The 65,414-nt window shown below is 39.8% G+C and overlaps 1 protein-coding gene across 1 annotated transcript; it reads left to right on the top strand.

The window, feature by feature from the left end:
* The first annotated feature begins 13,067 nt into the window (after positions 1-13,067).
* Positions 13,068-43,388, top strand: dpysl2b (dihydropyrimidinase like 2b). The gene is made up of 14 exons (XM_079256609.1): positions 13,068-13,320; positions 26,250-26,338; positions 26,464-26,648; positions 28,276-28,440; positions 29,901-29,962; positions 33,403-33,483; positions 33,856-33,924; positions 36,505-36,625; positions 36,827-36,983; positions 37,067-37,208; positions 37,507-37,677; positions 40,906-41,085; positions 41,284-41,449; positions 42,918-43,388. The coding sequence occupies exons 1-14, from the start codon at positions 13,279-13,281 to the stop codon at positions 43,007-43,009; spliced, it is 1,722 nt and encodes a 573-aa protein (XP_079112735.1). The 5' UTR covers positions 13,068-13,278; the 3' UTR covers positions 43,010-43,388.
* The last annotated feature ends 22,026 nt before the right edge of the window (positions 43,389-65,414 follow it).

Below are 65,414 nucleotides of genomic sequence, written 5' to 3'. Positions count from 1 at the left end.
AATTCCCTCTGAGTACGGCGATGGATCTGCTGCTGGGTGGAGAATACTGCACTCCAGTGGCAGAAACTTTGCACTTCTCTCTTTACTGATATCTCCTTTAAAATCCTTGTTAATCATTTAGACTCTGTAAAATGTATTTCAAGATGATGATCCTGAATAAAAACCAGAAGCGGCTCAGGGTGGGTGGTGGGGCCCAGTCAATGTCATCCAAGTGAAACTATCATTCAAAGCTACAAGATCTGATCTTCTCTTTCTGTGTGTGTGCGTGTGTGTGTGTGCGTGCATCGACCCTCAACACTTCCTCTCCGCCTCCATCTTCCCTATATGGAACCTCGGCACACCTGTTCACAGCCAATCCCAATGCTCAGAGATTCGTAGCTCCTCCCACTGCAGCTGATGGCGTTACCATGGGTTACAGGGTGGTGGCCAGCTCCATCTCCATCTCCATCTCCCTGGTGAGGAGACTTCAGCCTTCATTAGGACACACAGCAGCCCATGAAGACAGAGGAAGCAGTTTAATGTCATAAATACTGAATGAATTCAGCTTTGTTTGCTTTTATTATCTTGTCTTTGTTTATTTGTCTCAGCTGCAGATTTGTGCTGGTTTCACAGAACAAAAGTCCACTCGGGTCCCCATCAGTGCTTCTTTTTCTCTGATGTCTAAACTGATGTAAAGTGAGATTAAGTCAAATTTATTTGTTTTCGAGTTGTTTATGTGTCGTCTCTTCATGCAAGTGTGAGACAGTGACGGCAGTGTTTTCTTTAAATGGTGAAATAAAAAACTGAGGACTTCTCTGCTGTTAGGGGCGCTGCTTTCAGTCAAAGACAAAGACTCTTTCTACTGAAGACGCATTGAGCTCTGTGCACCAAAAAATGAATGCATGAAATGCAAGGCTGCATTGTACATGTGGATCCTAATGTACTGACAAAGACTTAAAAAATGCAAATGTAATTTGAAAAAATTAGCATAAAACATGACTAAATACACACAAAACCAACTACAAACATGTAAATAAAAGAAAAATAAAACATCAAGCATTTCTTTAAACGGTTTTAGATTAATGTTGCAACAAAGGGCGACACGGTGGAGTAGTGGTTAGCACTGTGCTCTCACAGCAAGAAGGTTGCTGGTTTGATCCTCAGCTGGGGCGAGGTTTGGACCTTTCTGTGTGGAGTTTGCATGTTCTCTCCCCATCCAAAGACATGTATGTTAGGTTAATTGGTTCCTCTAAATTGCCCTTGATGTGAGCATGAGTAGTTGTTTGTCTCTGTGTGGCCCTGCAATGGACTGGCAGGGTGTACCCTGCCTTTCACCCAAAGACTGCTGGGATAGGCTCCAGCTTCCTGTGACCCTTCATCAAATTAAGCAGCTAGGATAATGAATGAATATTGCAACAAAACAGAAAATATATCTATTTTAATTTCTGTTGAACAGGAGATGTTTCTGAAGATGAGACATCTGCACACATAAAGCGTATATTTGCAAAAGAGGCAAGACATGAAAGCTGCACAAACAGAAAAAAGGACAAAATATTTAAAAAAAAAAAAAAAAACAAGCAAGGAGCAAGTTTACATGATGCAATAGGATAAAATAAACTATAAACTATAATATAAACACAGTCCTGAAGATGGGGAAACAAGGCCATGTTGGTGTGGTGAAAGAAAAAAAATAACTAATAAAAATAACCACACAGATCATTTTATTAGGTTACTATCGGAAAGAAATATTACTAATGATGGTAATAACCATGATGATAACCATGGCTGGCAATGCCAAGCTCTGCATGTTGTAGGTCATGTTCTTGATAATCTGAATTATAATATTATTTATTCAGATTAATTATTTGTCACTGTATTTACACAACACTGCTGGACGTGACCGTAGGGGACAGACAATGCATGGACAGAAAGCAGAAAGGAAAATAGATAGAAAACAAAGATGAGACAGAGATAAACAACATAGAAAACACTGCAATCCAACCACAGCCAGCGGTTTCCAACTCCGGTCCTCGTGAGCTACCTTCCTGTATGTTTTAGTGCTTCCCTGCTACAAAACACTTGATTCAAATGAAAAGTTTCTCCAGCGACTGTTGTCACCTTCTGCAACTGCTTGTTAATGAGCCATTGGTTTGGGTCAGGTGTGTCACAGCGGGGGAAACACTACAATGTGCAGGATCGTAGCTCACAAGGTCCGAAGCAGGAGACCCCTGTTCTAGACCATCTGCTACACCTGTACTGAAACACAAGTAAAGACATTCTACCCCCGACTGCCAGAAGGACCAGAGATGAAGAAGCTAAAAAGAAACCACACATTTCAACTAAAACCAGAAAACACACACAGAGAAAACTGTGTTAAAATGTCTGTTCATGAGTAAACCTAGAGGACAACACAGAAACTGCGTCAGGATGCAGAATATACCGAGTGAAAAGAGGGGTGATCATGCCAGTGTGACCCAACAGACAAACAATCATTCGCTCTCACTGCCACTCCAAGAGACAATTCAGAGGAACCAGTTAACCTAACATGCATGTCTTTGGACTGGGAAACACTGGGTGAACATGCAAACTCCACTGTTCTCCACAAAGGCCACTGTTCAACCCTCCCCCCAGCCGAGGCTCAAACTAGCAACCTTCCTGCCACCGTGCAGCCCTTATTTTTTATATTTGACATGTTTTATAATGTTTGTCTATAATAAATAACGTTTTCAGGCTCCAGAAACTCCAGTTCCCTTGGAATGAATCATGTTTCGATTTAAAAAAGCAGAAACATCTAAACTAGTCTCTGTGTGGACATGGCCTTAATATTAACAATCACAAAGCCTCTCGAACCCCCATGGACCCCTACGCTGTGCTCTTTGGGAACCTGTTAGTGGCTCAGGGATCTCAGGTTGGGAACCACTGCAACAAGTAACTTTGGATCCAGACATGGCTTTCCACCTCCAGAATACCCTCGACCACCACCTCCATGCTACACCTAACCAGTGTCCAGTCTGCAGCTTCACCATGGAAACCCACCAAGCCAGACGACACCCTGCACACCCTGTTACACTCAGAGTGATGCAACTGATCAGAAAGTGCTTTTAGAAAGTTTGTTTTCCGGACTTTTCTGAAACAGTCTCATAATTCTTCCTTTTCCACCTTGTTGTTGTTTGGTTGTTAAATTACTGAGTAATAATAATTTTGATCTGATGATGGAGCAGGATGCAACACCAAAGGAATCAACAGCTGTTGTTTTTTTTCCCCTTTCAACCTGCTCCTCAACAGCTGGGTCTCTACAGTAAATTGGCCCACGTTTCACACCAGATGCCCTTTCTGATGCAACACCCTGCATTTACTGTTGTGCTCATATACATTCATCCCCTTTCATTAAAGAAAAGACTGGATTTACAACAGTCGCTCAAATAACTGGAGACGGAAAAAAGGAACAATAATTAAATATTTGCAAAAATATAATTTAGTAATATAAGACACTGTTTTTTAATTTTATTGAGTTGAAGAAAGAAAAAAAACAAACAAACAAAGAAACTGGTCCTGGACAAATTAGAGCACTTTTCTGTTGAACAGTGGGACAAAATACCTGTCAACAGGTGCAGAAGTCTGACTGAGAGGAACAGAAAACACCTGACTGGAGCGGAAACATTAAAGGATTGTTCAACTAAATATTAGTTTATGAGAGATGTAATATGTAATAAATGGTCTCATTTGTTTGCATCTAAAAAAAAAAAAATTCTATTGAACCAGAATTAGAAAACAATGTAATGATTTTCATAAATTTATTAATTTATTATTACTTTAGTCAGTTTCAGCTTATTTTACAGGCAGCTGTTTTTTTCTTCCTTCTTTAATGAAAGATTGTAAATAAATATGAGCACAACTGTATCTGGGCTTGGGACCGGCCCCCAGAGAACAATCGTGTCACCCCAGGACTCAAACCACCGACCATCAGGTCACATGACAAGTAGTTCTACCACCTGAACCGCTGCCACCCCAATAATGTAGCAGCTGTTACTCAGAAAAAAAACCTTTGCTGCCTCTTACCCACATTTTGCCTCATGGTCACACCTGTATGACATCATAGCTTGAATGTTTACATGAAGGTGCAGCATCGACTCATAACTATCTGAAGGAAACTTGCACAGCTTATACTTATTGATCTGTTTCTGTCTCCTGATTGTAAACAAACAGTCCAGTCTGATGAGAAGCAGCGGCGTGTTTTCTCTGGGAACATCCAGTCACATTTTGCTGACCTCGCTGCTCGTCCTACATCTGCTCGGGATGCCAGGGGCCGTGCCCTTTCCTGTACAGCAACCACACACTCTCTCTGCCTCTTCCAACTGTTTGTCGGGCACGCCGCCAACTTTCCCCTCTAATTATCTAACACTTTCCTCTGTCGCTGCTCTCAGCCTTTGTTTTATTTTGTGGGACAACAATTCAGCAGAAAGAGGGTTGGGGAGGGGGAGGACAGAGTGTCAGGGCCCAGTCTGGGCCTTTGGGCGTGGCGGCGCCCTCAACATTTCATACATCACAGAATCCACCTCTAACATGCTTTTTGCTGTCGTCCCCTGGAGAGTCGACCACCCACACACACGCACACACACACACACACACACTTCGTAGTTCTCTGGGAGAAGGGACGGTAGAAGCAAAAGCCATTTACAACCCATCAAGTTGTTATTGAAACTAGGCCGACATGGACTCGGTGCTAAAGTGTTTTCCATGGTTGCTTGTGCTAGAGATCTTTTCCCTGTTTCAGGGCAGGTCAGGCGTCAACAATGTGTTAGAGCAGTTGATTTTTATTGATCAGCCTGCAGCTCTGATCCCAACCCTAACCCTCCCCCCCCCCCCCCCCCCCCTACACACAGTAAGCTAATCTGAAAATATTTATACGTTGCTCAACTTTTAGCACTTTATTAATCTGAGTAGGCAGGATATTACCAGTTGTCATGGTAATTTATACTCACTGGTCACCTGCTCACTTCCTTGTAAACACAAATACCATCATCATCATCAATTTATGTATAAACTGTTTTAAAACCAGTCACAGCTGAGCAAAATGTTGTACATCTATGGTAGGTTAAATAAAAGCATAAACAAAATTAACTCTGTTAAAATAATAAAATACAATGTAAGTAATAGAGGGACAATGAGTAAATGTGAGTTTTTTTAGATGTGTTTTAAATACGGACAGTGATGAAGCTCATCTGGTAACAGAAAGGCTCTTTTATAATTTAAGCACACTGATTGAGAAGGTCCTTTCTGTGCAGCTAATTAGCTGAACTGAGAAACTGAGCAGGAATGTAAAGCTGTGGAGAAGTGCAGATAAATATCTAATCAGCCAATCACATGGCGGCAAGTCAATGCATTTAGTCATGTAGACATGGTCAAAATGACGTGCTGAAGCTCAAACTGAGGACTACAAAGAGGGAGAAAGGTGACTTTAAACATGGCGTGGCTGTTGGTTTATTACAGGCTCTATTAGGATCTTTTACACACAAGCGTCTCTACAGTTTATGGGGAAATGATCTGCAGAAGAGAAAATGTCCAGTGAGCAGAGGTTGTCTGGAAAAAATGTCTCGATATCAGAGATCAGAGGAGAAAAGGTAGAAAGCTGACAGAGTAGGCAACATATTACCACTGGCTACAGCCAAGATATGCAGAGTATCATCTCGGAACAAACAACATCTCCAGCCTTGAAGCAGATGTGCTACAGCGGCAGAAGTCCACACCGGGTGTCACATCGGTAAGCTGAGCAGGGACGCCATATGGGGGGGAAGGTTAGGAAGAGTCTAAGGGCCCCACGACTTGATAGGGGCCCAAAAAGACTATATAAGAAAATCCTTCAACCATACTTTTTTCAAATGTTGTAATAAAATATAGCAGAAATATAAACTGATAAACCATTTATACTAAAATAACCTAGTTTGATGTATGCACTGTGATCTAACCCTTCATAGGGCAGTCAATGAAATACCGTCAAATTGTCTTTCTGGTATGAACCAAGACCTCCATTCCGTTGTTACGTTCACAACAAAAAATTATTTCATGCTGAATATGAAAGAAAACAAAGTGATCAAAAATAGTCACTTGCCCCATAAAGGGTTAAACACAGACCTAGATCTTTATTATTCCCATGAAAAGCTTTTTTTTTTTTTTTAATCAGCTTGAAGCAACTGAAGCAAAAACAAAAATCTAACATTTACGATCAAGTGGTGGGGTCTATGCCATTGTCTTTCATAGGGCCCATAATTCCTGGTGGCGCCCCTGAAGCTGAGAACAAGAAACTGAGGCTACAATTTGCTCAGATTCCCCAAAACGTGACTATAGAAGGTGAAAAAATATTGCTGGTCTGATGAGTCTCCATCCCAACATTCAGATGGTCGGGTCAGAATCTGCATCATGAGAACATGGATCCATCGTGTGTTGGATCTGTGGTTCAGGCTGGTGGTGGCAAAGTGAAACTTCCAGCAGGATGATGCACCATGTCACAAAGCTCACATCATCTCCACCATGACGATGCGTCCACTGTCCCCCAACGGCCTCCACAGCCACCAGATCTCAGTCCAACAGAGCAGCTTTGGGATGCGGTGAAACGGGAGATTCTCATCGTGGATGTGCAGCAACTGTGTGACGCTTCATGTCAACATGGAGCAAAACCTCTGAGGATTGTTTCCAACACTTTGTTGACTCTTTGACACCAAGAATGAAAGCAGTTCTGAAGGAGGAATACAAACACAGTGGCGGAGTTTATTTTAAGTCAGTTTGTTATGGATAAAGCTCCTTTTAAAAGTGATTAAATACAATAATTAGACAACAAATCTCACACTGAAATGATGTAATAATTATTCATGGACTTACACAGGAAGATAAATACAGCAGTGTGTCAGTCTGAAGATTCAGCTTTTACATTATGTGGCATATGGCTGCAGGGTTGCCACATAAAGCACGTGTGACACAGCAGGAGCTGAACATTTACTGGTCTGGACGACAGCAGAGGGAGCAGACCAGATGAATTAGAGCCTTGTAGGCGGAGACAGAGTGAAGGGAAAAACCGTCAAGTGTGCAAAGCCTGAAAATACTGGCATAAGCAAAAGTTTGCAGTGCGGGATGTAAAGGGTCGATATCACGGTAGGGGAGGAAGCAGCTGGACGAATGAAGAGATTCTGGACATTTTCAGTGGTTTAGCTTTTAAGTTGTGTAATTAAATAAGATGCATCACAATATAAATCATAATAAAGATAAAGATGTCCTCAAGATCTACCATCTTGCAACTCTCAGATGCAATCTTTGTCCAACACACCTGAGTGTAATAAATGTGTCGTTACCAGGCATCTGCAGAGCCGGATGACATGCAGAACACAACATTTGTTTGGCTCAGGTGTGTTGGAGAAGGTAATAGAATATATGATTATACATTGTTCCTGATTTATTGTTCAGCATGTAATAGAATTATCTTTAATTTTCTTTTTCTTTTTCAGTTATAGATTTACTTTTGCATGACATCTGCACAGAAACTTTTACTTAATTCTGCTTTTAATTATTTTAATATAATTTATGATTTTATTATGATTTTGTTATTTGTATTTTCTTTTATGCTTTTTTCTGTAATGCTTTTAATGTTTCATGTAAAGCACTTTGAATTGTCTTGTACATGAAAGGTGCTGCACAAATAAACTTGCCTTGCCTTTTATTTTTTGCTTGCTTATAATGTGAAATGGTCTGCTTTCTATGTGTCTGACTCCAGGAAGAATAATGGGGATTCAAATAAAAAGAAAGAAAGAGAAAGAAGGGATGCATGTAAAAGTTGCAGGATGGTAGCCCTCGAGGACCGGACTTGAGCACCCGTGTTGTATGCTGGTTCAAAAGCAGGCGGGCCCAGCTCTGGTCCTCGAGGGCCAAAATCCTTCAGGTTTTCAATGTATCCACATTCCAACACACCTGACTCAAATTAATCAGTCATTGTGCAGAACTTCATTCATTTTTTACTTTTTACAGTGAGCCATTTATATCTGAGTCCACATACATGCCAGCTGCTATATTTGTTTTTTTTAAAATGCCAAAGTATGAAATTATATGTCATATTACCAAATATGGCAGGGAGGGGTTCTACCCATGTATGAGTGGGTTCTCTCCGGGTACTCCAGCTTCTTCCCACCATTCAAAGACCTGCATGTTAGGTTGACTGGTTGATCTAAATTGTCCCTAGGAGTGAGTATGAGCATAAATGGTTGTTTGTTTCTCTGTGATGAACTGGCAAGCTGTCCAGGGTTTACTTTGCCTTTCGACCAAAAACTGCTGGGATAGGCTCCAGCTTCCCTGCGACCCATCATTATATTAAGTGGTTGGGATAATGAATGAATGAAATAAATAAATACATATCAAATAAATAATAAATAGAACAGGTCAAGATTTAATTTCATCATCTTCTCCATTGCTCCAACCTCATGAAAGAGTACTAATAGATGTGTTTTGTGTTTCCATTCCAGCTAAAAATGCATCGCAAAGCCATGTTTTCCTTATCAGAGTGCAAACTGGTGACCTGTCCAGAGTGTACCTCCCCTCTCGCCCAGTGATTGCTGGGATCGACTCCAGCTTCCCAGTGACCCTTAATTGGGCCAAGCGGTTAAGGAAATGGATTGAGTGAAAAGTTAACTGGGATTTTAGAACAAAAATGATGTATTTATTTGCACAAGAATATTCATGTGGTTTCTAAAAGACAATGCAAAACCACATTCTGGTCACATCACAGTTCTGCAAAGCTGGATGTGTTAACAAATATAATTACCTGTATGTAGAGGTAAAACATGAAATATCTTGAGTTTAAGCTATCTACAATGGGATAAAGTCAAATTAAATGTAAGTATTGTTTTTTAGAGTTTGAATTTCTATAATATCTAACTGTTTGTGTTGTTTTTCACCGTTTCCCAGTTAAGATCCTGTTGTTCTCCTTCATTTATGTCTTTTAATGTCCAGTTTAAACAGCCTGCTGATGATTCAATCCATCATACATCCAATATTAAGATACAATTAATCCTGTCTACGATTCAGCGTTATACACCTCTCCCCTCTGTGTGCTATATGATTGCTGAGACATGATATATATATATATATATATATATATATATATATATATATATATATATATATATATATATATATATATATATATATATATATATATATATATATATATATATATATATATATATATATATAAATGAGAAAGATTCTCTGGTCGTTCTGCAGAATTCATTGTTTAGTCAACTGAAGGTGGTCGATGAGGTCTTCAGAGCTTCTGGACCAGGAACTTTTTCCCATCAGCTGCACAACTTGTACCAAAAAAGCTCAAAACCCATCATGACGTTTATTCTGGGCCCAAACTGTTTCTCTTAAACTTGTAATAAATTATAAGTTGACCATTTGTCATAGGAACAAAAGCACTTGTACTATGCAGAGCGAGTTGCTGAAGAACAACAACACGGCTGGAAAACCAAAGTCCACCCAGTGGAGGTTGGATGCAGGGGGTTTGTGGCAACATCTACCACCAAACCGCTTAGAGACCTTGGAGTTGGGGGCCAGAGTCTGCGATCAGCCATAAAAGCTGCCTCAGAGGCAGCAGGAAGAACTAGCCAGTGGCTTTGGATGAAGAGGAAGGATCCTTGCTGGGCACACACATAGAAAGTCACTTCTTTTGGTGTCTGAAAAAGAAGTAGGTATGATCCATATACCCGCGTAAACCCTGGACTACACCACTGCATCTCTGTAAACCATAGAGATGTTTGTGTGTGAAAGTCACTGTAGATGTGCAGTTTCTGAAACGCTCCGGCCAACAACCATGCCACGTTCAAAGTTAATAAAATCACATTTCTTCCTCATCCTGATGCTCAGTTCGAACATTTCTTATTACCTATATCTATTCACAAACAAGTTTACTTAAAATAAGTTTTAAGTGTGTGTGTAATTTTGTGTTTGCCTTTGTGTGCACAGAAATGTTTTGCAACTGACCGAACTGGACAGGATGCCCTTCAGAAGAGTTTCCTTACTAATAAGGTTCAATATATCCCAGATTTTATACATGAAAAGTGCTTCATTATAAATGTCAAGAATCAAAAATTAAGAAAAAAACAAAAAACAAAAAATAAAACCCAAAACAAAACAAAACAAAAAACATCTAATGAGAAGATATTACTTGATAGAAGCAAAAAGCCATTCCCCACGCTGTAAACCACTAAACACTTACAGACTGGTTATAAATCAGGTGAAACTACCTGTGAATAAAACTTGTTCCCCGTTCAAACTCTTTAAGGTGAGTGTTTGTTTGTGTGTGTGTGTGTGTGTGTGTGTGTGTGTGTGTGTGTGTGTGTGTGTGTGTGTGTGGTGCTGAAGGGACAGCGCCTTCATTGTCAAACTGGGTGTGACTTTGAGGAACTCTCCGTGGTCCTGATCGCCTCTTGACCTCTGACGTGTAGCAGAAACATTCACGCGACTCGTGATCCTCTTTTCATTGGGCTTCTTGCACAGCTGGAAGTCTCCCTGAAAGGCAGGTGGATCTGAATCTCGGTGGAGGACAGGTCCTCAGCTTAGACAAGGGAGGATACATCCAAGGTAAGCCCGAATTTGGGGAACGTCCTCCTCTTACAGCTTTTAGGATCACTCATTTTTCACAAACTGCAGGTCTTCCCTTTATATGCTGACTTATAACTCGCAATCAGACACATGAGTAAGCAAATCCAAATCTGTAGGAGATCAGATCAGGGAGGACTATAAAAAAAAAAAAAAAAAAAAAAGGAGGATTCTCTTTTATTAGATCAGTGCTTGTCTGGGCTGTGGTGCGTGTCTCTCTCCACTGTGGGAGTGTTTTCACGCCTTAGCCGCACCGATTGTTTTTTCCCTTCTTCTTTTCTTTTGTGTCACAGTGCGACCACCTGCGCTTTGGAGCCCGGTGAAGGCGGTGGCTGTCCAGGCGTGCGCAGCAGAAACCAGAAAAGCAGAAAGGAAAACAGGAATAGACATGTCAACCACCGGGGAAGTGGCAGATTTCTTCCAGGGTATGGGCTCTGACAGCCCCGCCAGGTCCAGGCAGAAATTCTGTGGCGTGTTCTGCCCGGTGGAAGGCTCCGCGGACAGCAAGACGCTGGACTTTGACGCGCTGTCCGCGTGCAGAGGAAGGAGCGGCGCGCGAGTCATTGACCGACAGACCGACATCTCCCAGCCGAGGAAGGTGGAAATAAGAGAGAGCAAGGGGAAAGAAGCTCTCCAGAACCTGGATGATAAAAGGGTAATGTTTTAAATGATATGAACTGCTGCTCGCCTCTCTGTTTCATCTCTTTTCTTTCTTTATTTTTTTTAAAAATTATGTTGTGTTTCTGTTTTTCATCCCACCAATAAACCATCTTATCCAGCATTCAGTTCCTTTTGTTTGCCATTTCAGTCTAAAACTGCATCAGTTACAGCCAGCCAATTGAGTTAGTTAAAGCTTACACAGCCTGGATAATCCAGACAACTTGGCTTGACTACATCTCCCAGAATGCATTGCGACATTACATAGTGGATGCTGGGCCCAGCATGCAGAGCAGCGCGAGGGAGTGGCTCTATTAGTCAAAGCTTAGAGTTGATTTATAGTTTCCTTTATGCTGACTGAAAGATGAAGCAGATTTATCAGCTTTAGATGGAGAAACATGTCTCTGATTGGGATGCTGACATACCAGCTGGACCCTTTATGAGGTTCTTTGCTGTTTTGAGGTTCTTTATCAGCAAACTGGGAGTGTAGAGGTGGTGCACCAGAGATGGCAACTGGCTCTGGCTTGCATGACTTGCAAGATTTAAAGCTTGGTGGTCAACCATGGCACCAACAGCCCATGTCAATACTTCCTTTGCTTAACATTTAAGCACTCAGGATGCTGTTAAAAGCTTGGAGTGGTGGTGCTGAACCACCGTATCGTCTTACATATTGATCAGATGCACCAGTCACACACTCCTATCTGTACTCTCTTATCTCACACTTACATATTAAGTTGCTCCTCTACAGTCTGATGTGAATACACACATTTGATATGCTTTTTAAAATGAAATATATGATTAAAACATATCTTACTGATTGACTTTAACTGGATATTTAAAAGAAGAAAGCTATATCAAACCATTTAGAAGCATAATTTCCCACACTGACCATTCATTTGACTCCATCACAATAAACAATAACAAATTAACGAAGAACAAAAAAATTCTAAACACTCATTTTTGGCATTTCACATTTGGCTCTTTATGGTCATTTCAAATCATTTTTAAATTCGGTGAAATATTGAGTATTTTTACACATGTTTTTCCTGACAGTCTTTGCTATTTTTATTTGTTAATGATTGCATGTCATGATGATTGTTGATGTTATAAATTCTGAAAGTTTTGACGTTTTAACTTCATATTCAACTTGAATGTTTTAAAATTCTGGTTTGGTGTATAAAGTTTGTACATTATATCAAATGATATCAATTGATATCAAATGTTGAAATGTTGACAAATTTAAAAAGAAATGGTGCAAATTTCTGACTTTTACCTTTAAAACTTCTTTATTTAGTTTAGTTAACATTTCAAAACTCATTTATTACCCGGATATTCTAACTTTATATTTTAGTGTAACAAAATAAAACTCACAACAATGTAACAATGTAAACAACAATGTGAGTTTTATTTGATATAAAACCCTGTCAGCATGTTTAATATCCATTCCTTCACTGATCCCTGCTGTCTTGCCCCATGTTCCAATGGAATCAAGCTCTTAAGGTCTGAAAAACCATCTCTTCTTTGCTTACACTAAATTTCATCTGAGAACCGCAACAGATGAAGTGAGTTTAGTTAAGATGGCTGCTGGGTGTTTCTTCATGTGGGTGTTTGCAGGCTTCACTCCCTGCATGCCACCCCCCCTAATCCATGAGAGCAATTGATGGCATTAGTGGCTCTCCGGTCAATGGAGCAGGGCGAGGCTTTGCGCATGCTCCGTGCGGTTCTTTTTATGGTGAAGAGGCTGTTTAGCGGCACCTCCCGCCCCTCTTGTCTGACTCCGTCTGGGAAGGAAAGGTTTGGTGCATCGGCGGAGACCCGGAGGCTGTCAGGCGGCGACAGAAAGTTGACAGATAGTTTCATTCTTCGCGTTTGCGGCCTCTCGAGGATCAGCTGCGAGCTATTTCATCACCACTACAGCCTTTATCTCCACTGCAAACCCCGGCGGAGGGCGGTAATCCGAGCGGTCCAAGGCGCAGCGCAAAAAACGACCCACCGGCGAAGATGTCTGGATATCAGGGCAAGAAGAACATCCCCCGCATCACAGTGAGTGTTGGGCTGCTTGAAAGCGGAGGTAGAGGAGGAGGAGAAACCAGCGTGGTGACCAGTGTGTGCTGGTGTTAGGCCTGTGGGTGTGGGTGTGCAGGATGTCACCGCGGCGGCGTGCGTCCCTGCGCCGCTTGCGCTCCGCTCCAAATCACAGCTGAGGCGCCGCACGCGGCGTCTTCAGCTTTACAATAAATGCAGATTTATATATTCTTCCACCTCTCATATCACCGAGAAGACATCTGAGCGGCTGGTGCGCCTGAAAAATGGCAGATTTAAAAAAAAAAAAATTTTTTTTGCAGCATCTTTGCGACAAGTGTTCATTATTTTGATAAAACGCGGCTTTTTACGTATCAAGATTTGTTCCAGATTTCCACTCAGTGCCGCGTTCTTTGTTTATGGCATGCATGACAGTTTAGATTTCACGCCGCTGCTCTTTGTTAGACGCTAAGTGTGCGTGTGTGTGTGTGTGTGTAGGCTATGTGTGTGTGTGTGTGTGTGTGTGTGTGTGTGTGTGTGGCCGGGTATCACTGCACACCAACTGGTGGAGCAAATGCTTTCCCTGCATCCGCTGTTAGACGCACAGAACCCGGCTGAATTTTTATTTCTGTTCCCACTCATGTTCTTCCATTTCCGAAAACCAGCCTCGTTTTTTTTTCTTTTCTTCTTTTATTAACTATTTATAGACTCTCTTCGGAATTTAAAACAAGAACTATGCCACTGTGGGGCCGATTATTAACCCTGAATTCACAGGAGCTGCATGGATGGTGGTTCAATGGAAAGTAGAGAAGAGGGAGGGGAGGGGAGCTAGGGAAGGGAGGGGACAGTGGGTCCTATTTCCTCCCATGCTTTTCTTTCAGCTGTGTAATGAGGGTAGGATGCATGCAGTCAAGGAGGTCACTGTCTTTACATGGCGATGTCAGTGAAGTGAAATAACTACAGGAACATGTTGATCAGACGTCCAGATGTCCCGCTGCTTTACATGAAACATCATTATCCAAAGAGCCCGCTCGGTAAATATTTGGTGACCCAAAGGGTCCGGTAAGCTAGAGCCGGATTTAAGCTGCCAGAAAAGAAGAAAAAGCTGACATCAGGATGCGGAGGGGCTCAGGTGAAGGGCAATTCTGCTTGTCATCTGGGAATCTATTCATTGTCATCTGTGACCCAACCGGAGATGTGTGGGCAAATTTCCTCCGGAACAAGGAGCCGTTTCAAGCTGCACCTTTATCAAACTGAACATATCTTAAAGGAGAAGTGCTTTATTAAGACATAGCTTAACATAAATATAGCACAGAGGAGTCAGTCCCATGGGGTGTGAAAGTTACTACTTTGTATGAGCATCTGCATTCAACACTCTTTTAAATGAGCTTTCTCACCATTTCTTTCCAGGAATAGTTCTCCAGGCTTCATGAAGAAGATGTCAGAGCTCTTATTTAGATACTGCCTACCTTTGGTTTTGTTCTCTGTTAAGATGATCCCACAATACACCTCAGTAATGTTAATGTTCTGGTTCTGGGGAGGATTCATCCCTCCATCAGACCTTCTGTCACTGATTTTCAGTCAAGTTCTTGTGTCATGTGGCATATCTCAGCCATTTCTCCATGTTTAGCTTTCCCTTAGAACAACTTACTGACCGCCGCCCCTTCTTTGGATATCAGTTTTGACAAGGCTTCTTTGAACAGTAGATAGATTTACTGAAGGTTCACATGCATCTCTCAGGATCTTTGTTTCCTAAATGCACCACTTTCAGAGACTATTCAGCTGCTGAGATATGCTAGCTTTTCTGCTAATTGTTGAATAGAAAATACCTTGTTAGAGAAAAAACACAAATTATTCCCAGTCAGACTTTGTTATCTTTGACATGTTTTGACAGATGCAGCTAAAGAAAGGGGAGCAAACTGTGTCTTTATGGTAGGTGGATTGCAACGAAGCGCCTTTAGAAGTAATTTAACATCAGTTCTTTGCTGTGTTGTCTGTTTTAGACGCAACACAGCTTCCTTTGAGTTACACGCCTGTTTATGATTGATAAGTAAATTATATTTGACTTTATTAAAATCCCCTTAAATTCTTCTGAAAATACTCAAGTACAAGGAAGAAAACTTTGAAAGACCTTCAAAAAGCCTGAAGAACTATTATTCTAGATCATTCTAAAAGACTGGAAGAAACTCAGGCAGCTTGGAAGTAAAATGTAAAGAAATAAAGGATGGATTCACGTAGCAAATACATGAAAATATCAGTGTATGTTAAGCTGTCAGTGGTCGATGGCTCATATGATGATGCCAAAACACACTGACATTTATCCAAATGGTGTTGAATGTGGGAAAATACCAGAAATATCTTTTTGCAGAAGAACCCAGGCTTATCTTCAAGGAAAAACAGCTTCACATTGTTAACTTTTTCCTCAAAACTTGACAAACATTTAACTCCTTAGACATCCCACAGTCCCTGATAATCATCCGAACTGATTGGCTGTACCGTGCGTTCTTCTTCTTCGCTCTCTCCGCAGTGCTGCAGGAGCAGCAGCTGGTTGGTGGAGAGATCAGAGGATTAGCTGCTGTTGTAGTCGGGCCTAAATGGATAGACTGCTTATTATTGAGCGGTGCCTGAAAGAAAAAGTGGGTCAAAGACGGAGCTGATTTCTCTAAAACTCCACCGTGTCCATGCGACGTCTACGTGCGGAGTTTCAGTCATGTAACATTCATGCTGTCAGGAAGGAATGTGATGTTTTGGATGAGGCTGTAGTTGTTCTGTAGTGAAGTCTACTTCATTTAATAATCATACATTTCCTTTCTGTGGTTGGTCCTTTGCTCACAGCAGACAGCGAAAAGGAAATAAATGTTAAATTCAATATAAAAAACGGAGAGAAAAGAGCAGAGGAGCTCATTGGGCGACATTCCCTTCAGCAAACACTGCTTAAATCCATTTAAATAGCATGTTACAATATATTTAAATATGAAATCCTTGTCATTCACTCTTAGGTTACTATGGTTGGAGAGGTGGTGCCAGATGGAGGTCGGGTCAGCTGCAAAGGCAGATCTCATTAAATATGAATGAACCTTTGCAGGTTCACCACCTGGAACTGGAGCCAGATTCACGCTGCAGAGCAGGGTTTGAGTCCAGGCTGGGTGCAATCATTTCTCTCATTAAACAGAAAACTATTTGGGTTTTATGTTGTCGAGAAGAAAAAGAAAATCGCAGATTCTTTGAGCTGATGTGCAGAAACGATTTGTTTCAGTCCTGAAAAAACAAAGATATTCTATAAAAATTTTATTTGCTGAATTAGATAAATAAAATGAGGATTGTTAAAGGCATTCTTGAAGTACACATGTTTGTTTTAAGTAATCTTACGGTGGTTGTACTGTATTCGGCTTATTCATCAGTAATAAGACACAATATACACAGTTTACAATGGAAATATATATGAATAATTATAAAAACAATTAACAGAAAAATAAAAAAAGGAAAAGAGAAATAAATTCTAAAATATTTGATAAAGAAACAATCTCTAAATGCTACTTTAAGCATTACAGACTCTCAGGTTTTTTGTTTTTCCTTCAGACAAGCAGTCTGGCTTGCTCATGCTCTTCAGCTTTGTGAAGGTTTATAAATAAGATAAAAGCACCGTAAGAACAGAAGAAAACAGATGTTTTCTAAAAATAGTCTGATGCTATTATTAAGACTGTACGGATTAAAGTCTCGTTGGCTGCAGTTCTCTGTGGATCATTAGAGTCGAGCAGTGGCCCCCAGTGACGACTCAGTGTGAGCAGGTTGGGGTCTCACACTGTTCACGCCGTCATCTCACAGCGCGAGCAGTGTTGAATGTGTCGCAATCAGGCACCCAGCCGACTCCGCCTCCTTTCAGCATTGGTTTCATCTCTCCCATTCATGAAGAAAACTCGTAGAGGAACTCTGTTGTAGCTCCTGAACAGAGGAGGGTACTGTTGAAGTGATAAGGTCAGCGCCTCTGGCTGCACTTTGTCTTTGTCAGTGGAGAGGAAGAGTTCAACAACAGTTTTTATAGGTTCATGTCAAAGAAAAGACTTTGGAAAGAGTGTGTGCTAAATTTTAAGTGTGTCATATCCATGAAGTGTGTCATAAATGGGATATTAGCAGAAAGCAAACGGCTGAGATGAGTCTGAGTTAAATGCTTTTGAGTTTAACCCTTTCATACATCATGGCCATATAGTGCACACCAAGCGGCAACCTCGCGCTGTTAAAAGTGAAGCCAATGTGGAAGTGCATAAAACTGCAGTTCCCCCTTCACCCACTAGGGGCTGCAAAACAGAGCAAATCCCCATAGACCCCCATGTTAAAAAGACCAACTTCACAGCAGAAATAAACATGTTTTCAGCCTGGTTCGAAAATCCATTTTCGGTTTAATAGGTCAGGTTTACCTTCATGATAATTTTGGGGGGGGGGAGTGAATTTTTTTCTAACTCGCCCGTTTAAAAGTCACTTAATCTCAAAGTTCAGCATATTTAGGTCTTTTTGATCGACAGGTACCCGATCTCCTGCTTCAAGTAAGAAGAACATAGAACAACCGCGGTTTTTAGCCGGTTAACAACATGACTTAGCTTTAGCCCGCTTACCTCCGTTAGCTGGTTAGCTCCAATGGAAGATTTAATGGAAGATTTATGTAATATAATTACAATTATATATTATTTTATAAATGTTTTATAGAATACATTGAAGTGAATAATAAATCATGATAAATTCCAAATATCACTAATAAACAAAAAAGTATCATTGCATATGTCTGTCGAGGTAAAATACCGTATTTTTAAAAAGCGCATTGTTTTTTTTATTAATTCATGCGTGAAAGGGTTAGGTTTCTGAGATGTGAACTGGTGCAACGTTTCCATCCAGAGCTCCAAATATCTGTTTTTATGTTTATTTCCCAGATCAGTGTGTCTTTTCATTGCCAGGGTGTAAAGTTGCATTTTATTGTTCTGTGATTTACTTTATTCCCTTCTTTTCCGGCCATTTCCAGAAGCCAACTCTTTCTGTTTATGTGTTTTTTTTACGGTAGTCGTATGAACATCTATGGAGATGGTTTTGACCTTTTTTTCTTCTTTTGGCAATCCAGGACATACATTAATCATCATTTGGACAACAACACACTACGTTTTCAGGTTGTGTCTGAATCTAGCAGATGTTTGCTCTTCACCTCGGCTCATGTTGTCCCAACTTTCCAAAACTCTGTCAGTTTTGCTTTTATAAATAACATGAGTTTAGTAATAACAGCTTATTATTGACCTGCATTCTTTTAGCTTGTTTAAAGATGCTGCAATCAGCATCTGTCTTAAGAATGGTCACATGATAGTCTATAAAAGCATAATGAATAAAAGGTTTTTAGCACCTTTTAGCATCTCTTTGCTCACCGGTTTGGTTTTAAAACATGCGGCTGCTTTGCTTTCAGCTGTTTGCGTAAAAGCATCGCAGAAACTGCAGCTTGTCGTTGTGGGATCATTGCTGGAGTTTCCTCAATTTCATTTATGACGGTAAAGAGGGAAAAAACATGCTCCTTAACTGTTGAACAACATCACAAGGCTTGTTGAAGGAATTCATGAGTCGTGTCAGGATTTGATATAAATATAACCCCTGCTCCAAACTGAGATGCAGATGTCATTTGTGGGTTTTGTGTTGCCTTTTTGAGACCTCATTCCACAGAAAAAATACATAAATAACTTGTAGGGAATTCAGGTTGATTACTCCTGCACTGTAAAATATTAAGAGAAAGTTGACAAACTTAAAAAAATCAGAATTAAAGCTAAGAGAACTGTTGCTTAAATCCCCAGAGTTTGCAGTGAACTTTTGGGATGGTGTGTTTGTCACTTTGCAACAGCTAAAATCCCATTTACGTTCCCTTTACGTTGGTTTGTAAATAAGTATGTCAGTGCCAAACACTGTCACATGTCACTCCCCACACACTCTGATTAGAGGTGTGTTGAAAACATCGATTCAGCAATTCTAAATCGATTTTCATAATAATTTCTAAAGATCCAAAGATCAATGTTTTTAAAGAAATTTCTACCCCGGTTAACTTGAACCTTTTTGCCACGTCATTGAATTCACGCATGCGCGCTTCATGTGACAACTTTAAAACAGTGACTGAACATGCGTCAGGCACTAGCATTGTTAGCCAAGCCTCGGCTTTGAAAACGAGCGAAACGTTTAAGGCTGAGATGTGGAAACATTTCGGACTCAGTCAAGACAAACAGAAAGACAAACTCGACAAAAGCATAGCAATTTGCAAGGCATGACAAATGGAGGGGAAGTTTTGGAAAAATACGACGAATCTGTTGAGACATCACCAAGATCTCATGTCTAAGCCGTCCACCAGGCCGCAACAGATGAAACTCAAGAAAACTTTACATCTACCAGCCAATTCTGCATGTTGTCTGGGCTTCATTTGCAAGGATATGCACCTGTATTTTGTTGTTGAAAATGAGGCCTTCTGGCAGCTAATGAAAATAGCGGAACCGCACTACGTTATAGTGTCTCGCTAACATCTCTCTGAAGAAGTCATTCCAAACATGGACCAGTCGGTGAAAGAAAATGGGAAAATTAAACTTCAATCATTTTGGGAATGCTCCTTAAAGCCATCTTTAACTTCCAATACTTCATGAATTTGTTGTTGAATGTCAATATAATACTAGTATTAATATGTTGCATGTAACAACACAGTCATGTAAATAAAATAAATGAATAAAATAATACCAACCTAAAACCATATTAAATCAGAACAAATCAGATCCAATTGTGATAATTAATTCATTCATTAATTCATTCATTATCCTAGCTGTTTAGTCCAATTCAGGGTTGGGGGAAGCTGGAGCCTATCCCAGCAGTCTTTAGGCGAAAGGCAGGGTACACCCTGGACAGCTCGCCAGTCCATCGTCGGGCCCTAGTGTGATAATCAATTCTAAATTTTCAGAATTGGAATCGAATTGATTCTTGAAATTTGAATCAATACCCAGGCCTAACTCTGATGAGTCCTAAATGTTATGGTTGTTATGGGTTACGTCCACTAGAAGGCAGTGGAGAGTTTCAGTGTTTTCACCTCACTGTAAGTTAATAGCAAACCTGGTGACGATGGAAGAGATTATGATGATGTATGTTCTCAGACTGAGACATAAAAACAGCAGTGCAGTAGGCAGCGGCGGTCTGTGTAGCAAATAAACACGTCATGGCTTCTTCTTCTTTATTTCTATCAGTGGTTGCACAGTTGCTATATTGCGCAACACTATCCCCGCTGTTTCCGGCTACTCTGTTTAATACGCCTGTTGCGCATCCATAAACTCTGAAAATGAACCAGAGACGCAAAAGATGGATAGTGGACTCTGAATGCATATTACGCATCAGAAGGTAACGTAGACGAAGCTCCGCCAGGTTTTCCGCTTCCAGGAGCAGAAACGCTCCTGTTGTTAAAAAACCCTGCAGATCAGACTGCAGAACTTTCTTCTCGAGGGGCCCCGAGAACTATTGTACGAGTGAGATTTGAGGTGGGCGTGGCTAACGCTGAAAAAGCTAACGCTAAAGCAGAAAGTTTCTGGTTCTGCACTTTTTCTGGTGCTAATAAACCAGATTGTTTTGATTAAAAGGCTGATCAAGGTGGTGATCAGCCTTACTGCAGACAAACTTTTTTTTGTTAAATATGAAATGACAGGGTTTTTGCACATAAAAGCAGACATCACGGCCCTCAGTGACTCCGTTGCAGGCGAAGCTTCTCGTGTAGTACAAATGGACCAAACGAGAAAGAATTATTTTCAGGTTCTTGCCCCCTCGAGCGCAAGAACAAAGTTCTCGCTTCTCATGGAGGATGTAACAAGCTTTACTCTTATTGTTTTGTCTGTGTTATGGAGTGTGATAAACTGAAGATAGCAATGCTTCTGCAACCACAACATATACAAATCTTCCAAGGCCTTCTCTCTATGTTTCATTCATTTTATTTGCCATTTAGATTTCACATTCTCATCGACGGTTAGTGGCAGAAACAGTTTACACTTCCTTCTTCTTCTTGCTCTCCTTTTTTATCTCCTGCCCTACATCCCAGACATTTCCTCTTCTACTGGTCTTTTTTTCTTAAATTTTTTTTTTTTTAAGCTCTAAAGGCCTTTTTTGTGTGTTTCCCAAGATTCTGTCATAGTATAAGTAGCAGAATAAAGGGGATGAACTGATCTAGCCTGGCAAGCCAGACTCTGTCGTTGTACCAGCGTAGAGTCTGGGGACTCTTGGATTTCTATGGCGGGACAAACAAGCGTGGAGTAAACCAATCAGGAAATGGTGGATTTGGCGTTAGTAAAGCAGCAGCCTACAATGTCTGGAAGTGTTCAGTAGAGCGAACGCAACAGAAGAAAATAAACATGGCGTGCAGTACAGAAGACATAAATGACCTTTGCTGTAAAAACCTAAAGTTACATGGCGTTATTGGCAACTCGGTGTTGCTTTTTGAACCTAATCGTAAGTCAGAAACTAATATTTTGCAACAAAAAAAAAAAGAAACAAACTCTTGCTACCTCCGTGCGCCATCTTGAATCTTTTGAAGAATACGTGGTGACGCAAGGCAAGAGGCATATGGAATCAGATTTGTTTCAGAATCTCCAAGCAAAACTTTTTAAAACTCAAGCAAAAAACAACAATTGAAATCAAAACTTTCTAAAACTTAAGTAAAATAAATGATCTCAAAATCAAAAATGATTAATCGTCGTAAAAACTATTCGGGTTTTATTGGGTTAAATTGAGTAGTTTTGTTTGTAGTTTCCTCTTCCTATTTCTCTCTTCTTGCTATTTTGGTTGCACTTCACAGTCTTTGGTTTTGATTCACAATTGTTTGGTTTCATTTCTGACACAAACCTTTTATGGGTGGGCTCTTTTCAGGGGTGCATTCCGATTGGCTGGTGAGTTTTTGAGTGACAGACAGACTGAGTCGCTCTGTATGGAATATATAGAGCACTCCAGTCTGGCGTGCCAGGCTAATGATCTGCAGGATGGGACTCCAATCCAAGCTAGTTTTGTCAAGTAGCTTTGTGCACAAAACACTTGCTCAACCGTTTGAGCAACCTTCCATCCTGCATTTGGGGTTTTATTCCTGGCATTACATGGAAAAGCTCAATCAGCTGCTCGTCCATATAAACAGTTTTCCAGCTGGCATGGCTGAGTACATAACAGCAGAGGTACCATCTGACATTATTCCAGCAACTCAGTAATCAACACATCATAAAAAGTGTCTAAAAAAATCAGTTGTCAAAGAAGAAAAAGTCAACATACGGTGTAGTAGCCTAAAACTCGGTCTGCAGCTCCCAGTCCCCCTCTTTAGAGCAGTTTGTGTGTTTTTGTCACAGAAATTAAGCAGGAAGAAAAAAAAAGATGGAAAGTTATTGTAATTGTTTAATTCAGAGGGACTAAACACTGGACTGATTGCCTCAGAACAGCAGATTCTCATTTATGATAGTCAAACAGAATTTGTGTGGTCAGACAATATCAATGAGGTGACACATTGTAGTCTGGAATGAAAACAGTGACCCCATTGAGCTTCGTCCACATCCTGTTTGTGAGAGATTCCCATGCATGAAGAAGGTCGCTGTCATGTTTGGCACACGTCCAGTGCATGCAGACCCTCTGTCCAGCCCCCACAGGCCTCAAAACAATTACTGTAAATAACTTTCCGCTACGGATCTGAATGCAGGGCATGTGTTTATTCAGGAAATGCAACTCCAGAGCATTTTCCAGGCTTGCTGCATCCAGCTGAAGTGTGCGAGCTGTTAGATTCTTCTCTCTCCTGTGGATTGTAAGTAGTTTAAGTGTAAAGTTGCAAACTTGAGAACTCTGCAAGGCAGGCTTGTTTGGAAAGCTAACGAGTCCCCAGATTGAACTCCTCAGTCTGGAAAATGAAGCCAATAAGGAAATGGTTGAGTTAAAGTCTTATCTGGTTTCAGAGACGGCTGCCTGTGAACTTGTTGAGAATTAGTCTGTTTAGTACAAAATGTCTTCGGTGAGGTTCCAGTTTGGTACAATCAGACCAGGCAGTGTTTACGCGAGCCTAAAAAAGTTATTCTGCTTGTGACGTTTTGTTTACATGCAGCACATGTTGGAACAGAATGAACCGCTTTGACGTGTGCAGCTTTGTGTTGGCTTTGTGGAAATCAGTGGTTTCTGATGGAAACAACTGCTTGTGCATGTTTATTACTTTCTCCCCTTTAATCAATTTAAACTCTTCTAAAATCTCAAGCGGTGTGTTTGTATCACACACCGACTGTTTCTGTTTGATCCCATGTTGTTTTCTCTTCTCTTTTTTAATAAACTTTATGGAGTAAAACAAACAGTACATTGCAAGCTTGGTGTACTGCTGACGTAGCATGAAGGATAATTTCTACTCAACATTTGGAATACGTGTTTTCCAGCACGCCGATCAGAAAAACAATCGGCACAACAATCCAAAAAAGTGTGTTTAGGTCAAAATCTTCTGATTGATATGTCCGCATGAAGCATCACGTCAGCCTGGACTGAACATGCAGGGACACTTGGACAGAGTAGACCCAGGGTGTCAAACTCCATTCTTTAAGAGCCGGTCTTCAATAAGTTGTTGTTGTTTCCCTGCTCAGACACACCTGATTCAAACCAAATGGATCCAACTGCTTCTTGTCAACCTGTTCATTCATTTCAGTCAGGTGTGACTGAAATGAGTTTGAGCATGGAGACAGCAAAAACCTGCCAGATAGCCTGGAGTTTGACACCTGTGGTGTAGACCAATGCCCTGTTCATATTTATTTTGAATTTAACTTACTTGTGTTTCATATCTCAATACCAGGTTTTATGAAATTCAGTCTGCTGGTTTTTGCATTGTCAAAAATGGAAGAAAATATGAGTGTGAGGTTAATGTGAGCTGTTTGGGGCGGGGGCCCACGGCACAGCAGTTGTGCTCAGATCCAGCACTGCTGGCTCGGGCGGCAGCCAGTGGCAGCAACTTGAACAGAGCAGCCTTTGTTAGCCGGGGATGCTGGAGTCCTTGTGACCAGAGCGGCCTCTCCCTTTTTGGAGAGAGGGCTCAGGCTCCCGGGGTGACTCGAGGGAGAGCCGGGGGTGAATGAGTAGTACGTAAGTGGAGGTGCACACCCCCCCTCCTTCCCTTTCCTTTCTCTTGCACAGAGACAAATGGTGCAGCAGCAGGCGTGGATGATTGATCACACGGTCCACGCTCTCATTGGCCCCCCTCTCATGTCCCTCACTGCGACAAATTGGCCACGTGAAGAGGACACATGGGTGTGTCTGGAGGCGGGCTGCTGTCTTCATTGTGCCTACAGTGAACACATCTAGTAAATATGTTTTTCAAGCAGAGAAAAGTGATAAAAGGAAACAAACTGCAGTCTCCATGTTTCCTCGATTTCTACCCCGTCTCTGTATTTCCCTCCTGACATTTTTGACCAGTGTCACTGCAAACAACACCCATAAAAACATCTGTGCCGGTCCAAAGGACTACAAATGGAAAGTAGCTTCTCACTAAATCTGGCATGTTTACACAATGTATTGAATTTGTAAAAAGTATTTAAATAAATAAATGAAAAATAGATAAATAAGCAAGCACGGTGGAATAGTGGTTAGCACTGTGGCCTCACAGCAAGAAGGTTGCTGGTCCGATCCTTGGTGGGGGCAAGGTTTGGTCAGTGGCCTTTCTTTGTGGAGTTTGCATGTTTTCCCCATGTATGCATGGGTTCTCTCCGGGTACTCTGGCTTCCTCCCACCGTCCAAAGACATGCATGTTAGGTTAATTGGTTCCTCACGTAAGACCAGTACAAGATGATAGTCAAACTAAAAGAAATACCTATCTGGACTGCAGCTTTCCTGTATGACTTTTTTGGCTTTAAAAAGGACACCCCAAATGATTCACTGCAGGAGAGTATTGCTGTCTACATGCACTGGCTGTTTTTAACCTTGCCAGAAGTGGCTGTAGACGTTAAATGCTTCATGGAAGCTCAGATGGTTTACAACCTTGCATGACCCCAGGGTGCTGATGTTTTGACTATAAGCACACCATACCGTTTGTTTCGTGTGAAGTCCAATGGAGGTGTAAACCAGGAGTTGTTTTCCTCAACATGTCGTTGGACATGCCATCAGATTGCAGAAAAAGAAAATGTATCATAAAAAGCTTTACGCCTCACAGCAAGAAGGTCACTGGTTCGATCCTTGGCTGGGGTGAGGCTTAGACAGTGGCCTTTCTTTGTGGAGTCTGCATGTTCTCCCCGTGTATGTGTGGGTTCTCTCTGGCTCCTCTGGCTTCCTCCCACCATCCAAAGACATGCATGTTAGGTTAATTGGTTACTCTAAATTGCCCCTAGGAGTGAGTGTGAGCGTGTTTGTCTCTGTGTGGCCCTGCGATGGACTGGCGAGCCGTCCAGGGTGTTCTTTGCCTTTCGCCCAAAGACCAAAGATAGACTCCACCTTCCCTGCGACCCTTTATTGGATTAAGTGGTTGGGATAATGAATGAATGAAATAAATAAATAAATGAATATCAAATAAATAATAAATAAAACAGGTCAAGATTTAATTTCATCATCTTCTTCATTTCTCCAGCCTCATGTAAGAGTACTAAGAGATGTGTTTTGTGTATCCATTCCAGCTAAAAATTCATTGTAAAACCATGTTTTCCTTATCAGAGTGCAACAACAAAAGGCCAAGCTGCGTATATTCAGCAGGTTTTAGAGGATTGTTGCTTTGTTGCTACGGCCAATCCACTCCTTTATGTGACATTTTCAAAAATGTCTTCCAATAAAATGCTCTTAATCCTGCATCCAATTGAGTCAGACCGGATACTCACCATGATAAGTGTATATTTATAGGCGTCTATAAAATCCCAAAATCCAATTCAATGACCTATTCCCACAGCTTGAATCTATGCAGAGTCAAGTAAGCATCTTTATTTGCTTTGCAGAGTGACCGTCTGCTGATCAAAGGGCCGAAGATCGTGAATGATGACCAGTCCTTCTGCGCTGACATCTATATGGAGGATGGAGTCATTAAGTGAGTTGTACTCCTTTTTAATCCCAATGAAACGGAGGCATCTGTGTTGCCTCCCTGTTGCGCCACAGACATATGAACTGTCAAAAGTGGAAATGAACTGCGTCAAATGTTTTCTCTGCTTTCAGACAAATCGGGGAAAACCTCATCGTTCCTGGTGGGGTGAAAACCATTGATGCCCACGGTCGCATGTTGATGCCAGGCGGCATTGATGTGCACACGCGTTTCCAGATGCCTGATCGGGGCATGACGTCCGCCGATGACTTCTACCAGGGTACCAAGGCGGCGCTGGCAGGCGGCACCACCATGATTAGTGAGTTTGTAACCAACAAAATGAAACAGCCCGTGTGGTTTTAGCAGCCATGCTAAGTCAGAAGAGCCAAAGTGTTACTTTTCACACATAGATAAATGGGAATGTTTATGTTTCCACCAAACTCTGACCCTACCATCTGAATGCCGCAGGCCAAATGGAGACTCATCAGACCAGACGTGTTTAGATTTTCTATTGTCCAGTTTTTGATGATCCTAGTTGTAGCCTCAGTTTCCTGTTCTTAGCTGATAGAAGCAGCACCCAGTGCAGTTTTCTGCTGTTGCAGCCCATCCTGCTTCATCATGTGTGTTTAGAGACGCTATTCTACATAGCTTGATTAAAACCAGTAGTTATTTGAGTTCTTGTTGCCTTTCTGTCACCTCCAAGTCTGTTCATTCTCCTCTGACCTCTGACATCAACAAAACATTTTGCTTCCAGACAGCTGCTTCTCACTGGAAATTCTCTGTAAACTCCAGAGATGGTTGTGTGGGAAAATCCCAGTAGATCAGCAGTTTCTGAAACACTCAGACCAACAACCATGATGCATTCAAAGTCACCTAAATCCTCTTTCTTCCTCATTCTGATGGTCAATTTGAACTACAGCAAGTCTCTACATGGGTAAATGAGTTGCTGCCATGTGATTGGCTGATTAGATATCTGTGTTAACAATCAAATGACCAGATGCACCGAATAAAGTGACCAGTGAGGGTATCGCTATTAGAGCAATAACACTATTAGATAATTTAAGTAAATGTAGTTCCAGCTAAGAGAGATGTTTGATTCTGGATCTTGACTGTAAACGACTTATTAAAGATCCAGTAAACACAATAAACATAAATATTAAGCATTGACAAACGTGGGAAAAGATGTTTTTTGATGCTGAAAGAGTTGCTAATGTTCTTAGTTACCGTACCAGTCAAATGTTTGGACACACTTTATCATTTAGTCTAATGGGAGCGTGTCCAAACTTTTGACTGAAAGTGTATTTCTACATTGCTAGTTGTCAGGATCTCATACAACTGATTATGCAAACAGACTCAATCCAAAAAAATGTCTTCAAAAAAAGTTTGAATTCTTACATAATCAAAGAAATACTATCAAATCCCATATAAAACTTGAGTTTTTATGTAGATTTAAGAATAAGGTAGGACTGGAAGTATTAAAAAGAAAAAAAAGGGTAGCGTAATGGAAATAGAAAAGAAAGCAAAATGCCACACTGGCCCTCCCCCTGCTGATTCAGCACCTACATCTTCCTCTCCCTGGTAGCAAAACAAACTCTCCCTGCATGCCGTTGTCACCTCAGGGTAAAGACTGGCTGCTGCAGACCCAGTCTGGGTCAGACACAAGTACTGTACTGCTGCTGCTGCTGACTGGCGCCATTTCACAGTCCAGACAGCAACAAATTTTATGAATTAATTAGATTATACAGTATTCTTCGTCTGGCGCACGGTTAATAAAATGGAGCTGCGAACATAAACACAGAATTATGGCCAACTACATGCAGTATAACAAGATCTTTTTTTTATTTTCAGAAGATATTTGGAAAATATTTAGCTGCTATATTGTAAATGTGGTCTCATATCAGCTGGAGTCACTTCCTAAGCCTGTTTGATTGTGTTTGTGTGTCTAGTTGACCATGTGGTGCCTGAACCTGGCATCAGCCTCATCTCTGCCTTCGAGCAGTGGCGTGAATGGGCTGACAGCAAGTGCTGCTGCGACTACTCGCTACACGTCGACATCACCGAGTGGCACAAAGGAATCCAGGAAGAGATGGAGACCCTCGTGAAGGATCACGGTACGGACAACTCAGAGTTGCTCTTGGTATCTTCGTATAGTTGCACAATAATAACAAGGAAATAGAATAATTCTAAAGATATTTATAGTAACTTTGATCAGATTTAAAAAAAAAAAAATGCTAACATGAGAGATCACATATAGCACATATCGCAACTCAGGAAATAGCTAGCGGTACAGAAGCTAATAGCAGCTGGATAATGAGTTAACTATCTCGTTAGTGATACCAAAAAGGTTTGTTTCTCATTATGGTGGAATAATTAATCTTATTCTATCTGTTTCTTTTTCTGATCAATCATGAAAGGTAATAAGGTTCAAACTGCTCATTTTCAAGTTTAGCTTGATTATCTTGTGATTTTAAAAAAGCTCTTAATTAGCTACTGTATGTGAAAAAAAAAAGACTGATTTCCAGAGATAATGAGAAATCTTAACTTGTTATTCCATTGAAATTGTGTGTTGTTATTTCACGTGAAAATAAATAATAATGACCTTGAGATCTTAAGATCCCAAGGTTGTAAAAGTTTAAAATGACCTAATCTGCCCCGATAGATCAGATCTAAAAGCCTGAATAGGCTCCGCCCATAATTCTCCATCAAGTGCGAGTAAGAGACACAAATATTAGGAAAGTATTTACACCTCTAAGAACAAAATAACTCAACAATATTTTTGATGTTTTTCACAAATTATTGAACTATTAAAATCCTCTAAGAATGTCTACACATAAATAGATAAAAATAAATCAGGTATTCTTTAATTATAGCCTGGATATTTGCCTGTACAGTGTAAAATCTTAAGCTAACATAAATTGTCTCATGTATTGACAGAAAAAATGTTGTTAGCTAACTTGTCGGTGATGAGTTAAAATAACACTGGATCATCACACAAACCAAGTACCGTTTCTTTTTTTCCCCTCAAATCATTTAAAGGTCTGCACAGAAGTGTAGTGGTTAGCCCTGCGGCCTCGCCACATCAAGGTCACTGGGGGGAGGTTTGAAAAGTGGCCTTTCTGTGTTTTCTGGGTACTTTCTTAAGTCCAAAGACATGCTAAGTTAATTAATTACTCTAAATTGTCCCCTATGTGAGTCTGAATGGTTGTTTGTCCCTCTGTGTTGGCCCTGTGATGGACTGACGGCCTGTCCACGGTGTACCTACCTCTTGCCTGCTTGTTGCTTGGATAGACTCCAGCTGCGACGATTAGTTGGACTAAGCAGTAAAGAAAATTAAAGGATAAATGTCTGAATTTCCTTCCAAAAGGTTAAGGTGGCCTTGCAATAAATGAGGTAGATGAAAACCCAGTTTTTTGCTATAGTAGGGGTTGTGGATTAAAAGTACATATTGAAATAATCATATTACCTGGAAACTGCTATGCCAACCAGAAATGTTAAATTCTGTTCAGAAATTCATCATCAGATCCATGAATTCTAGTTTTCCTCTTACATTTTCTTGTTTTCTGTCATTCAGGTGTCAACTCTTTCCTGGCTTACCTGGCTTATAAGGATATTTTCCAGCTTACCGATGCTCAGGTCAGGTGTCTTCCTCTCTTCCTTGTCTTTTAAATCTTTTTGTATTATATTTCTTAGAAACAGTTGCAACTAAATACTAAAGAATAAAAATTTTCCCAGACCCAGCTTTAAATATTTATCATAATCGTAGTATAATTTAGACAAAGTTAGTAAATGACCTGTTATAGAGTTAATAAACAAAGACTAAACCCCAACAATATATAGTATACACACATTAAAGCTCAGAGCTAAACATCAGCATCCTTAAAGATTATTTATACTATATTTTTAAATAATGTTCCTGTAAGGTGTTAAGATGCTAATTTCAGAGCCATTGTGTTCCCAGATTATTTTAGTTTAACCCCTCTACAATATCGAATTGGAACTATTTTACTTGTCATTTCTAATTGTGTTGTATGCTGTGTGGAGACTAAGTTTTACATTATAGCCTAATAAAAAACATATTTCAAGTCTGGATTTTGACCATTGAACTCAGAATGACTACAGTGCAGCATGAGTGGATTAGTCTTGGCCAGGCTTTGTCTCATACTGATAGTCTGAGTGTTTCTCTGTGGAGATTGAAATATAATAAAAGCCACCTCATCATACACGTATCAATCTGACTCATGGCATAAATTAATTAATTCCAGTTGAAAGCAGCTTTGAAACAGATCTGTGTTGGTCGTTGCTCATGTGTGAAGAATGCTTGCGGCCCAGTGCAGCCCGAGTTCATAATTTTCTCTCCCATGTCAGAGTCTGATGTCTGACGTCTCTTTATTGTTGCATGCTTGGCAGCTGGGAGGTGATGACTCTTGTTGTGAACTCATTGCACTGCAGGAACAATCAGACTGTGGGACACTTGCATATACCGAGTGAAAATAGCAACCTATATTTCTTTCCACCACACTAATATAGTCAGTTGATTCACAAGACATAAAGAAGACACATTTTTAAAAGCATTTAGAACTAAATGACTTCTGAGATCTCAGGGATTAAAAAGTAACATAAATTAGAGTCTGAAGTTATGTTTGGGAAGTATTGCAGCTTTTAAATGCTTTTTATTGCCAAGAGTATCTCAGTTGTTGTTTGTTGGATGGCTGTGAAATCCTTTAGCTGCCTCGAGTGCTTCAAAACCTCTTCATGTATTTTTTGGAAACCTTCATCTTCCTCCTCTTAGCTGGTCCTTTGTGAATTTGATGCCATGCTTACGAGTTTCTTGTAATGTTTGCTAATTTTCACAATATTTGGTCATGAAGGTATTTACTACCATTTTTTTCTTATCTGGTCAAAACTAAAGAAATACCTGAATTTTCCCCTGCTGGCTGCAGCACGAGCCCAGACCATGATTGTTCCACTACTGTACTTAGAGATGGGTTCTTTTCATGAAACTTTCATCTGCTCATGCATGGATACTGTACATGTTTGCTGATCTCTGTCTCTATTATACTGTACAGCAGATCACAGGTCACTTAGTCAGGCTTCCCTTTAGTCCCTACATGTTGCTAAAAATAGCATGCTGATTGGTTAGTAAGAGGAACGAGCCTACGTGTAGTGTGTGTAGTGAGGTCTCTTCACTGTGATTTCAAGTTGGATGTTAAACGGTACTTATGACTTACTGCATGGACAGACAAGCTTGCTCTTCTGTGCCCGAGCCAAAGACGACAGTCCAACACATCATCACTAACTTACCATCTGAAGTTCAGTAAAGTTCCTAAACAGATATTCCCTGGTGTGTAAAGAACTCTCCACCCACGCACGACCAGAAGAAGGAGTATAGTCAGTGGTTGAAGCACAACAATACCTTGTTTCCATTGTGCTTGTTTTTACAAACACTAGACTTGTTTAGATTTTCACTTACAAACTTGTATGTATTGAGCATAGAATAGTGGGAAGGTTTTCTCTTCCAGCAAAGTCAAGCTTGCAAAGAACGCATACAGCATTTTAACAACACAGAAAGTAAAAAATGTACATTGATTTGCCTTGTACTGCCAGCTGCTATCTAAGATAGGTTAACCTCTCTCCCATAGTCAAACCTGACTGCTGCACATTATAGGGCTGTCAAATGAATAATCACTTTAATCATGATTAATCACCCGACTATCCCTAAAATATGCCTTGTATATGAGCAGAAAGGACAAGCCATTGCTTACAAATGTTATCTGACCTTTCCTTGGGTAAATGTCAGAAAAAGAAGTACTTTTATATGTTGTTCTGTATCAACTCTACAACTTCTAGATCATAATGCAGAATGTTTTTGTGCTGCATTGATAAAATTCATATAATGCAGGATCACCCATAGTAAACAATTGTTGAAAAATGTCTTTGGCTGTTTTACACATTTTTCTTCAGTTTACTTTGGATGATCACTTGTAATTGTAGTAATCAGTTCAATAATTTAAACAGTATGGACATGAAAAAAGGTAGAAAAAAAGGTCCTATTTGTGCCTCCTTTTCCTGGCCAGGTCTCTTTCCTGGCCCCCCATCAAAACTATCCTAGATCCGGCCCTGCATAGCTGAAGTATTAATTCTTCCTACCACTTGTCAACGTCTTTGTTCAAGAAGGATCCTGCCAAAAAACAATACTTTGAGATAAATATGTGCCGCTGTGAACCACAAACCGCTAGTTTCCTCCTCAGCTGAACCAAAAACAAAAAGAGCTGCATCAATATTCACAGAACAAGAGAGAAGGGAGAGATGACGAGGCAGCACTTCATTTATCACATCCATTGTTTATTGATATGATTGAAAACTTAGGAAACAGCCAACTTATTTTCTCATAACTTACTTTTTTCCTCTGAAGATCAATTATTTAGATATTTGCAGTGAATTGTTCCTGTTGCAACAAGATTTGTGAAGTATATTAGCGATTGCCAAACTGAACATTTCATATTGATTGGTCTGATTGTAGTTCTGATAATGAAATGAAAAAAAACATCTTTATTTATCACAAAGGACAATTTATAATAATATACGTATAATTATAATCAAGCTGTACATATTAATGACTGAAAAACCTCAAGACATTGAGTGTTTGCAAGAAATGTACCTTTTTTCAGTTGTACAAAATTAAATGTGTTATTTTTATGCATATTCGGCATTCATTATGATTTATTGGGGTGCCCAAAGACATACTAAAATGAAGATATGCTTGTTGTTCATGAGAAGTTTAATTAAATATTTTGCTGCTTATTATGTTTGACCGGATTGCTGACTCTTCCATTATAAATCCACTATCCAGACCAGTACTAATGTAATATTGTGCATTTCTTTCAAGTTAAATTTCCAGGAAATTCCTGACTTTTTTTTTTTTTTTTACAGTAGCTCAATTTCCTTTTATAACCAGCTTAGTATGATTGTAAATGTTCCCACTGAAGTTCAGCCAGGTCAGGAGGTGGATGTAGAAATGATTAGAATTGGTGATAAAGGATGAAATCACAACGGCATCTTTCTCTTTGTTGCAGCTGTATGAGGTGTTCAGTGTGATCCGGGATCTGGGAGCCATCGCCCAGGTTCACGCTGAGAATGGAGACATCGTTGCTGAGGTATGACATGTCACTACCAAAATGAGATGCCATCTGGAGATAAACAGACACATTATTCCACTGGATTTCCCCTTTAAAATCTGCAATAGGAGGAGCAAACAGCCCTGAGCTTTGAATGTCTTATGGTGCTTCTTGTTGCCAACTTGTTGAATGTTAATGCTGCGATACATCATTTTCTCCAGTCATGACAAAACCTGAACTCTTAATAGCCAACAGATGAGGATGAATATTCATGGGGGTCATGGTCATGCTAAGTTTTCACTGCCAAGACTGCTCATGAAGAACATGTGAGCACCTGCACATGACTCAACATTTCTCATTTCCCACGGTAGCCTATTTGTTTTTCCTGTGTTTACTTGCGTGTGTGTTTAGGAGCAACGTCGGATATTGGAGCAGGGGATTACTGGGCCTGAAGGACATGTGCTGAGCCGTCCTGAAGAGGTGAGACAGAGCATCAACGCTGTGGACACCGATCAACTACTCTGGATATTGGATGGAATATTGGGCAAGGGGGATAAGCTCATTTCCACATTGTGTTTGCAGAAGTAATTTGTTTGAAAAGGATTTGACCTTTCCAACTTTTACAGCTTCTCACTGTGTGGCCACTCTAAAATAAAACGCCTTGGCATACAACATTGTCTTCTTGCTCTTGAATAGTTAAAGATAGAGCACATCATTCTACAACTGTTAACGCAAGATGCAAACACAGATGAAAAAATTACATTTTGCTTCAGGACATCTGTTGTAAAAATGGCAGATTATGTTAAACTTATATATTGTCCCTCTTTTATTTGATCCCTTCAGACATATTACCCTATGCCCATGAGGAAAGAAAAAGGAGAAATAATCTTGCGCTTATGTTGTGGTTGCTTGGGTTAGCAAGTTGTGATTGTAATTAATAGTGTTAGTTCTAATGATTTCATCAAAGGATAATGAGAACCCTCTGGAAAAGTGGACAGAAAAAGGACAAAAGCTTACTGAAAGACTGTGATCCAATAGAAATAGCAGATAAGCTGACAACCAGTGTTCTTTCCATATGGAACATATTGTCATTTGTTATTTTCCTTTTCAAAAAAACTTTCAAGACTTTTCCCTTACTTTCCTTCAAATGGATAGAAAACAGATTTTTAATGGAATCGATAAAGCAGAGACATACACATTGTCTAAATTTTCACCGATTTAAATATTTCATCATTTCAATTGTCTTCTTACTTACCAATATCATTTATCAAATATAAAGCAACTACAACCAGCAGCTGGTTGTGTTAGTTTATCTGCAGAAAAAATTTAGTAGTAAAAGTTGGCAAGTTTAGCCAGCCAACTGTTAGCTTTGTGTTGGGCAGTTAAGCTAATTGCAAAGCTATGCTAGCTATCTAAGTAGTTTAACCATTGATAGTATAAAAGATGGAGCTGCCTTGACATCACCCGAAGGTTTCTGAAAAGCTGAAATAAAGCACACTGGTTCCCTCTGTTGTGTGGCATCACTCCCAGAAATGACAAAGCTGAGAGTGGGCCATGATTGTAGGTGTGGATGATGGACATCTATCAAACGCCGACCTGCCGGTAGCTAAGAGCTAACGGAGCTGACCTTGAGGTCACCAGAGCTAACCAGTTAACAAAGATAGGTGGGCTAAACCTAAGTTACCCTGTTAGCTGACGAAAAACAGCTGTTGTGCTACATTCTGTCTTCTTGCAGGCGGATATCTGTTACCTGTCAATCAAAATGACACACCCCCAATTATGCCAAATTTCAAGATGAAATTGGTCATAAACAGATGAGTTATAAAAAAATTCACTTCCCTATCATGAAGGAAAACATGACCTATTAAACCTATCATTTGTTTAACCAGACTGTAAGCATGTTTATTTCTGCTGTGCAGTTGGCCTTTTTAACATGGGACTCTTTGGGGATTTGCTCTGTTTTGTAGCCCTTAGCGCATGAGGGGTGAATTGCAATTTTTGGCACTTTCGCTTCGGCTTCACTTTTGTCAAATGGAGCTTGCGTTTTAAGCTCAACACTAGGCTTAACTATTTATCATTAGCTAGCTAAGCTTAGCTATCTATCATTAGCTAACTAAGCTTAGTGTTGAGCTGCTAAGCTAACTGTGTGCTTATTAGCTTGAATAAAAACAATACAGACAAAATTATCAAGCTTTTATGTATTCACTGAACCTTCCTTTGTTAGGAATATTACATCAAGATTATTCAGGTATGTAAAATAAAGAAAACCGTCTTCAATAACTGGGTGCCTTTAGCAGCTTTAGCTTCTTTATGTATGAACTGGTTATAAAGACATTGTCATTTTATTTTTGTGTTAATTTATCAATTATGTATCTATTTTTTGTGCACGTGTTTCAACATTTCTAAGGCTTTCAGCTTTATATTATTATCTTGTCCCACACCAATAGTTGACAACTTTCCTGTAGTAATTGAGAAACATGGTGTTAATTCATTCATTCATTTTCCAAACCGCTTAATCCAATTCAGGGTCGCTGGGAACTGGAGCCTATCCCAGCTGGCTTTGGGCGAATGGCAGGGTACACCCTGGGCAGCTCGCCAGTCCATCGCAGGGCCACACAGAGAGAAACAACTACTCACGCTCACACTCACTTCTAGGGGCAATTTAGAGTAACCAATTAACCTAACAAGCATGTCTTTGGATGGTGGGAGGAAGCCGGAGAGAGAGCACACACAGGGAGAACATGCAAACTCCACACAGAAAGGCCACTGAACCAAACCTTGCCCCAGCCAAGGATCAAACCAGTGACCTTTTTGCTGTGAGGCCACAGTGCTAACCACTATGTTCGTGTGCAGCCCGAGAAACATGGTTTTTTGGGGTTTTATTGCTAACAGACTAGAGTCGCCACTGTTATTTGCAACAGTGTGAAAATCTGGCTTTAGTAAAAAATAATTTAAATAGAGAGAACCATGATGCAATTTTATTTTTCGTTTGCGATAGAGGAAGAGTTCCAAATGTCATGTCTGTGTACTCAATTGTTTTTCAATCACATTGTTTTGTAGGTGGAGGCTGAAGCTGTTAATCGCTCTGTGACTGTAGCCAATCAGACCAACTGCCCCCTATACGTCACCAAGGTGATGAGCAAGAGTGCTGCTGATGTCATTGCTCAGGCCAGAAAGAGGGGTGAGGACTTAAACTTTATGCACAATTAAAAAAACAAAACAATAACATTTCTTGCAAAATATTTAATTAAATCACCAGTAAAACCAAAGAAACCAGTTGCACCACGTGTCAATACCATCTGCAAACATGTTTTTTGTTCACATTAGGCAAAATCAAAAGCTCTAGATATGCAATCAGGTTTTTATGGTACTGCTCTTACAGGTACTGTGGTATACGGAGAGCCAATCACTGCTAGCTTGGGAACTGATGGTTCACACTACTGGAGCAAGAACTGGGCCAAGGCGGCAGCCTACGTCACCTCTCCTCCTCTGAGTCCCGATCCTACCACACCAGACTATCTCAACTCCCTGCTGTCATGGTAAGAATATGATCTAAACACTCAATGTAAAGACATGGTTGGAAAATTTTGTCTAAGACAGAAAATTTTGTCTTTTTATGTAGTGGCGACCTGCAGGTGACAGGAAGTGCACACTGTCCCTTCAACACTGCCCAGCGTGCTGTGGGGAAAGATGACTTCAGTTTGATTCCTGAAGGTGTCAATGGCACTGAGGAGAGGATGTCGATTATCTGGGACAAGTGTGTGGTATGTGTTAAACCTTTTACTACTGACTTGTTTGCAGTTGTTGTCCTCACCCTAAAGCAAATAAGTAAATGTAATCAAGAATTAAATAACATTAACTACATTTATATTGAATTCTAGCATCTGTGATTATTTATACATTCATAAAACAATGACTCAAAGAGGAAAAACTGTAAAAGCTGTTTCAACAAGACAGTCATGTAACACTAAAAACACAACTGTTCAAGAATAATGATGAAAGACTGAAAGACAATGGTAAAAGAAGCGACTTTTGTTCTTACTCCGCTCTAATGTATTCCAGGTGACAGGTAAGATGGACGAAAACCAGTTTGTGGCTGTGACCAGCACCAATGCCGCCAAGATCTTCAACCTGTATCCCCGCAAGGGCCGCATTGCTGTGGGCTCTGATGCTGATCTAGTTCTCTGGGACCCAGATGTCATGAAGATCATCTCTGCTAAGAGCCACAACTCGGTACAATCGTCATTCTTAAGCTGATTTTTTTTTTTACCTTCTTGACACAGCACAGCTCAAAAATATGAATGGACACAGATCGTGAAGGTTGCATATACACAACACACATCTTGATAGCGTTACAAAACGCAGATCATTCTACTATGGGACAGATGTAATGCACAATGATTCATTTTTTGTAATTAATGTCAGCCTGAGTGACTGTTTGTTAGTCCACTTCTTTTAGGGAATGACTTATGGCCATCTGACTGCTGAACAGGGTGTGGGCCTCACATAGTGTCGAGGGAGTGATGTCATCCTTAAAATCTGCCAGAGAATTGAAACACATCCTCGTCTGATTGTTAGCAGACTTTATATCTCTGAGTGTATGTAAGAACTACAGAGAGTGTATGTTCCTGGAATCTGTTTGGTTTATCCCGTCGTGTTCTTTGGTTTCCTTTTATTCCACTTGGTCAGAAAATAACAGACCACGGGAAAAATTGCTCATTTTGAGTGTGTAAATGTGTGTGTCATGGGATAGCTCAGCCTACTGGTGATCTCATGTTGGGCTCTAAAAGTTTGTAAGATTACCATGACCTCAGCTTTAGCTCCAGTGGCTTTTAGGAGAGAGCAGTCATAAGGCTTCCAGATCACACTAATGACCACAGTTCTTCTGATTCTTATTCTGGCAAGAGAACTGTTACCTTAATGCCCCATCAGCTGACCCTCTTTCCAACCCAGAAATTAGCTTTCTTAGTTAGCGTTAGGCTGGAGAAAACACTGAAAACACAGTGTGAATTTAATCTGTTAAGCTTCTTTAATCTGCATATGCAGGCTGTTTCACATGATGGCATCATGTGTGTGTCTGTAAACATTACACTGGCAGTTGTTCAGATAAAGTCTGTCCACAGTTTTATAAATCTGTGCGCCAAAGCGGGCGGGGTGGGGGTTGGTCAACATGTGCTGCAAGCACTTACATCATTGCGGTGATAGAGGAAATCAGTCAGGGAATGTTAGTCACTCAATCTCTGCTTTGAAGGTATTTCTGTTATGATTTAATGTCTCATCACTGCAATGAGGAGGTAGGAGCAGCTGTAATGAAACCTCACATGAACATAATCAGCGGACAAGCTGATCTTTTTAAAATGTTGTATCCACCGTGGCAGGACATGAATAGGTCTTACAAATCAAAGACATTCTGAAATAAAATGTATAATTAGCTGATTAAAGGTGGATTCTTCAGGTTAAAATTGGTACCTCTTTCATGTCACCACCTGTTAACATCTTGCTATTGAGCTAAATACAGTGTGTAATCTCAATTTAGTCCTGTATCGAACTACTCGGATGATTATTTTGATAAGGCTAGTTCTGATTGGCAGTGATGGAAATGCAACACCTGGGTGCACATATTGATTGAAGGAGCTGTGCTTGGGGTTGCAAAATTAATGCAAAACTTCGTTTTTCTTATTTCCCAATCTACTTTTGTGACACAAAGGCTCTTACAGACTGAGAGGGATAACTGGTGGAGAAAAACAAGAGACAACATTGGGTAATTACATCTGTCTGCGAGACAGCTAGCAGCTCATTTTCAGTCTTGCTGTGTGGGGCTGGCATCTGAGTCCCATTAAAATATAAACTGCACTGTTATGACCCAGCTCTGTTGAAGACCATGGATAGTAGCACAAAGACCCAAGATGTTGAAGTTGAGTTTAAGAAGTTTATTGCCAGCAGTAGTCAGTGCAAAGAAAATGGAGACTAAGAGAGAAACAAAAAGCAAGCAATCAAACAAATAATTAAAACATTACATAATTCATTTTAAGACTTTTTTAACTAAGGTTTTCCTAAGAAGTCAGAAAAAAACCCAAGAAAACTAAAACCCTTTTGGTCTACTCTGCCTCACTAAACCATAAGTACACCAGGAAGTAGCACCAATCATAGGTTGACATTTAGTCACATGTTGTATTTAGTCACATGTTGTATTTAGTCACATGTTGTATATATTGTAAATTTCTAAATTTCCATATTCTATATTGCCAATTTTACTTGATAGTTTTATTTATCTTTGTAAAAGTGTACATATTCCAGATTGCTTTATGGATAGTACCTATTCTATTTTATTATTATTATTTACTTTTTTTTCTCTTACCTACTATTGCTGTTTCTATTTCTTCCTCTATTGCTGTTCTGAGCTACTGTGACAACAGAATTTCCCTTGTGGATGAATAAAGTCTGTCTAAGTCTAAGTCTAAGTCTAAGACAACTTTTGAAAGCAGGAGGTGGGACATTAGTGACTGGCCAAGAGTGTTAGACAATGGCCGCTTAGTTGTTGAAGCAGGTGGGCAGAAAGTGTTGAGAATAGCTGATGGCACTTTTGGATAAACAGGACCAGGAACCAGTCCCTGCCAGGAAGTTTATTTAAAGTTTTGTGGCATAGATAACCACGATGATATAACTTGCTGTTTTATGGGCCTTCTTCTTGAAGTCTTAGATGTTTGAGACAGCACTTGTAACTCGCTTAATAATGCTTCAAGTGTAGCATAAAAACATATATGTTCAGTTGCTATATGAAGCAACAAATTAGTTGTTGAAACTAGAGATGCACAAATTGTAAAATTCTGGGCTGATACTGAAAGGTTTGGCTAATGGCTAATATTTGAATTGGATACTGGTCGTTTTTGTAATTTATTTTTCCTCAAATCTTGAGGAAATAATTATATTTTTATTATGAATTATAGCCCAGTATTTCAGCCATTCACCACATTCCCTTTGAGATTGAAAATGTCATGGTTACACACAACTCTAACACCCCAGATTATCATCAGCCAGTGCCCTCAGTAAATATCATCCTTTTTGCTGACAGATCAATTGCAGCCAACAACTTGAATATTAGTTGTTATTGACATTAGGCCAATTTATCTGCCCATTCCTCCTAGAAACCATTTTTTGTATCAGGCCTTATATTATACTTATTCCTACTATAACTGGCATTTCTAATCTGTAGAGAGGGATTTACATCTGAAGGTAATCCCATGTAGTCATTCAAGGAAGTGAAGTTTATGGCTGTCAGCTGTAATTTTTCATCCCCAGATGCTGTATGGATTCTTGCAGAAATGCTGAAAATAGCGATGAATGCATCATCTCAGAGGTCACTGCAGCCTCATTAATAATGAACTTTAATTCCTCTAAAAAAAATGCCACTTTCAATCCCTCTCAAAGTAATTCTGTTGACATTTTTGCTGTTATCCTCAGACTGTGGAGTACAATATCTTTGAGGGTACAGAGGTGCGTGGCGGGCCTCTTGTGGTTATCAGCCAAGGGAAGATCGTGCTGGAGGAAGGGACCCTCCACGTCACTGAGGGATCTGGTCGTTTTGTGGCCCGTAAGCCTTTCCCTGACTACGTCTACAAGAGGATAAAAGCTCGCAGCAGGGTAAAGTGCTCCTTTCCTTCTGCTAAAAAGTGTGTTTAGATTGTAGCAAATTGATGTAGGAGTAGATGATTAATAATCATGTTTTAGTTTGTTTTGGATTCAGACCAAAATATGTCCACCTCCATCTGAAGAGGTCCAGATCTTGCTCTTGAAGGTTTTAGCTGCAATGAATGCTGTGTTTTATTTCCCTAAATGTAGCTGGCTGAGCTGAGAGGTGTACCCAGAGGGTTGTATGACGGGCCAGTCTGTGAGGTGTCAGTCACTCCTAAAACCATGACTCCTGCTTCCTCTGCCAAGACCTCACCTGCCAAGCAGCCCAATCAGCCCGTACGCAACCTCCATCAGTCTGGCTTCAGCCTATCTGGTCAGTCACATAACCATCATTACTCACCCCATGCCTTTTTTTAAGTGTCTGTCACATAGCTTTAGTTTGGAGAGTACATTCATGTTTTCATTCCAGTTAAATAATTCAATAATGACTTATGTAGTCCCTGAATACCATTAACAAGACATAAAATAATCAACACAATTATGCAGTAGTACCTGGATGAAAGAAATTTCATCCAAAATGTGACTAAGTGCATGCAGTACTGGACATTTAAAGTTCTTGTACCTTATATGATGAATTATAATATGCTTTATTAATCAGACTTACCAAAGGTTTGTAGAGATATTGCTGGAATGACTTATTCTGGAAAAAAAAATTGTTAACTTACACACAACTGATTGGAAACTTGCAACAAAAGCCACAATGTCGTGTCAGAAGTCTGTTTGGTCTTGATTTGGTCAGAAATAAACACTCTATTAACCATAAATCCTAACTTTCTCCTTGGAAAGTGTAAAACGAACACCGAGGAGGCAATTGTTTGTGGTTATGCTTACCTCTCTATCACCGATCACTTAACTGCTATATAGCTTTTGGTTTGGGCTTTTTACCCAAATAAAACCATTCTTCTTATTGTTGTCTCTTCTTGTTGCCCAATGACAAGGAGACCAAGTTGCTCTGTATGTTTTGACACTAAGTGAAAGAGGCAAAATATTTAGCAAAATAGTTAGCTAGCTAGCTGTCTGATGGATTGCTATTTGGGTACTGTAGTTAGCTAATGACATGCTAAATCCTCCAGCATTTAAAACATTTTATACTTTCTGGCAGTGGGTTATCTTGTATAGCTCACTCATATGTAAGTCGCTTTGGATAAAAGCATCTGCTAAATGACTATAGAATAGAATAGAATGTAAATTTGATATCAGTGAGCCAAGACTTCTGACGTGCAAAAACATGCTAACATGCTAAAGCTAAACATAAAAAAAATGTTTTAATAATTTAACCCTAATTTAGGCTAACCTTACTTTTAGTCTTCTACATATACACTAATATTATTTACTTATACCCCCATTTTTGTGGAAGATATTCAGTTAAAAGGGCAAGTAAGTTAGCATAACTAATCGCACCCCCGCAATTAATCTAGTGAAGTCTTATGGTAGTTTGTCAGCCGTTTAGTTTAACTAACCCTTTCTGTGAATGAAAAATCATGCTAGGTGAGGCTAAAAGAGGTTAAAACTTCTTTCTGCTCGAACTTTATTATTCTAATATGGGTTAATTTAAAATTAAATGCATATTATATGCAAATTATAGGGATATGCAGGTGTGAAAGAGATTATGTGGTCTGTGTTTTTAAATTAATACCTTAGTGTGTGTGAAGGCTTTATTTAAATATGCATACATAATTTTTATTGTTTAATGCACTTTCTGTTGCTGTTTGTATGAAAAGTGTTTTATGAATAAAATTTGATTGATTGATTGATTGATTGATTTCCATTTGTTTACACAGGTGCTCAGATAGATGATAACATTCCTCGCCGGAACACCCAGCGCATCGTTGCGCCTCCAGGCGGCAGGGCTAACATCACCAGCCTTGGTTAGAGCTCCGTCCACCGCGGCAGAGGAGGAAATGCAGATTTGTGGAAGGATGCCCTTCAGGAGCTGAGCAGGTCAAGGAGCAACATCACTTTACCTGGAGCCAAACCTTCACCTAAACAGGCCATCCTGTAACCTCCTCTTATGCAGCTGTTTAAAAAAAATATTTTTTTTTTTTTCCACATACCCATTATCCTCTTCCCGATAACCTGATCCTTGTGGTCACAGCTAGAAACAAATAAAAAAACAAAAAGGTCTGCCTCATATGATGGGAAAAAGAGAAAAAAATTATAACACTGCTAATTTGAGCACTTTTAAATGCATTATTTGTTTTTTATACTTAACTTTCTCCCTGTCATGCGTCCTTTTGAGTTTTGACTTGTATTGTTTCTGTTTAGTTCAGGTGAGATGAAAGTAAATTAACACAGCTGGGAAAAAGGATAAAATTCATGCAGAATTTCCTATATTTCATGCATTTTTCCTGATTTTGGAAGTAACTGAAATGGGTATAAAACCAGTGATGTTATATATTTTTTCATTTGTTTCTTCTGTTTAATAAGCCAAACACAAGGTTGCTTGAAATTGAAGTCTTACAGTTTTGCAGCCAAGTCAAGAATCAAGCTGTCGACTATCTGACAGTCTGTGTTTGTCTTATGTTGCATTTGAACTCCTTTTCTTCTCAGTATTTAAGTAACTTGCTCTGAGGGCTGCCTTAAAATCTGAAATAATTCAACAAAGCAGTCTTTTATTGTCATTTTTAACTCTCATTGCAGTGTGTTTGGGTTTTCCACCTGTGGCTTTTCCAAGATACACAAGTTAAGAGTTTGCTTGAGGATCTCATGGAGCAGAGGCAAGTTTAGCAGGTGGTGAATAGAGCTTTAGGTCGTTTTTAAAGGAAGAGAGTGTAGGGTTAAGCTGCAGACTGCAACAATTACAATATTTTCCATTTAGCATAAATTTCCAAGCATGTACAATTAACTTCTTGAAGTAAAAAAAGGAGAGATTCCAACACCAAAAAGGGAGCTTGATATGGAAAGTTTTGGAAAGCATAAAAACGCCATGCACATATGGCCGACTGCGACAAGAGGAGGACAATTACCAGGGGTCTGCAACCTTTATCATTCAAAAAGCCATTTTTGTCATCAGCCCAGCTAAATAAAACTAATTAAAGTCATGAAGTTTTGCGACTTTTTGAAAAAAGTTTTTGATAAACACCTACAACAGAGAATTTTTGTCATTTTTGAGGAATCACTATAATGTTGCAAAAATTGGATCGATACATTTTCATCTTTGGGACGTAGATATCTGTGGAAAATAATCTTTTTTGGTCTTTTTTTTAAAAAAGCCAACAGTTTCCAACTTAATGGCAAAAAAGATACATCTCAACATTTTTCTTTACAGGAAATTTTAGGGCCATCAGGCTATGGAAACTCAGAGCAATTATTACACAAAAAACTGAATTTGTTACAATATCTATATTTGTTGCACTTTATCATTTTGACCCATCGTTGTTTAGAGCTATTGTGGAAGGTCCAAAGAGCTACTATCAGCTCCAGAGCCACAGGTTGCAGACCCCTGACGTAAGCCATCTGTAGGTTTAAAGATCTCATTGTAAAGTCAAGACAACAGTTCTTAATCAACGCTCCATACATATTTGAGGCATCCGTGGTCCTGCGTCTAATTCATTTTGAATGGAGTCACATCTTCTGTTGTCGAATTGAAATCTGGGTCCGTTGAAATGTTTGGCTTAGATTGTAGCGTCAAACTAAAAACAGTGGAGGTGTTAACTAATCAAATCTCTTAACAAATAATGTCTCCGACTATTGTCATCACTCCAACCAGGCCTGCAAACCACAACATGCATGTGAGTCCTGCATTGTGTAAATAGAGCCCTTGATGTGGGGGAGAGTAAGCAGAAGTCACTTAAAACTTAGCCTTTCCTTGCCTTACTGTCTTTTCAGAGAGCTTTTAAAGTGCAGGAAAGGTGCCATTCACTACGCAGCTGCTTTTTCTTTCCTTGTTTTGTTTGCATTCCTGTAAATCACAAGGGTCCACATTTCTCCACTGACTGCTGCAGAAGCATCTGATAGCTGTCCATCACCAACCAGTGCATTTACACACAGAATGTTTCTCTTCCTCCAAATGTGTTTTATACGCATTAAAAATCCCTCTTTCTTTTCTACTCTTTATGTGCCTGAACCCACAGAAGTTGTACTGATAGTCTGATATTATTCTTGTTTTGTTTTTCTGTTTGAGGTAAGCGAAGGATGTAAGATAAAAAAAAATAAATAAAAAAGATGTAAAATAGCCAGGATTAACCGATTCAAAGGTGCCAGACTTTGCGCTTTCGTAGGGCCTACTCTGTCGATAGAGCCCCTGTAAAGACGAAAAATGCTCGATATCTTGAAATGTTCTAATGTTTTAGAGTTTTTACCTTGTTGTCAAACTGCTATTTAGTGTCATTCTGTAACTAGGTGCCTAAAGGCTGAGCACTATTTTTATTTATGCTTGAAAGTAGACATGGGCTAATGTACTTCTGACTTGTGTGCAGTGTTGATGTGTGAGGGATGGGACACGCACAGCTGGCTCCTGTACAACACGTCTAACAGTTGTGGATGTTGCATCACACCAGGCTGATCTGAGTGTTCAAATGTTCTTGTTTTTTTTTGTTTTTTTTTAAACCATGTGTGGTTTTTATTAAGCCATCATTAAACAGATTTCCTGCATTCTTGCTTATATTAGCAAGATCCTGACCACCTTTTTGCTGCCTCCCCTCACCCTATGACTTAACATAGAGCAACAAAACCTCCCCTGACACATTCATAACCACAGGCTAGGTCATATGAAGACTAGTCTAACTAGGGCTTCAAACTTATAGTTAGACTTATGTGGAGAGCCCAAAGTTAGCTTTCAGTGCAACAGCAAGTCTTCCTTTGTGCGTCTGGCCCCCCCTAACTTATTCACACATACACACATGCATAATGTAGGCGAACAAATGTACACCACTTCTCTCTGTTTATGTTTTCTGCCTCTGTTGCTTCAGACTGAAAACTGTAGAAGGCAAAGTCTGTCAGTGTAACAAATGGTACATGTATTTAAAGAATTCAGGGCAAGGGGAATGTAGTAAACATGTGCCCCTCCAGGCATTCAAAGCTGGGGCGAGATACGAATGGCTAATCAGAGCTCAGTCTCCATAGTGAATTACACACTGCACAAAAAGTTTTATTACACGTTTGTCAAAGGTTTTCTGTTAGTTTTGTTCAGCTTTTTATTTATTATTCATCCAGGTTAGCATCACTGTGCTCATTTTTATGAGACAATGACTGCAGTATTTTTTAGTTTGGTAGGACGGTAGACACAAAAGAGTTTCTTTCACTCTTTCTCTTCTCGCTCCAACTTCCTCCCTCCCTTCTTCCTTCCTTCCCTGGAACTTTAGTTGTTTCTGCTTGTTACCTTGGCAACAGACCCCTCCACTCTCACTCTGTTCTGCTTCTTTGTTTGTCATGGCGACGCTTTCTCAAATTGGAGGTTGCCATTAGCAACTCATCCCGACCTGGTGCTATTCGCACAGTTTCTTGCTGACACACACACACACACACACACACACACACACACACACACACACACACACACACACACACACACACAGAGAGAGAGACATTTTTCCTCATGATTCTGTTACAGTGCGGCAACATCTCTGTGTAATCCAGCACCTTGAAAAGCGGAAAAAAATTTGACTGATACTCCAAAAGAAGACAAACAAAAGCCATCAGGCAGTGCCGGCATCCACACTGTGTCCCATGCCTCCCCAGTCTACCCACACACACACACATACTTATGCTCCTTTGATGCTCTGTCAGCTTGGATGCTTTTTCTATGCCATACTATGCTAATGATATATGAGTGATATGTATGTACACAATGCGCTGCAGACTGAGAGGGACGTCCTTCCATTTTGAGGTTACTGATGCTGTTGAACACCTATTTTTTCCCTCCCCTGAGCCCCTTAGTCACCCCTCTGTAAGCCCTTCCCTTCTCTTTGTGAAAGTGAAACTGTGATGGTGTTTGTCTTTGGTGGCTGTGGGGTTTCTGGGATGCTTGCTTGTAATGGAAACAGTATCAAATCCAATGGATGATGTAAAAAAAAAAAAAAAAAAAAAAAAAAGCAACAAAAAATGACAAGGACTTCAAATAATAAAAACAGAAAAATGGAAACAAAAGCTGTTGGTTTTTGTTTGAATTATGCAAATTTTACAGGCTTTTAAAAGGAATAATAAACAAGAAAATGCATTTGTCAGTTCAGATAACAGTAGCATGCCTTGCTTTCCTTACACAGGAGTCAGGCATCACCTTTTGTTTAGCTTAAAAGAAAGTATCAACACCTGTTTAGAAAAGCAATATTCAAAGTCAGGGTCAAACAGACAGTTGCAGCTGCGCCCTGCACGGTTTGTCGACTAAACACAACTGCAGCCATATTTGGTTTGCTTGGAACAAGCAGGGAGAGGAAGAGCGGTGGCTGCACATGCACTCCTTTCCTTCCTTTGCTTCTTTTTAACTTTTTATTTGAGCATTCAGCTGCATCACCAATTACATTTTGAATATATATATTTAACACTTTAACCCCAATAATCCCTATTATCCTTCCCCTAGCAACTGACCACTCAGCAACAGTATGCTTTTTCAACAAAAGTTCTGTTAGGTGAGATACAATATTCTTCCATTTTGCACTCATGTTTGGTTGACCACTGTTTTTCTTTGCTGTTGACTGTTCCATGAATGCAATGTTTAAGAAGTGTCAAAGCCATTGGGTGTTAGTAAGAGGTTTCCAGCGTAAAAACAGAATGTTCTTCTCTGTAGTCAGTCCTGCCACTCAGATTTGACATATTTTTTTTTTTACCTGTATAAGAAAGCTGAGTCATTATTTTAAAAGGTGTATATCTGGTTTTAAGTAGTAACCCTTGTTAGCATTGGTGCCATCCATCTATCTGTTCTCCAGCTAGGGTTTCTGGGTTTTGGTCGTGGGAGCAGTAACCTAAGCAGAGGGACCTTGCTTGCTGTGGGCATTTCTTTAAGCTTGCTCATGGAGGAGAATCCTAGGCCAGCCATGTGTCTGGGTCTTCTCTGGGACATGCCTGGAAAACCTCTACATGAAGGAGGAAACTCATTTCACTGACTTATTCTTGTTCTTTCAGTCACTACAAACACATTGTGATGATAGATGAAGGTAGGACTGCAAATCAAATGGTAATTTGTGACCTTCTCTTTTTGACTCAGCTCCCCCTTCACCATGACAGACCAGTGCAGAGTCTGAATCACTACAGACACCCCACCATATGCGTGTTGACCTCCTGCTCCATTTTTCACAGTTACCCTGAGATACACGAAGTCCTCCACCTGGGGAAGGACATCGTCAACGACCCAAAGATGGCATTTCACAGTATACTGGCTGAGGACCATGGTCTTGGATTTGGAGGTTGCTTATTTTCATCCCAGATGCTTCTTTCCTGCCTGCAAATTACTCCAGTGAGAACAGAACATCCAAACCTAATGAAGCTGAAAGAACTACATCATCTGCAAAAAGCAGAGACCCAATCCTGAAGCCTCCTAATTGGATCCCCTTAACATCTCAGCTATGCCAAGGAATTCTATCCATAGAAGTTATAAACAGAATCAGTGCCAAAGGGCAGCCTTGGTAATGCGAAATAAGCCTTGACACTGGTTGTACAGGGAGCTAACATTGCATACATGGGGATACAATACTCACTGAAGGATATGGTAGAAAGTAATGCCAGAGTGGAAAATCAGGAGGTTTGAAATGAGCTGGCTGGTGTGCCGGGAAAATAGATATATAATAACTAGCCTAAATGAATAAGTAAGAATGGACCCATGCTTTGATCCAATGCCTGGAATATACTTGCTATGCAACGTATGCATGTACTTATAGCGCCCTTGCATTCTCAGTGTACCTTTGGCATGTAGGCCGATGCAAGGCTACACATAAGGTAACATGTCAGTTGGGTGAGGTGCAATATTGACTTAACTGCTAATGGCACTCAACTGAACATGAGCATGATTGGGGGTAAACACAATGCTGGATAGTTTGAAGAGCCCTCCTTGGACCTCGTTTGCAACTACCAGCATTTTTTTTATAATTCTTCCTCCTCACTGCACAGTGACAAACACTCATGCCTAGTTAGTGACAGATTGGTAAACAGCTGTTTACCAAAATGCCACATAGAGAGGGTCTTGGATGCAGACTGGAGAATGAGGTGGAGCTGGTTATTGGACGGGGCTGGATGTCCAACCCTGCCCCCCCTCAACATTTTGATTGGTGGCCATTGCTAACCCTAACCCCTAACACCCATTGCCTGTCCAACCACGCCCATTTGACATCCAACTCCGCCCAATATCCAGCCCCATCTATTTCTCATGGCTGCAGCCAGGGGTTATTGCAATCATAGATTACCGGCAAATTAACCTTTTCATTAGTTTAGAGTCGTGCTGTGTGCTAGTGGTGACCTCCAAAACTGAACGTTTTGACAGCAGCATGCTGGTTTCATTTGCAACAAATACACAGATGTAGCTGAACATTGATGTGTATGCACAATTAGCAAGTATATCCCAGCCCTAAGTGGTTATCTGAAAAAAACCTAATTAGAAGTGATGTGCAGATTAACATACCATATCTGTCATGATGTTTGACCCACATGCAATTCAAGCAATCCTGGAGAGTAAGAAAAGGTTTTATTGAGGAATGAGGGGTGTGGTTTCCAGGAAATCTAAAGGCTGGTTTCACTGTGACAGATATATGAGTGGAGGAATGACGGAAGAGAATTGTTGTAAATTGATGTATTTCCTATTTGTTTGGGAGCTGTAGAGAATCTGGGTGAAATGGTGTGTGGAATGGTGCCGATGATTTGAACCAGTGAGGGTTCCCCATTTTAAGGGCGGACAGGCTGCATAGTGTTTGTTCTCAGATCCAAAGGGCTGCCAGTAGTAGAAGATACCAGGTTGGTTCTTATGGTAGAAGTGATTTCTGGAGATGATGACCACCGTAAAAAACACAGGTAGCTCAGGAGAATCCAGGACGTATGTTTCTGGAAAACACATAAACTCTTAATGTTGCACAAGGATACAAGTGTACTCTGAGAAAACACAAAAGGGCTTGGGTTTTACCACAAGGCTCAACGCTCAAGCAATGAAAGACTGGCAGCTAGCTCCAGATATAGTGCAGAGGGACGATGACATGTCCTCTACAGGTGTGCAGGACAGCACACCTGTGGGAAATCATCCTCCAGGAAAGGATCCTCTGGCACCCTCTAGTGGAACCTGAAAAAACACCTCACAGGAACAACCCAGACCCCTAAAAATGTCAACATTTCTAGAACTAAACTTTCAGGATAGGTAGGAACTGCTGCTTCCGCCTGTCATGGGCATATCTTAAACAAGGTATATAATTACAGCAGCATGTGGTTTACTGACTGCTCAGTCACACCCAGTGATGATTGGATATTTCAGCTCCTCAAACAGCAACGATTCACAAACTGGTGTGTGTGAAGACTAGAAACTTAAACATCGAAAATTTAGCATAACACAGAAGTAGAGGTGGTGAGGTTAAATGAGGTGACCTGAAGAGGTGCGGAGGAGGACAGGTGCTGCTGGGGCAAAGACAGAGATGTTACTCTGGTGCTGACGTAGCTGTGAGGTTGTTGGCTGTCTGTAGCTTTATCACTGAAATTTTTGAGAGGTGATCTATTTCTAGCTGCTGCTAGTTTAAGTTTTTGTGATGCTGCTTAAATTGAATTAGTTCCCTATAAGCTTAAGGCTATGCCACCCTGTTTAGCTCAAATGTGCAGTGATGAAAATGCTAATGAAATAATCATATGTTACAGTAACAAGCTGCATGCATTCCTTGTTACAATATCTCCCTAAGATCACATGACCTCAAATTAACAGGCCTTGATTTGGTCGGTTTTTTATTTATTTTCAGTTTAGCTTTAGAAGCTGCTGCAGCGACCAAACTCCCATTAAGGGTTTTATCAAAGCATGGAAACAAATTTGTGTTTTAATCTGGTGCATAACTACAGGAAATGAGGCTTTTAATGTCTTGATTTTTCTAATGAAAAGCTGCAGTTGCACTCTCGTTAGTAATAGAAACCACAGGATAATAAGCAGTGAATAGATGTCTCCAACAGATTTATCCTACTTGCTTCACATCAAACCTAACTGGTCTTGGCTATAAAACTCCAGGGCAGAAAACTGGTTCTGCCCCAGCCCTGATTGAAAGTCTTCTCCTAGTCCATTTAGCAACTGGTTTGGCAAACTCCTACACGTCCACCAAGAGCGTACAGAGGGCACACTAGTGTAGTGTTTATTATCATTTCTATAAATCTGAAATCCCAGGACACTCCCATACACGAGCAAAAGAGACAATGTTCCCATTGGGAAAAATGAGCAGTACAGGTCTGGTGTTGATCCCATTTTATGTCAATTTCTGGGTTTTAGCTATGTGTATGATTTGATGAGTTTTTTAAATGCTCTAATAGCATCGTCCCAAATGGTCTTCTAAACTAAATTCAGACCCCCAACCAGGCTTTCATTGTCGTTCTGTCATGCTGCAGCTTTTTCACAACAAGCTGAGGTCTATGTGGCTCATCGGTATGAACATCAGCACCTGTCTGATTCTTCAAGTCTTAAATGATCCTGCAACAATACTTGATATCATCATATTTTATTTTGAGGCATCGTGAGAACTTCCCAGTCACTTTTCACCTGATCTTAACAAGATGATTGCTCCACACCTGACTCTGACCCTCTGAGTGGCAAACAAAGAATAGAGAATAGAGCAGAATAGAGAAGCTAAATGCTTTGCGAGAAAACTGGAATTCAGGCTTGGAGACATGGATGAGCAGGGAACACTGTGTCTGGTAGGTCAGTTCTCTGACTATTGTACTATATCCTGACAAACCTCTACTGGTTTTTTTCTAATCATGCTGTTTATAATCCATTTAACTGCTAATGGTTTGTCCACATTTAGTTTGACATTGTAATGGCTGGTCGAGTCACAGGAAGTCTTCCCAATGTTAGAAATAAAGACATTAAACAGGAACAATCCAACTGAAAACCTCAGTAAAGAGGCTAAAGCTGCACTTTTAGCAGCTCTATGAATGTCCTTGCATATATTTCAAATGAAACCTGAACTTATCATGTTTTAATTTCACTGATAAATCCCACTTTGAAGAACAAGCAGACATCAATACTTTCACATGTTTTCAGCTTTGTTTCATGAATTTTCCAAGCATATGAAAAAAGGTGGTTAGCACTGTGGCCTCACAGCAAGAAGGCCACTGGTTCAATCCTTGGCTGGTTTGGTCAGTGGCCTTTCTGTGTGGAGTTTGCATGTTCTCCCCGTGTATGCGTGGGTTCTCTCCAGGTACTCCGGCTTCCTCCCACCATCCAAACACATGCATGATAGGTTAATTGGTCACTCTAAATTGCCCCTAGGAGTGAGCGTGAGTGGTTGTTTGTCTCTCTGTGTGGCCCTGCAATGGACTGGCGAGCTGTCCAGGGTGTACCCTGCCTGTCACCCAAAGCCAGCTGGGATAGGCTCCAGCTTCCCCGCGACCCTGAATTGGAATAAGCAGTTCAGAAAATGAATGAATGAATGAAAAAAGGTGGATATAGATATTACAAAACCCAAAAGGGTCTGATGTTAGTGCTTCACCAATTCTTAAACTGGCTGCAAAGATCCCAGTTAAGACCAACATCTCTGAATCCAGAGGGGTTATGTGATTGTTTTACTTCTAATCCCATCACGAGTGGTGGCTGCCATGTTGAATGAGAGTGCCTCAGTTGGGTCCCACAAAGTCTGCAAGTCTGCATCCCTGCTCCAACACAGCTGACTCAAATGAATGAGTCATTGTGCAGAACCTAATAGGCTGTAGGATCCATTTTATTTAATGTGTGTTGAAGCAGGAATACATGGAAAACCTGCTGGACTGCGGCCCTTGTAGGAACACTGAAGTTCCTCTCCTGTGTTCTCTGTTCATCGTGTCACATAGTGCTTCTGATTTTTCTTTATGCAGCCAGTTCTTTCCAGTTTCTTGTTGTTGCCATAGCTCCTGGTTTTAAGCTCTAACCCTGTTCAGGTGAGTTCAAACTTTTGCCATTCCCCTCTGGATGTGATAAAATACTCCCACCCTGACATGCAGCTGAAAGACACTGGTAATGCCAGCGGGACAGTTAAAGTGTGGCATGGGTTTGAGGCTGTTGCAGGACACTGTTACTGCATCTCTCTTTCTGAAACAAGTGTGCTTGAACAACTAAACAGTTTAAAGCTATTCCCGGTAAACACATCAAAAGTGGCACAAACAGATTTTTCAGATGGAAAGCTCATTCTTTAAAGTTCAGAGGAAAAGTGAATGAAGCGATTTTTATCTTCTTTCTAAAAGAAAGTCCAGACTTTGCCTTGGGCCGACCATCTGAGAGCTTTCAGCGTGTCTACAGTCTGACAGTAGATGTGCAGGTTAGATGACCTGGAAATGCTAAACTGCATGTTGGTGAATGTTTTTGCTTTTTCCATCTGTGTTGAACCTTTGCCTGACCCCACTTACTAGCGGTGCATGATGAAACGGTCTCCAACCTCTTGCATGTCCACACGGAATAAATCAGAGAGAATTTATGCATACTGATTATCTATAAAGGAAAGATGCGTTTAATCCATACCACGTTTATATCTGGCTCAGCAGAGCTGCTATATCAGACAAATTCAGGAAGGAATGATGAAATATTTTCACACTAGGTGGCAGTGCTGCCATGCCATTCCTCCAACACTCCCAGCCTCCTCTGCCAATAAGTACTGAGGGATTTCTTTTATTCAGCTGTGGAAAAAGAACCTGCTGCCATTACTCCTTTATGTTGCCGCACTAATCATCGAAAAGGAAATCCACTATTCTGGCAGGAGCGAAATGGGCAGTACAGTCAGCATGTGGTGGTCAACCTTCCAGGCCTGGTTTTTTTAAGGAAATTAAGGTGAATCCATCTTTTCCAGAAGCATTAAAGAGTTCTTTGATTTCAGAGGAGCTGTCATGTGTCCTCCTCAGAGATATAGAAAAATATGCAAGAGGAGATGACAAATATGGGGAATGTACATGTGTGGACTGCTGGAAATTGAAATGAGTGTGATCTGTGAGAATTTCCCTCCTGTTTTAGGCTTCATGGTTTGTATTTTCACATGAAATGTTTCAGAGGCAAGTTTACCTGCATTTTTATGAGCAGTCATCATTTTAATTAGCAGCGATGCAACAGAACTGTGTTTCTCGTGAGTGTTCAGTGCTGCGGATGTTCAGGTCTGACAGGCTGCATCACACAGAATTTTCATGCTTTTCGGTCCACTCGCATGACAAGCCCACACAGGCTTGTCATGCAAGTTTAATCTGCACCAGTCTACATGGGTTTTACTGGGTTCCTCTGCTTATGACCTTTTTCTTTTTCACCTTTTTAGAAATATACCAAATATGAGAATTTATCAATCAAAAAGATGCTGAAAGATAGAGTCATGCATTTCTTATAAACTTGCAGCTCGGCTGCAAACCAGAGCCAAGGAAAGAGAAAGGATTAGTCCAGTTTTAGGAGCCGGCTTCCTGTTTCTTACAGAATTTATTTTGAGGCCCATTTTGTTGATTTGCATGCAAAGCTCTAAAACAGGGATCCACGGTTCTGCTCTTCAAGGGCTGGTATCCGAAAGGCTTTCCAAGTGTCTCCGCAGTATCTCTGTATTCAACAGACATGAGCAGAGCTTGTCTGAGTCTGAGTCAGGTGTGTTCCAGCAAGAACACTTGGAAAACCTGCAGGACACCGGCACTTGAGGACCCAGGATTGAGGATCCCTGCTCTATCACTCTACTTCTGTCTGCAGTTTTCACTCCAACAAGACTGTGATATTCTAGTTTACTAATGGGTTTCCTGTAACAGCCGGAGGAAAACGGAAGATGCAACATTTATCGGTTACGCCTCAAAGCGATGTGTCTTTCTACCTGGAGACCTCATCCAAGCCAGCTCTCATTTTCACATTTAACGCACAATGACAGTGGTTTTTTTTTTGTGGTTTTTTTTGGTTTTTTTTTACTGAAAATGACTTTTCCTTTAAACTTAACATAATAATAACATGAAATATTTAATGCTTTTTTTTTTTTTTTTTTTTTTTAAATGGAAACCACTCAGTGCTTTATTTGAAAGTGTTTTGAGCTCTTCTTTCTATGAAAGATGCCATATGAACAGATGTGGCACACAAATGAACAGAATCTGTTTGATCAATCATTTCTCCCCTTTAATAAAGCCATTGTTGCACATGATTCGAAGGCCTGATTATTGACTTTTACAACATGGTATAACGTGTGAAGTTTATTCAGCTGTGAAATGAACAACAGCTGAACATGTATTACCCCAGAAATCTGCTAAAATACTCTACAGTATCATCCTCCATGGCGAATTGGACAATTGCACACTACCAATACATATTAGCAATACATCTCAGTTAATCCTGCAAGTATTCAGTCGGATTGAGGTCTGGACTCACAGCTGATCATTTCATCCTGTGATGATCCTGACTGTGTGGAGAAGAGCGTTGCCATCCTAGAGGATGGGGTTAGGTCTCCGGTTCTGCAGCTCTGGGATCACCACTGGCTCCTGAATCTCATTCCAGCATATCCAAACATCAGTTAGGTGTCAGTCATGCATCGGACTGACACACACCTGGCAGCAGATGGATCTTAAAACGAAAGTCTCATACACACATTTAATTGTGATGCTTCTTCAAACTTCAAAATAAGTTGCATTACGCAACTGAATAGAAGGTTTTTCAAAGTAAAATGCACCAACAAAAAAGGGGAAACAGTGTGTTTTAACCACCATGTTCCCATCTTGATCACACTAAAAATAACATTAAGCACACTGATCACACACGCATACAGTCTCCTGTCTTTTTTTACTTTTCAATTAATATTTCTTTGAATGTTTTTAGCAGTCTGCTGGTTTTAATGTGGAAAGTATTGATAACTGTATGATACGCTCATCAAGTATGTGTACATGACCAGTAAGACTTAAGATGTGTAGCTGAATGTTTAAGAGTTGGTAATTTTGCACAGAGACATTTTTACTCTGGGTGAAGTGGTTCATCTTCCTGATAAGTAGTCTGTACATTTTGTAATCATAAACAATAAGAAATATCATTAGACCCCTCAGTTTACTGTAAATCTGTAAAAACTCTGACCAATCCAAACGTTTGGACCGAAATGGAGTTGTTCGTTTCTTATATTTTGTAAGCTTCTTTTCCCGGCTCCCCTCCTCCCCCTCCAGCAGCGTATACCTGATAGCCACACCCTGCATATAAACAGCGTGTTAGGATGAAAATACAAAGTAGAGAAGAAGAAACTTGGAGGGAAACATGGCTGAGAAAATGCAGGAAAGATTTTCACAACCTGGCGCAGTTTATCTGTCTCCTCCTGCTAAACATCCAAGAAAGAGAAAATCTTTGGTGGAAAAAGCTGCAAGGAGCAAAACCAGAGAGGGAGGAGCCAACAGGGCGCCACTTTCACATCTTGCTAGCTCCCCAACATTACCTACCCCAGCTTTTATATAAAAAAAATGAATAATTAAGTAAAATTTCTTTACTTTTTGTGTTTAGAAGTTATTATCTCTTGTATGTGAGGACATATCTGATCACATGCAGATTGAGGATTTTCAGTATTCTTGGGGTGAACAGCATTCATTAAAAAAAAAAAAATCTGAAAAAAACTGAAATAGAAGTGACTGACTCTTCAATTTTATCAGCTGCGGTCAAACATCTATCCACGGCACAATGGACATTCACTTTCATGATCATCAATACCTTATTGTGACACTCCTTCTTTTTGCATGAGACGTTTAATGGCATAAACTAATCAGATCTAAATAAAAAAAAAAAAAAGATCAGTTTGCACACACAAATGCATAAATCAGATATGTTGCAGGTCTCTCATATAATAAAATAGCATCCAGTTAACATGCAAACATTTCTATTAGTCTTGATCCAACGCAGACAAGGCAGTACTTTAGGTTTGATGCTACATCACAGCATTAACACTCAAACTCATAGCTTTACTGTATTTGCCTTAAACTGAGCTACTTGTCTCTGACATTGTAGGAGGAAACCACACAGGAATTCTCCGTGTAACTCTGGTTTGAACTCACAGACCCCGACTACACATCTTCTGAATAAATGAATGAGAAACAGTGGCAGGAGCACTCAGAGATTCATGTGGCAGTATACATATGGGAGTTGTAGTTAAGTCATGTTCGCTGGCATGTCGTCATATCTAGACATTTTACAAACTCTGGTTTGAATTTTAAATACCACAAAAAATCAACTTCGATCTTTTGCAAATCGTAGATCTATTATCATTTAATAGATTTTATAACTTGGGTCTATATTTCCTCATGGCCCCGGTTTGGATCTGGCAATGCAGGTTTTCACGGACCTGCACCTCCACAAAGGTGTTCTGAGTTTTCTGCGTGATTTAAGCCTCAACTCAGAACAAAGTTTAATGAGTTGAGCTCTGAGTTTTGTGAGACCAGAAAGCTGAGTGTAGGAAAATGATGAGCATGAGTGTAAAGATTCCGATCAGCCCACAGACGGCGTCCTGTAAAGAGGCCAAGGTGGAGAATAAGTGAAAACATCTGTGTTAGAGGCACTGCGGATGTGCTTTCCGTCTGACTCACTTTGCTTAATATGAGTGTAAAGTCATAAATTAGCCCCGTGAAGCCTTGTGTAACTTAGGCATCCCACGTTGTCCTCATAAAACAGAGAATAACTAGAAGCAAATTTCTATTAACTGCATGAAAAAGTAGCTTTCTGTTCTGAGGATATTCTTGAGAGGGACGAAGTGAGATGTGTCACTTGAAAAATCTAATTTTCCACTTGGTTGCCAGTTTGTCGCTGCAAAACGGAGAAAGAACATTTTTATGATTAAAAGAGCACTACTCAGACTTTGAAGTGGATGTGTTGTAGATGGCTTTTTTTTGTGCTTCAGAGCGTGTACACTCGCAGGCCACTTTATTAGATACATCTGTTCTGTTGCTGAAAACAAATGTCCAATCAAGCAATCACATGGCAAAAAATAAATGTGTTTAGACATGTGGTGGCTGAAGATCAAACTGAGTGTCAGAATAAAGAAGAAAATAGATTTAACCATTTTAACACATGAAAGAATGGTGAGAAAAGCACAGACTGTATATAAAAAGATGGATGGAGCCTCTGTGACATCACCCATAGGTTTCTGAAGAGCTGAATTGAAGCTCGGTGGGCGGTTCCTACCATCGCCATCTTGGCAGAGGCATGCGTGTCGTCTCGCCCGGAAAATACAAATATGGGTAAAGAGGTGGAGCTGAGAGGGGAGCCGTGAGCGTCATGGTGGATGTTTGACTTTGAGCGAACTCCGAGCTTTCTGTAGCTAAGAGATAACCGCGTTAACCCCGAGATAACAGGAGCTACTGACCTAACGGAGGTAAGCGGGCTAAAGCTAAGTCACGTTGTTAACCGGCTTAAAACCGCGGTTGTTCTATGTTTTTCTAACTTGAAGCCGGAGATTGGTACCTGTCAATCAAAAGGACACGCCCCTAAATTTGCTGAACTTTGAGATTAAATTACTTTAAAACGGGCGAGTTAGAAAAAAATTCACTCCCCCTTCAGTTGTCATGAAGGTAAACCTGACCTATTAAACCAAAAATTGACTTTTGAATCAGACTGTAAACATGTTTATTTCTGCTGTGAAGTTGGCCTTTTTAACATGGAGTCTATGGGAATTTGCTCTGTTTTGCAGCCCCTAGTGGATGAAGGGGGAACTGCAGTTTTATGCACTTCCGCATCGGCTTCACTTTTAACCACCGGAGATTGCCGCTTGGAGAAAAGTCAAATTACTAAAAGTATAAAGTCTTTTTTTGACCATTTAACAAAATGTTACTAAATAAACTTAATTATATTTTGTGGGGGACATGTTTACCATTTATTACCATGCAATAAATAAAAATTATGATAGTGTACTCTTCTGCTTCCTGTGATCTGTTAGGCGGAACAGTGGAAAAACTCAGCCTTAAAAAACAAGAAAAAAATACAAAAATTAGGTAAATGTTGCTTAAAATAAAATAAATCATCTGCCAACAGAACAACAACATTTTGGCTTGTCAAGACTTCCCAAAACAAGTAAAAATACTTTTAAAACAAGAAGAATTTTCTGGCATAAAAACTAAGAATTATCTTACCTTTAAGAAAATAAGCATATGTGTTCTCAATTTAATCTAATCTAATCTAATCTTACTCAGATTTCAGTTTTTGGCAGTGCAGAGGACAACTATCAGATTGTACTGTATGAGATTTTGAGCAAAGTTTTTACCATAATGTGATGCAAAAGGTCTGAGAAACTGTATGTATCAGATATGATACATTTGTCTTTAAAGTTAAGTGACTTTGAACATAGCACGGTTGTTGGTACAAGAAACTGTTGATTTTCAACAAACCACCCATTGGGTTTACTGAAAATGGTTTAAAAAAAAAAAGAAAAAATACCCTGTGAGCAGCAGCTGTCTGGACCAAAATGCCTTGTTGACGCTGGAGGAGAAAAGGCTGAGACTGGTTGTAACTCAACCACTGGTTAACACCACGGTGTACAGAAGAAAAAAACATGTTGAACCTTGAAGCAGACGGGCTACAGCAGCACAAGTACCGCACAGAGTACCCCCCCCTGTCAACATCATGAAGTTGAGGCTACAATTTACAGACTCACCAACACTGTTAAAATATTGGAAAAACGTTGCCTGATCTGATTAATCTTCTATTTCGCAGTCGCATCCAGGTAAGGTCAGAATGTGGAAACATCGTCCTGTCTTGTTGCAGTGGAACAGGGGATATTTTCTTGGCACATTTGTGCGCTTTAGTACTTCTTGAGTATCATTTATACACCACCGTCTACCTGATTGTGTCCAGCATTTAGCCTTTCACCCCCTGATTATGAAAACATGTCACTCAAACTTTACAGGTTTCAAGGTTAAAGTTGCATCACTAAATTTCTTCCTATGTTACCATGGACAACGAGAAATACTGTTATACAGATGTTACATCATTCCCTGAAATGGACAAAAGGCAATGAGTTTAGTTTTATGTGTGGTTGTGTTGTGTATTACTAGATTATGAATGCAATAAACTGTGGTGTAAGCATTTAAAATGATAAAAATGCTCTAATTATCACCACAGTCTGGTATGAATGAGGGGGAGAGGTTCGACAGTGTATGTGGTTCGTGCATCTGACCTCTTTCAGGAAAAGAAAACAGAGCATCTCATATAAATTGCCTGCAATAATTATAAATTATTTCCCAGCAAATCCTTGACAAACATCCGTTATTACACCCCCGGTAGCAATTATTTTTGGATCAAATAGGCCTATGTGTTTTATTTGGCTGTACTGTAAAGATAATGTTAATAAATCCTCTCAAGTATCTTTTGGTTGCTCAGCTATTTATATTGCTAAAAAGCAAACTCATATATCAAATACTGAGATATGAAATCCAATTTGGCTGTGAAATGTTGAGCTTGTACTGCTTTCAGTCCTGTGTAAACACAACCACGTTTATTTGAATTAGTTTATTCGCTGAATTAGTTTAAAGCCCTGCTTTGCCAATATGCCAATAAAGCTGATGTGTTGATATATTACAACAGGCTGAGGCAGACAATGTTTGTACATATGAACGATATGTCTATGCTCTATTACAACATAATAATGTCCTCCAATGATTATAAAATACCGTGGTCCTGAAACGATCTCCAAAAGGCTCTAACATGATTGACTAGATGTGTATTATGTAAGAAAAAGAAGCAGCCATTTCTTAATCTGACCAACGCTCGTCACAGAAATTTCATTTAAATGTCATGAATAAGCTTGAAGATGAGGAGCATTATGTGTCTTTTACATAATTTAAAGTATGATGGAAATTCAAATGTCCTTGATTTGAATATTTATGAGAATATCTTTTTTAAATAATGCATCACGGTCTTAGTGAAGCTCTTGAAACTGTCATGAATGTAATTATTTGATCTGGGCGATTTAAAAAAAAAAAATCTTCATAAAAAAAACAAAAAATTTGAACCAGATGAACACAAAACACAGCAAAACATAACATTTACTGAAACGGTCAAAATGGAGCAATTATTAGATTTGACAGGGGAAAATCCAGATTTTACATTCAAAATAATTTGTTTGAAACGTTTTACAGAACAAATCTAGTCGTTTTTCAACTTGATAAGCATGAAATATTGCTAATTTTCTATGCTTTACTTCCCGTTATTGTATTTTTTATTGTTTTTTTTAGCATTTAAAATGGAATGGAAAGGTTATGAGTTGTGTTAAACAAACTCACACAAACTACTTTGAACAACTTGTCTGGCTTTATTTTACAGAAAAACATGAGGAAAAGTTTGAGTGGAAGACTGCTTTGTGTCTGGTTTTAAAATATATATAAAATAGATAATAATTCTTAATTTGAAATTAAGCAAAAACAGGAAAAATCAACAAAATGAACTGCACATTTTACTGATTTTAGTTTGGATTAAAAATATACAATTTGTCTCAACTTTGTGAAGAAAATGATGACGCTTTTGTTTTCTCCAACAGATGGCCAATCCATAAAACTGAGTTATGATAGTTTTAATCATGTTTTTCTGTATCTTTACTAATTTTAAGCAAACCTAAGACACCATGCGTCTTCTGATCTGATTGGGTTGCCTTTCTTTTGACGAGTAAATGACATGACGAGGTAACATATAGTGACTATATTATAGACTATATTATAGTCTATTTACTTTTTGTCTTACAAAGTCCAGAAAAGAGTTGAAAAACTCTCAGATGTGATGCTAAAGCATGTGTGTGTTGTGTGCCATACAGACATTTCTGTATGGCTGTTTGTGTCAAATAGTGTTTATTGTGAAAGATATGAAAGTCATGACATGGGAACTAAGCTAGCTCCAGTTCAGAATAGGGAAACCATTAAAGGGAATTATGTTATATAAGTCAGACATCAAATATCTTTAAATGGTTAAGTTGAAGATCCAGCAAGAACATCAGTTATATCCTGTGGTGTAGTGGTCCCTCGAGAAGAGGGTATACTCTCAAGATTTCTCCCTTTTTTTAAAAACAAAAAAAGAAACACACTAAAAAGTTGCCCAGAAAAACAGTTTCAGAAAAAGTACCATGTAAGACAACTCTGTTTAGTTTATCCCAAAAATCTGTCTGTATATTTGCTCATTGTCACATAATCTCAGCTCTTTGGTTTCAGGGAGTTCTGAAAGTGCTAAACCAGTAGCCTACTGGCACACAGACTGGTGAGAGACAAGTATTCCTTATTCCAACCCCAGGTGAATTATTTCACCTTTCAGCGATGTATTGAGGCTAAATTCCCAGTAGCGATCTGTCCCCTATCCAGTTCTGCTGCAGCCCCATCCTATCTACCCCAGAGCTTTGAATAAAAGAACTTCATGGCATCAGGCTCATAGAAATATATATACATATACCTTTACGTCTGTGTTCAGGCTAAAGTTAACGCAGTTGCTAGCTAACTGCACGAGTGTAGCATTGGTAACGTTACCTGAGCTGCTGGTTGACATAGGTACATGAATACACAGGTGTTTTCTAACTGTAAAAACAGCATCACAGGGGGTTGTATGTATATTCAATGCTGACTGAAAAAAAATTGGTATACTCCGTATACCTGCGTATACTCTGGACCACACCACTGGTTATATCACACCTCAAAGGATGACACTGTAGCCACACTATGGTTTAAGATGGGACGGTCATTTAGTTAAGCAGTTCTCTTTGTTCAATCCTACTAACATAAAATAAAATACTACTACTACTAACATAGAATACTACAGTTACATCAAACAGCAGTTTTTTGTTTTGTTTTTTCGTTTTACTTTGCTACAACATGGGCTATATTAACCACATGTTATCCATGCTAGAACTTGGCTCCTAATCAGTGTAAATATCTGGTAAATCTCTGGCTAAAAAACCCCAAAAACCTTTTTATATAATCAAGTGTGCAACAATCATGAATATTTATAGGTGTTAATTGTTTTTAGAAATGAAAGTTTATCCTTTTCTGCCCTTGTATGAGCAGTTGTTAGCTTGGCTAGATTGTTGAGAATCTGCTTTTAAACTAAAGTAGGAGCATGCTGATATTGTCTGCTGCTGGTATGGCACTATCAAGTTTTTCTCTTGAGCTAAATAAATAAAAAATCAGTAGTAAATATATTTATATGTCCAATTAATGGGGTTTAAGAGAACTGGAGAGCCTTCAAAACAAGCTAATAGTCACAAAGTAATGTTGGCATTCATCTGTTTACATTTGTAAATGAATTAAGGTGGCACAGTTGGCAATTTATCAATGGCTCATCACTACAGTTATCATTCACCTTCATTGATTGAAACACATTGATTCTTGCTGATGTATCGGTTCTGTTACTCCAGGTAGAAACTGCATGGCTAAGCTGTACAAGGAGGAGGAACATCAGGAAGTCAATGTGATTCAATCTTCACTGCAAATCAGGTTTGTTGGCAAAATGTACAAACTAGCAGCTGTTTGAAATAAAGAAATCAAACAGGAACCATTTAAAAAGTGACTGGGATGGATGAATGAGACATTTACTGATCACATTTTCCAATAACTGCTACTTCGCCATGATGACCTTAAACTGGGATCAAACTGGATCAGACCTACTGTTACCATGGTTTCATTGGGTTTATTAGATTGCAGCTGTTGCTGATTTAGGGATGTATTAAGGGAAGTTATTTAGCCTGCTATTATTGGACATAAATTAATTTAATTAATTTGTATTTATTCAGTTTTAAAAAGTTTAAAATGAATATTTTATGTTTATCACAGTTAATAAAATTCCTTAAAAAAAAAAGATGCACTAGTGCTGGAATAACAAACAGTTTTTACATGTTTACCTGCTGCAATACACCTGAGTCACATTATTTATGGGTCATCAAGAACTTCACGACAAGCTGTCATTTGGATCAGGTGCATTGCAGCAGGGAAACATCTAAAACCTGCAGGACAATCAGAGATCAGCATATTGGCCTTCCTCATTCAGGAGTTTTGCTGTATTATTTTTTTAAACTTTCTCTGTGGGTCCGTATGGATTTTAGTCTATATTAAAAAGTAACGGTTAAGTTATGTCAAGGGATATTCACTCATTTGAATACATGTCCATGTTCATCTACAGTTTTTCTGATTTCAGAAAATAAATAATAAATAAATAAATAAATAAATAATAATAAGATAATAAATAATCTAGAGGAGAGGGACAGGGTGTTCAGTCTGAGCTGAAGATCAGAGCTGTTACAAGATGCTGGTAGATGAAGGGCGAGTAGAGATTTTAAATTCCTTGGATATTATAACACAGTCTTCTGAGCAGACCAGACAGCAGGTGTCGCACGGCAGATTCCTCATTACAACTAATAGTGACTTGTGACATAACTTGGACTTGAGGAGTAAGACTTGAATCTCCACTTGGACTTTCAAAAAAAGCCTTGTGAACATCTCTGACGCAGACCCAATGACTTTAGTGAACTGGAGACCTTCGTCCACGTGGAATAGACGAGATTCAACTGGAACGCTGTAAGGTTGAATAATTTTTTGTTGTGATTGAAGCAAAGATTCAGTTTTCTTTGCAGCTCCTGCTCAATTCATGGAATAAAAGTTTGACAAAGGATGAGAGATTTTGGAGAAAGTCATTGTATTTATAATTTTATCATCTTCACATTTTCAGACAGAACATAATTCAAGTAAACAATGCAAATAATTTCTTTTTCCAGTTTAACAACACATTTACATAAACGTCCAACGAAAATGAAACGAGTTCACCTTGAGTCCAGAGGGTTGAATTTGGTGTAGTTACCAAACCTTTCAACATGCTCTTATAAGTCAGTAATTCAGCAGGGAAGCTTCTGAGTGTTAATAAAATTCAGAGTTTAAGAAAAAAAAAAACTCGACACAGGAAAAGAAGACTCTTAGAAAAAGTTTCACACACAGGCAGGGTATTGGGAGGTGTGCACGTGGCGCTGGGTGGTGAGAAAGGCCATCAAGGTGGTCTTGATCGCTGCACCCAGCCTCGGCTCACCTCCCAGTTTTAATTACACTTAGACACCAAACACCAAAACACTGACGACTCACATGATTAGGGGGAAGAGCATGCGGTGTATGGTGGGCGGGGCTGCTTAGGTGGTCCCTCTCCCAACACCGCGTGGCAATTCCCTCAGTTTTAATTGCAACTAATACATACTTCACAATCAGTCATAAGCGGGGGGGAGGCAGGGACGATA

The sequence above is a fragment of the Telmatherina bonti genome (assembly GCF_933228915.1).
Source record: "Telmatherina bonti genome assembly, chromosome: 17".
Taxonomy (NCBI): Eukaryota; Metazoa; Chordata; class Actinopteri; order Atheriniformes; family Telmatherinidae; genus Telmatherina; species Telmatherina bonti.
This window is presented reverse-complemented; position numbering and strand designations above follow the sequence as displayed.

Excerpts from the sequence above, each read along its gene's own strand:
- dpysl2b (XM_079256609.1), top strand. The coding sequence starts at position 13,279 with ATGTCTGGATATCAGGGCAAGAAGAACATCCCCCGCATCACA. Across the intron at positions 36,626-36,826 it reads TGCTCAGGCCAGAAAGAGGG|GTACTGTGGTATACGGAGAG; the intron begins GTGAGGACTTAA and ends CTGCTCTTACAG. Across the intron at positions 37,209-37,506 it reads TTATCTGGGACAAGTGTGTG|GTGACAGGTAAGATGGACGA; the intron begins GTATGTGTTAAA and ends AATGTATTCCAG.